Below are 68,618 nucleotides of genomic sequence, written 5' to 3'. Positions count from 1 at the left end.
GAGTAATTATGAAGATGATTCAGATTCAGGAAGTCCTCCACGAAGTATCGTTCCTTGGTAGATATTTATGAATCCTATAATGTTGCATTTCTTACTTGCGAACCACAATATTTTGAGGATGCTGTAAAAGAAGAAGTCTGGAGAAAAGCCATGAATGAAGAAGTAAGGAGCATTGAGAAGAATCATATTTGGCAGCTAATAGACCTTCCAGAAGAAAAAGAAGCAATTGGCTTAAAATGGGTCTATAAGAACAAGTATAATGAAGATGGCAGTGTGCAAAAACATAAGGCAAGGCTAGTGACAAAAGGATATTCTCAACAACCTGGTGTGGATTTCAATGAAACTTTTGCTCCCGTAGTACGAATGGAGATTATTAGAATTTTTCTTGCCTTGGCAGCTCAACTAGAGTTACAAGTATTTCAACTTGATGTTAAATCGACTTTTCTAAATGGAGAGTTAGAAGAAGAGGTTTATGTGAAACAACCTCAAGGATATGAAGTAAAAGGGAAGGAAGAGAAAGTTTATAAGCTACACAAAGCACTTTATGGGCTTAAACAAGCTCCAAGAGCGTGGAATAGTAAAATTGATGCTCATTTCCTACAAATTGGATTTGTGAAAAGTTCATCTGAACCATCGCTTTATGTGAAGAAATATGAGGGTGATTTTTTAATAGTTTGTCTCTACGTGGATGATCTGATTTATGCAAAAACTAATGCTAGAATGGTGCAATCATTCAAAGAGACAATGATGAAAGAATATGAAATGGCAGATCTTGGATTGATGAAGTATTTTCTTGGAATTAAAGTAAAGCAATCAAAAGAAGAGATTTTCATTTCTCAAGCAAAATATGTAGCGGATTTGCTCAAAAGATTTCAAATGCAAAATTGCAAACCAACAACTCCTATGGCCTTCAATGAAAAATTACAGCTGAATGATGGAGCAGAAAGGGGGATCCAAATGTTTATAGATGTCTTATTGGTTCCTTGATTTATTTGGCCAATACAAGACCTGATATTGTATATCCTATTGCCTTAATATCTAGATTTATGAATGCTCCAAGTAAGCTTCATTTTGTAGCAGCAAAGAGGATACTTCATTACCTTCAAGGGACTAAAACATTGGGAATCAAATATTTCAAAGAAAAGGACAGCAAGTTAGTTGGGTTTTGCGATAGTGATTGGGCTGGAAGTCTTGATGATAGAAGAAGCACTTCAGCATATGTGTTTTGTTTGGGATCTAAAATCATTTCATGGAGTTCAAAAAAAACAAAGTTCAGTTGCATTATCATCTGCAGAGGATGAATATATTGTAGCAAATGAAGTTGTACGTGAAGCAGTTTGGTTAAGAAGAATTTTGGTTGATTTACCGCAAAAAGGTATAGATCCTACTCTAATTTACTGTGATAACCAATCTGCAATTTCAATGACAAAAAATCCAGTCTTTCATGGAAGATCAAAACGTATAGAGTTGCGACATAATTACATTCGTGATATGGTTCAAAAGAAGGAAATTCATTTAGATTTTATTAAGACCATAGATAAGCCAGCAGGTGTTCTTATCAAGACAGTATCTATTAAAAAGCTTCAACGGTTCAAGGATATGATGAAGATTACAAATTAAGAGGGGGTGTTAAATAGTGATTTCTAATTGATTAGCATGAAGCATTAATTATGTTTATGTTTCTTAGGAGTCAAGTTGAGCAGGTTGAGTATTAAGTATCTTTATCTTTTCCTAGGTAGTCAAAGTTTATTTCCTAGGCTAATTAAATTTTAGTTGCAGTTTGCATTTTCATGCAATCTATGTAATTCTAAAGCATTTTCTCTATAAATTCATGTACTGCATATCCATGAAGTAATGGGAAAGATCAAAAGTTGTAAGCGGATTTACCTCTTCTCTTAATTTCCTTTCTTTCTTCTTCTGTCTCCAACATATAGAACCATCGCATGGCATCCATATTTTTTAGAACCCATTGTTACTTAATATTGCAAACAAGGTACATTCTTATGACAAGTTGACAGTGCAGTCAGATAATTCTTATCCATCGCATGGCTTATTTTTTTTTCTCTTAATTTCTATATTGTTAGCAGAGTATACAATCTCTCTGTTGCAAATTGACTACAAGTTTTTGAATGATTACCTTTTTTTTTTTTTTTTTTGCCATAAGTAGCTTTTATTTTTTCCATTGGTTAGTAATTTATCTGCTATATAAAGGAATATTCCTTTCTTCTTGCTTATTTACAATGATAATATGCACATGAAAAGATGTCCAACCAGTACAGGCTCCATCAATTAGAGCCTATTACTCAAATATGTTATATGGTCCAACAAGGGAATATTAATGAAAATATAAAAACAATGGCATTAAATGGAGAGGAGCTTTTAGAGGTTTTTCTTATTATGTTGTACCTTTTAAGCTAAAAAAATTTATAAGATTGAGGTACAATGGATACTCGATGCCTCGATGGATAAGAGGTTTGGGCTACTAGAGAGTATCATGTAGACAGTACTAGTGCGGTAGAGATGAAAAAAATGCTATAATGGATGGATGAGATTATTAGATAATATTTTTAAAAAAGATGAACTAATGAAACAAAGATTCAGTAAACTATCCGTTTAAAAATGAACATTTCATTGTTCGTGTTTTTTGTTCGGTACACATGATATTAAGTTGTGATACTCCATCTTTCTTCCAATTGATCGGACTGTGGAATAGAATCATGCATCATGGATTCTTCATCTATACTATAAATGATTTTTACTCTCCTACTATTCTTCTTTTCTATATGAATCTTTGTTGTAACATGCAATTGCCAACACTAATTTGACTGGGTGAATAGGTGATCTAGCCAAAAGATGTGCTAAAGGATGCATTGGAGAATTTGACACAAATGTACCAACATGTTCGCTCCACATTGGGGAAGACAATAGACGATTTTATAAGAGCAAGTGAAGATACGTCGATGGATAAAGGTCGATTGTCAAATGAGACATCGACAAATTCATATACTTGACATGATATGGTCATTGGCCAGGTGTCATATTCGATGCAGATTGTCTCGTTAGGAGAGGTTATGGATTGTAGAGTATGATGACTGTTAGAAATTATCAGAGGTTGAGGTCGAAGAGAACAACTCAACAAGGATATCTCTTCTCAGGGAAGTTCCATTCTACTAGCACTGAATTGAGAATGCTCATCTAAGGCTCGAAGAGACTGTTCCTACCTGCACGGTTCTTCCGGTACATGGAGCCTACAGGAAAAGAAAGCCAACAAAAAAAAATCTATAAAAAGGAAAACTCTAAAATTATTATTTAATAATTTCAACTTACATGGAATATTAATTTTATCGTTTTTATTTCAACTTAAAAAGTGCACCTCTAATCTTTTATCATTATTACCGCACGTATGCTAATATTCATTTTTTACATTTAAAATTTCTATTTCATCCCTATAATTATCTAATTTTTCTATTTTTTTAATGTACTCTCACGGGATACTTCCTTTTTCTTAACTGAAATATTACCTTATTCATACTTTTATAATCTCTCACTTTACCTCACTAATTTTTACGTTACCATAAAATTAACATAAGTTTTTCAAAATTTTATATTTTTTTCCAAAATTTTCAATTAAAATGTTTGTGCTAATAATTTATCTATATTTTCATAATTTCTACTTTTTTTTTACTTCTAAACATTTCCAATTTTTATTTTTTAAATCTATCATTTTAGTACCTTAAATGATAGATTATATTTTACATATTTAAGATTCTCACAAACTTTTAAAACAATAGTTTTTTTAAGCAAATAATTTATTAAACTTTTAAAATTTATCAATTTTCTACATTTATCTATTTAGAAATCACGTATTGCTCAATAAGAAATAATTAATCATGTCAAATAACATTGAATATAGAGTAATCAGTTCGGTCCCATAAAATTTTCCAATAACTAACCGTCAGGGTAAATCGAAAAGCGCTCACGTCGAGCGATCAGTAGAAGCCCAACATCACTTGATTTCGAGTCTCATTTGGAGGAAATTTTTTTATAAATATGTTATAATTAGAAATCAAATTGTGAATACCGAATGACAATTGAATGCACTTCCACTATACCATAGCCCGGGAGCAATCATGCATAAATTTCTACCCACTATGCGTGAAATAGTATTACTTCATTCATTATGTTATCTTAAGACTTTTTTTTTATTTTAGAAAAATTATATACCCACTATTTTATTTAATCTTATTTTGATTGCACATAAATTTATCGACTAAATGTACTTTTAATTTTCTTATAATTCACATTTTTACTCTTGATAAGCTCATTGTAGCTCTTCTATGAACTACAATGTTTGCCTTACCTTAAAACATTTTATAGTTTTCATTTCACCTTAAAACATTCCACTTCACTTTTAAAGTTTTTCAATTGATCTAATTTTTTTTTCCATTGTTTTGCTACATGTTTGCCAATATTCATTATTGCCCTTAAAAATTCCACTGCATCTTATAGCTTACTTTTTTTTTAATTTGATGGCTAAAGTATTACTTTATCCATTATTTTCTAATATCTCATTTTACCTTCTTTCCAATTTTGATTTCACGTAAAAACTTTTAGTTTTCCATTTCCCCCCTAAATGTTTTAATTTTACATTTTGTCATGATAAATTCTCGTTATTAACATAATTTTCTAACTACCTATTTTTTTTATTTGTACATTTTTTGAACTCTAGTTTGCTCATTAATTATTTTTTTTATTTCAATTCCAAATAAAATAGCACGGAAACAAACTCTAAAGAAAATGATCATTTTATGATGAATTTTGTGACAAATTTTAAAAAAATTAACACAAAATTAATTTGCAACGAAAAATTTTTCGTTGCAAATAAGCTGTCACCAAATTCTACGATGAAATAATGTATATTCATCACAAAATTTGGGATGAAATTTTGTTGTCACAAAATTCGTTACAAATTTGCGACGAAAACTAATTTGTTGCAAAATTTCATGATCTCAAATTTGCGATGAAAAGGGATATTCGTCGTAAAATCTGCAACAAATGTTTTTTCATCACAACATTCATTGCAAATTTGCGACGAAAAAAAAATTGTCGTGAAATTTCATGATACGAAATCTGTGACGAAAAGGGTTATTCATTGGAAATATGCAACGAATAAATGTTTGTCGTAAATTTGAAACGAATAAAGATTCGTCGCAAATTTGTAACAATATAGAGTTAGTTGCTATTCGGAAAATATGAAACATATCAATTCTATAATAAAAATATCTTTTCATCGGAAAATTGTAATACACAGTATAAAATTATGGTAACTTTGCAATGAACAATTTCGTCACAAAATGCTATTTTTTTTTGTATAGAACCTATCCATTTGTGCATTTTATTGTGTATACAAATTATATTCAATCATGTTTTTATATAAACACAACAATAAACATTCCAACACATTCTACACAACAATTAAATAATCCAGCACATCTTGTATATACAATTTATTCAAACAAGTCATATTCATATCCAATCCAACACATCCTATATATACAATTCATCAAAACAAGTGATTCATACAAGTCCAAATATCCAAAATGAAATATAAAACAAGCATAGTCATACAAGAGATCCATCAATATATAGATATCATAGTTCAATAAGTTTCATACTAATCGGTATCAAAATGATGAAAAGATGCAAATATAAATCATCCTCTTCTTCTGTCTCGACAAACACTTCCTTCTTCTTCTTCCAATTTTCTTATTTTCTTGCGTTAGAAAATAAATAAATTTAAAATAACATTTATGTTTAACTTATCAATTATGTGTAAATAAACAAAACTTAATTTATCATCATAATATATCACTTATATTTATGTGTTTTGATACATAAATAAGTTAATCTTATGATTTTGATGAGATGTAATCAAGGTTCTGAACTTAGATGCCAAAAGATGTCATTCATCTTTAATTGCATAAAACATATATATAAATGAAACTTGTAACTAAACATAACAACAAAGAAAAAATGTACAAGTCATATAATAAGAAATACATGTATATCCAATGCTCCTTGACATATAATAAAATTATCGAAACACAATGCATGGATTAGTAGTAGGCAAGTCACAAACATACAAATCCTGGCATGCCATGCAAAGTATTAAGGTAAGATCAAAACATAGAAGCAACTGTAAAATGACATGCAAAAAAATCCTAACATAAAACTTAATATATAAAGACTTACTTCCTAGGATATATATTTACAATTGCTATTGTCTTCCTTATCCGTATAAACCCTATTCAAAACAAATTAATAGTACTAATAAAAAAATCTAAAAAAATAAACTCAATCAAATAAAAGTAATTATGAGACAAATAACATTCATACAAAATAAATTTATGAAGAACCATCACTACCACCATCACTATCATCATCGCACAATCTGTTGGTATAGATTGCACTAACGGTTTAACTCATATTTTGATGAATGACAATGGAGTTAAGTTAGGTGCTTTGTGATCTAATTGCTTACCGAGTGTGCAGGAATTGATGAGTCCGAAGGACAGGACAACATGCTGAAATTCAGCTAGGTCCGCAGAACCAGATAGCTAGTGCGAAGTCCAGATAGACTAACGGACCGACCGGATATTTGACAGAAAGTCCGGTTGAGTCCAAGGGACCGGACAAATGGCAAAAGTCCAGTTAGGTCTGTGGACCGGACAACTGACATGAAAACCTGATGGGTCAAGAGGTTAATCAACCAACAACAAATTGGTAAGTTAACGTAAGTCGCTGGAGGAGAGTGACAAAGTGAGGAGCGTCCCGGTTGAAAGACAGTAGGCGTCGGTCCAAATTAGGTCCATTTGGATCCCTAATCTAAGACCTTGACTAGTTTATGGTCCTAAGAGGACATGAGCTAATTACTACTACTTATAGGGCATCGGGCGGAGGAAAACCCAGAGGAGAAAGAGAATCGGCGATAGATCAATACTGGCGACGATAAAGAATCGAAAATCTGATGAAGAGAAAGAAACGACGAACCTCCTTGACGAAATCGACGCTGCTCCGCTCAGATTCGGAAGCAAGAAAGGTTGGTCACCCTAGCCCCTTCGTAGTCAACGTTGTCTAGTTGACGATGGAGAGCCATGATGGATCTAGGGCTCAGGCGACGGTCGGCCAAAGGCGGAAGAGTACATCGCTAGACTCGGTGTCGGTGATGCTAGGCAGAGAAGACGCAGAGAGAGCGAGAGAGAAGAAAGACTCCATACCATGAAAGGAAAAGGGAGGAGGAAGGTTCGGCCGGCGGCCAGCGTTGATGCCCGGCGATCGACGATGAAGCAGGATCGTGAGGGAGAGGAGTCGGGTAAGAGGGAATCGGGGGAAGAGATGCAGAAGAAGACGAAGAAGAAATCGAAACATTATATACCTAGGTTTGATTAAAACCAACTTAGGTTAATCAACCCAATCAACTCCCATATAAATGGTTAATTCAAATAGGCTTTCCATAAGTCCAATTAATTCTTCCTCTTAACCGTATCATACGGACTCCGTTTAAATCCCGAAAAATTTCTAAAAATTTTGAAAAAATCTAATAAGATTTTTTCGTCCAATACCATTTATTATTTAATTTTTGCGATATCTTACAATAAATGGATGCATCATCTAATGTTTGAAGTTGATTCCCAGAGGGAATGTTTCCAAATATGTTGTTATAAGACAAATTCAAATGGCTCAAAGCATTTAGTTGTGATAAAGTTTGAGGAATAACCCTTGATAAATTATTGAAGGACAAATCCAAAGTTTCCAATGAACACATTTTGCCATACTATCTGGTATCTTGCCTTTGAAGTAGTTTCTTTATAAATTTAAAGTGTGGAGTCCAACAAGATATTCTAATTCTTCGGGAATCTCATATGTCAATTCATTATTTGAAAGATCTATACTCTTCACAAGATAAAGAATAGATGAAAACGTAAGTTGGTCTCCTTTTGTGACTAAAGTAATGCTTTCACTTCCGCTATCAATTTGGTTTGCTGCTTGTCTTATAATTGGTACATCAAAGGAAGGAAGTCATTCAACTGATGTTGAAATCATTGTGTTGAAATTTCCAAAGGAATGCGGTATCGACCCTGATAATTTATTATTTGCAAAGTCAATGATTTGCAAATCCCATAAATACCCAAGTTGTGGATCAATTTTGCCATTGAACATATTTGAGGACAAATGAAGAATGCTCAGTCGCCGCCAACTTTGCCCAATCCACAAAGGTATATTTCCAGAGAATTTGTTGTCGCTAAGATCAACAACCAATAGTTGAGCACAATTTTGCAGTGATGATGGAAGATGTTCTTTTAAATTATTATTATTCAAGTGAAGGAACTCAAGATTCGTCAAGTTGCCAAGAGAGCTTGGAATTTCTCCAAAGAACATATTATTTTTCAAATTAATATATTGAAGTAATGAACCCTCCTGCCAACATCGGGGAATTTCTCCAAATATTTGGTTGTTTGATAAGTTGAGTTGTTGAAATGTAAAAAAATTACAAATACTAGATGGTATGCTTCCAGTAATTTGATTGTTTCAGAGAATTAAACATGCTAATTGTGGTGTGAATAATGTTTGTGGCAGTGGCCCTAAAAATGCATTATCAGATAGATCTAGCAACATTAGGTTGGGTGGCAAATGAGGAATTGGACCTTCTAGTAAATTCGAACCAAAATTTAAATAATCTAATCGGGTCAAACTCTCTAGGGATATCGGCAAAGTACCACTAATTTTATTATGGGAGAGATCTAAAAATGAAATGTTGGAAAAAGAGTTCCAAAACCATTTAGGTAAGTTGCCCTCTATACTTGTATTGTACAATTGCATAGTGTCGATAGATTGTTGTGAACGAAGCCAAGTAGAAAATCTAGGACCTAACTTACAGGAACGAAGGCTAATTAACTCTAATTGAAAAGGAGGGGTCCAATTGTGGTCTATTGATATGGTGAGAATGTGGTTATCAGACAAGAGCAAGGTGTATAGTTTGGTCAGGTTGGAAAAATGAAACTCAGTAAAATCACCCTTAAAGGAATTAATAGAGAGGTCAAGATCCTCTAAGTTGACTACTTTCCCAATCTCTGTCGAGAAAACAAATTGGACTATAAATAAGTAAATAAATTACTTGTATTATATTCACACTACAAAGACACTACAATACTTTTGAGGATCACTCACAATTTTAGAGAGGAAAAGAAAAGGAAGATGAAGAACAACTTTCAACTTGAAGACTCTATAATTTTATTTTTCGTTGGATGATAAAACAAGAATGCAGAGGGAGAATTTATAGTACTCACCATACAAGATACATAGTTGATCAGAAAACTAAATTCTATCTACCAAGAAATTCTATCTCTATCCATTGGATGAGAGAAATACTCTCAACCATACATTTTAATTCTTATCAATTAAATTCTATCTATTGAATGAGAGAAATACTCTCAACCACACATTCTAATTTCTATCTGTTAAATCTTATCCATTGAATGAGAAAGAATACTCCCATCTATATTTTTATTTTTATCCGTTAACGAGTTGGTATTGATCTTCAACACTCCCCCTCAATACCAACCCTTTGTACTGTGCTGAGTTGATAACGGAACATCTTAAATTTGTTGGCGTTTAATCCTTTTGTAAGCACGTCTGCAACTTGATTATCTGTACTGATTTGTCTCATCTCAATTTCTCCTTGCAGAACTTTTTCTCTGATAAAATGATAATGAACTTCAACATGCTTAGTTCTTGCATGAAAGATTGGATTTTCTGCCAAACGAATTGCTGATTGATTATCACAATATACTGGAATTGCATAATCTACTGCTTGATGTAGATTATTCATTAGTTGTATTATCCATGTGCTCTCTTGAGCTGCCATTGCTGCTGCTCGATACTCAGCTTCAGTAGTTGACAATGATACAGTTGGTTGTCTCTTGCTGCACCACGAGATTGTTCCAGAACCAAGGTTGAATACATAACCAGTTGTTGATCTTCTTGTGTCACAATCTCCTACATAGTCAGCATCATAGTAGCCAACTAACTTGCAGTCTTCATTTCTTTTGTACAAAAGGTCATAATCAGTTGTGCTCTTTACATATCTTAATATTCGTCGAGCTGCTTCCAAATGAGGCTTCTTTGGATTTTGCATATACCGACTTATCACACTAACTGCATAAGAAATATCAGGTCGAGTTAAGGTTAAGTAGATGAGACTGCCTACCAATTGTTGATACATAGTTGCATCTTCTAAACTTTTCCCTTCATGTGCACATATTCTGATATTTGGCTCCATGGGTGTCGAAATCGGCTTGCATTCGAGCATTCCAAACTTTTTCAACAAGTCTTTGGAATATTTTTGTTGACAAAGAAATATTCCATTTTGTGTGCGATCAATCTCTAAACCAAGAAAGTGCTTAAGTTTCCCAAGTTCCTTCATTTGAAAGTGAACTGATAAATTCTCCTTTGTTTGAAGAATTTCTTTTTTGTCATCGCCTGTTATGACTAGGTCATCCACATATACTAACACGATAGCTAATTTTCCTTTATTTGTTTTAATAAATAAGTTGGAATCTGTAGATGTTACTAAATAATCACTTTGAGTTAGAAATTCAGCAATTTTACCATACCACGCCCTAGGTGCTTGTTTCATTCCGTAGAGTGCTTTCCGTAACTTACACACATATTCAGGATGATGTTGGTTCTGAAAACCTATTGATTGGAACATATAAATTTCCCGATCCAATTCTCCATGAAGAAAAGCATTCTTCACATCCATCTGCCATAGATTCCAGTCTTTGTTGGCTGCAAGTGCAAGAAGGATTCGTACAGTTGTAAGTTTTGCCACTGGACTAAATGTTTCATCATAGTCTAGTCCATACTGTTGAGAGAACCCAAGAGCTACCAATCGTGCCTTGTACCTCTCGATTGACCCATCTGGACGACGCTTTATTTTGAAAATCCACTTGCAAGAAATGGGTTTCACATCTCTTGGTTTTGGTATGAGATCCCAAGTTTGATTTTGCTGCAGTGCATCAATCTTTTCTTTCATAGCTATCACCCACTCAGGACTTTGAGACGCTTCTTCAAATGTCTCAGGCTTTGTTGCTTCTTCAACTATGGCTGCATTAGCATATTTTGGATTTGGCCTTCGTGTTCTGTTTGACCTTCGGAGTTGAGATTGTAGAGTTGATTCTTCCATTTCACTAGGTCTCTCTTCTTCATTTGGTTGTTGATATATGCCGGTTTGCCAAGGACTCTGAGCCACTCCTTGTTCAATATCATTGTCATTTGGATCTCCTGATTCATCTGAACTTGGTTGAAGTTGAACAATATGCTCTCCCATCTTTTGTTGCAATTTATCTTCGAGGTCTTTAGAATCTGACAACACCTCCTTAACGGGATTCCACCAAGAAGATACTTCATCAAACACTACATTTCGTGAAGTGTAACATCTTCCACTTATTGGATCGCAACATTTCCACCCCTTTCTTTGACTATCATATCCCACAAAGATACATCTAATAGCTTTCTTGTCGAACTTGGTTCGTAAGTGATCAGAAACAAATACATAACATACGCAACCAAATACTCGAAGGTAGCTAACTGTAGGTTTTATGTTCCATAATTTCTCAAAAGGTAAAATGAATTCTAACCTTGGTTGAGGAAGTTTGTTAATGACAAAAGCTGCAGTCCTCATTGCTTCAGCCCAAAATCGTCTAGGTACATTCTTGTCGTGCAACATACTCCGACAAACTTCTGCAAGATGTCGGTTCTTTCTTTCTGCTACACCATTCTGCTGTGGTGTGTTGGCACATGTGTACTGATAGTATATTCGACTTTCTCTTAAGTATTGGGAGAACTCTCTTGAGCTATATTCTCTCCCGTTGTCTGTGCGTAGACAACATATCTTTGTTCCCAATTCTCCTTCGACTGACTGCTTGAACACTTTAAACTTGGAAAATGTATTAGATTTTTCTTTCATAAATAAGATCCAGACATACCTTGAGAAGTCATCAATGAATGTCACCATGTACCGCATACCGCCGATTGATGGTTGTTTAACGGGTCCGAATACATCAGAGTGGACTAACTCTAATGGTTCCTTTGCTTTAAACTTTGACTCTTGATATGGTAATTGGTGTGCTTTACCATATTGACATCCCGCACATACCGTGTCTGTTCGTATGTCTAGTTGAGGAAGCCCCTTAAGCATTGACTTCTTCATCATCATGTTTAACTTGGAATAGTTAACATGACCTAATCTCATATGTCATATGTCTGATGTTTCACTTTTCCTTGTCTTGTCAATATATGCAGACTCTGCTGACATCACATAGACCGACTCCAGTCGTTGCCCCTCCATTATCGGTGTTTCTGATATTTTGAGATTTTGATATACCTTTACATCTTCAGGACTAAATAGAACATAGTGACCTGATGATGTTAGTTGAGACACAGATAATAAATTTTTCTTCATTCCTGGGACATGATAGACATCTTGAAGTGACACCTGATTAGAGTTATATCGGGGCGTAATATTGTCTTACCAATGTGAGATATTGGTAACCTTGAGTTGTTGGCTGTCACCACCATACGAGCTCCCTTATAGTCGGACAAGTTTTGTAGCTTTTCTTTATCACTTGTCATGTGATTTGAGCAGCCTGAATCTACGATCCAATCATTTTTGTAGTTAATCTTGTCTGACATTGTTGTAAAAGCTACTTCATTTTCCTCTGCAGCGAACAAGGCTTCAGCATCCCAGTCATCTTCGCTATTCTCCTTAGGATTGGAGGTAGCAGTATTACTCTGAACAAACTTTTTCTTGGCCCAACAATCTTTTGCCATGTGGCCCACCTTCCCACAATTGTAACACTTGCCAATAAACTTTCTATTATTGGCATGATTCTGTGGGGCTCTTCTTGGATGATGACCTTCATTGCCTTGATAATTCTTTACTTTGTCACCATCCTTTTTGGATCCATCACCAGCATGTCGTTTGAAGCTGCCCTTACTTTTATTGGTGTAGAGCGCTTCCTTCTCACCTTTTAGCGAGACTTCTCCCATTTGCTTAGCCATAGCTTCTTGGCCTGCAAGTAAATTTTCAAACTCAAGAAGTGATGGTTGTGTTGGTCATCCTTGTATTGCAGCAACAAATCCTCGATATTCTGGTTTCAAACCATGGATAATTATTCTCTTTATCCTGGTTTCCCCAATAGGAGCTTCTGGATCTAATTCTGAAATTTCGCGACATATCGACTTTACCTTGTGAAAGTATTGGGCAATCGTTTTGTCACGTTGCCCTATTGCTAGTAGCTCATTCTCTAGGAGTTGCAATCTTGCATCATTCTTCTTTGAAAAGAGTGTAGCAAAGGTATCCCATACTTCCTTTGGTGTTTTGGCATCTCGGATGTGCTCCAACATTTCTTCTTCAATTGTGATTTTTAAAGCAAACATTGCTTTACCTGCTTTGATCCTCCATTTTCGTAAGATGTCATTAGCATCTTCTGCTGGTTGCATGACTTCACTACCACCAACAACCTCCCAAAGATCCTGACCTTGTAGGTAGGACTCCATACATGTTGTCCACGTGTTGTAGTTTTTGTTGTTGAGTTTCTTGACTCCACCTACTATTTGAAGGTCGCCCATCGTGTCAGAAAGATTTTGATTATACCAAACAAGTTTGATGAACAACCTTGTACAATATAAACCTCCTCACGATTCAAGATAACTCCACCAAGAACAATCCCTGATCGTTCAGCTCTGATACCAATTGTCGAGAAAACAAATTGCACTATAAACAAGTAAATAAATTACTTGTATTATATTCACACTACAAAGACACTACAACACTTTTGAGGATCACTCACAATTTTAGAGAGGAAAAGAAAAGGAAGATGAAGAACAACTTTCAACTTGAAGACTCTATACTTTTATTTTTCGTTGGATGATAAAACAAGAATGCAGGGGGAGTATTTATAGCACTCACCATACAAGATACATAGTTGATCAGAAAACTAAATTCTATCTCTATCCATTGAGAGAAATACTCTCAACCATACATTTTAATTCTTATCAATTAAATTCTATCTATTGAATGAGAGAAATACTCTCAATCACACATTCTAATTTCTATTTGTTAAATCTTATTATTGAATGAGAAAGAATACTCCCATCTATATTTTTATTTTTATCCGTTAACGAGTTGATATTGATCTTCAACAATCTCATGGGTATTAATCTAGAAAGCAAGTTAGATTCAAGAGATAATTCGTTTAAAGTAGTTAAATTCCCTAATTCACCCAATTAGTGAACAATTAATAAGGTATAATGTTGATAAGCTTGATAGATTCATAATCCCCATTGGTAAAGAATTTCCAAGAAAACTAAAGCTCAGGCCGAGGTATGTTAGATGCTTCAATTTCCATAACGTATCAGGTAGGGGACCAGAGGTGAAATTTGAAGAAAGTTCCAATTGTGTGAGGCTAATTAAGTTGCCAATTTCAGCAGGCAACATTCCTCTAATATTTGAGTAATAAAGTTGAAGAGACGAGAGGCTTGTGAGATTCCACAACCAGTTAGGAAAAGAAGAGTTGAAGTTATTCAGACCAAGATCGAGAGTTGTGAGAGAAGTGAGGTTGAGAGGGAAGCTGAGAGAAAGAGGGATATTACTAATATTACAATCATGTAAATATAATTGTTGTAGGGAAGGTAACATGTTGAGTGATGAAAACCAATTATGGGAGACAGCGCTGAGATCCAAAGCAGACATGTCCAGATAAATCAAAGAAGAAAGGCGGGAGAGCCAGTCTAGGCTGTGGAAATTGTAGCAGAATTAGGATAATGAAACGCATAGAGAACAAGATAACGAAGATTAGTTAAGTTTCCGAGACGAGGGGGAATGGTTCCACTGAAGTTGGAGCCAGAAAGATCAAGATAGCTGAGTGTGTGAAGAGAACCAACGAGAGGTGGAATTTGGGTGCCCCTCGAAGTCATTGCAGCTGAGACCTATGCTATGTTTACTCTAGAGTGTGGATGAGAAAAGAAAAGGAATCAATGATAAAAAGTTATCTTTGGAGGAAGAGAAAAAAAAGGGTGAAGAAATCTTTTCCTTTGCATGCTAATTTACCTTGATAGAGGAAGGTGAATACTTATGACGTAATTTTGTAAATAAAAAAGAGTGCATGCATCATTTTTTTTAGTACATAGTATAATTTTATGAGTTAAAAAAGACTACATGGGTCATTTTTTTTTTATATATAGTGTAATTTTGTGAATACAAAAGGGGTACATGCGTCATTTTTTTCATTCGCCGTTTTCTGTCCAATTTTGAGGTGATCGATTTTGGCTCCAAAATTATCCGCTGATGGATTGTGTTATTTTTCCTTCGAAAAATTTTAATGAAATAAACGACGGAAACTTTTCCACCGTGAAAACTTTTACTTAATTTGACTTTCCATTCTTTCAAGTAAACAAAGCATTAAGTTTCACAAGTGAGTTAAAGACAATAATGAAGGATGCAGCAGCTCACCCCTCAAAGCCGTCTCCCACAAATTATCGTCTTGGTTTGCATTTGGATTTTGAAGGTTGAGCTCCGCCACTCGCACGATGCCCGTTGTGTTGTGACAGACTACGTCAGTCCAAGCGCAGCAGTCCACTTGGGCACGCCATGAAGACAAGCGGCCGGAAGGATCTTCGACGGCAGCTTTGAAAAGCAAGAGAGCATCCCTCTCCCTTTGCAAGCATCCCTTGCTACTCACTCTCGCTTCTACTACTCCAGCTACCTCCATAAGAAAGAAAGCCAGGCTAATGAGCCAGACAAGCTGACGAAGATAGTAGCAGCGGCAGTAGGGGTGGTGCGGTGGCCATGGTTCACGGAAACAGAGTGCGCTTCTTCTCCAGACCGTTGCCATACTCTTTAATTTTATTGGTGGATTCTTATTAATTTTGCTGCAGCCCAAAGGCCATGGCAATGACTATTTATAGCTAGCGAGTGGTCATATCAATAGATCGATTGATCGTTTTCTTGGAGTGTGGAAATTGCGATACCTTTTCCCGCCGCTCATGAAAAAAATGTAGACTTTTGCTCATTATTCATTTATTCATTCATCGACAATTTACTAAATCATGCATCTATAAATCTCAATTGACCAAAAGATATATATTATTTTATTATTTATCAAAATACATATTTTTTTAAGTACACTTCCTTTTTAACCCTTCTCACAAATTTATTTTTTTTAATTTTTTTTCTTTTCTTTCTCTTTTCTTTCCTATCTTCTATCAATGCGGCTTCTTTTATTTTTTTTTATTTTTCTTTTCCTCTCTTTCCTCTTTTTTAGTCCAACGACATAAAAATTTAATTAACTAGTCCAACGACATATAAAATTTAATTAACTTTTTAATAATATTTTAATACATTTAGAGAAGTAAAAAAAATCATGGATAACAATTTGAACTCCTTGTAATATCAGAAATTCATAGAAATTAAAATAAGTACAATCAGAGCTCTCTAAGTCCATCAGTGGGTTTTGACCATTGACTAAAACTCACTGATGGACTTAGAGAGCTCTGATTACACTTATTTCAATTTCCGTGGATTCCTAATATTACAAGGAGTTCAAATTTATTATTCATGATTTTTTTTTACTTCTCTAAATGTAGTAAAATGTTATTAAAAAGTTAATTAAATCATATATGTCGTTGGATTAAAAAAGAGGAAAGAGATGAAAGAAAAAATAAAAAAATAATAAAAAAAGTTGCATGCATAGAAGATAGGAAAGAGAAGAGGAGGAAAATAAAAATGATAAAAAAAAAATTAGATTTGTCAGAAGGGTATAAAAGAAAGTGCACTTGAAAAAGTGTATCTTTTGATAAATAGTAAAGTAATATATTTTGGTCAATTTAAATTTATAGGTGCGTGATTTGATAAATTATCGTTCATTCTTCCATGAGATGCAACATTGACTAGCAAAAAAAAAGTGGACTTTTGCTAATCATTTATTCATACATTCACGACAAAAAGTGATGAGTTCGCATCAGTGTCCCGTCAATCCATATCAATATAAAAAGATAAATCTTGTATAATTATTAATCTTAAATAATTGTATAACATATGGAGAAAAGGATAGACATCTAACTATTAGTTGGAAATAAATCATGTATAATTATTAAACTTGAACAATTGAATAACATGTGAAGAACGATAGACACCCAGCCATTAATTGCGAGACACACAATGATTCTGCATGCAGAGTTCAGTCGATTAACAGAGAGGAGGAGGAGATAACGTTGGACGGTGCAGATGATGACTTTATATATGGACGATCTAATTCTACTCTTTAAGTGCTTAAGTTCCCTGCCAGAGTAGTTCGTTCATGTGACACTTCACAGCATGTGTTTGTTGCCAAAGAAAAAAGTGGACTCCAAATTTGTAGTCCCATTCTCGTATCTTAAGAGTTTCAACAATTTGAAAATTCACTAGGATTACAAAATTCAAAGTGCACTTATTTAAAATCAAAAGTTGTTCTATATATCCTTGCAATTGTAATTTACACCATTACAAATCCAGTGCAGAATCTTGGCATTTGATAACTTTATATTACCATGAAATATAGTTTGTATTTTTGTTGTATTTCAACTTTACTTATTGTCAATACATCTAAATCAAATAGTTAGGATTGTTGATCTTTGACAGTTCAGAGTACATATACAACTTCAACAAGCTGTACATACACAATTTCTACATGCTAAAATGGATGTTGCATATCCTATCTTTATATTAATCATTGAAAAATGATTTAATGCTCCTTCTTTCTCTCTTTTAATTGCTGACCCTCAGATGTATCGAAATATTATTGATGTCCTACAATATGTCACAATTACACAACTTAACATTACTTTCGCAGTTAATCATATCTGCCAATTTATGTATTTTCCCACTAAGTACCATCGAAGGTGTTAAGAGAATTTTTCATTATCTTAAAGACACGATTTTACATGATTTTCTTTTATATCGTCAGTCCTCACTAAAGTTAAATATCTATAGTGATGCAGATTGTGTTGGATCTCTTGAAGACAGACATTTGACTAGTGGATATGCAATATTTTTGGACGAAATCTTATTTCTTGGCTCTCAAAGAAGTAACCTACAGTCTCTCACTCTAACACTGAAGCTGAATATAAAGCTATCGCTAATGCGACTTCCGAAATTATTTGGCTACAATCTCTTCTTTTGGAATTACATTTTTCTCCATCCGCTACACCCAAAATCTGGTGTGATACCATAGGAGCAACTTATCTTGCGGCAAATCTAGTCTTTCATGCTCGTACCAAGCACGTGGAGATTGGTTTTTATTTTGTTCGCGAATGTGTGACGACTCGACAACTTTTAGTTTCTTACGTCACAACAGAAGATCAAATTACTAATAAATTCACCAAACTATTATCTAGACAACATTTTACCAAGTTAGCAATCAAACTCAACGTTCGGATACTCCCGTTTAATTTATCGGGGGTAATGACAACAAAGAAAGCAGTTATGAAAAATAATCTCAAATTGATTTCAATCAATAGAGATCATATTTGACATTGTAATCAAAGATGGATAGCAAAAAATAATATTTCCAAATTTATTATATTCACTACTATGATTATTATAATTGTATGTCATATTTAATATTTCTATTATTAATTAGATAATTTATATAAATAAGTCTTTGACTTCATCAATAAAGTCATCCAAAACTAATTTTTATCAATATTACCATGAAATATAGTCTGTATTTTTGTTGTATTTTAACTTTAATTTACTTATTGTCAATGCATCTAAATCAAATAGTTAGGATTGCTGATCTTTGACTGTTCAGAGTACATATACAACTTCAAACTCTTACATCCTCATTAAATCCTACCTTCAAATGCTCCATCAATGAGAGCTTATCACGCAAATATGTTATATTACCCAACAAGAGTATATTAATATAATGATGATATAAAACAAAGGAATTTATTGGAGAGGAGCCTTTAGAGGTTTGTGATTGTGCGGTACGTTTTAAGCTAAAAAAAAAATTATTTGTCTATACTCTATAGATACTAGCTAGCTATTGGTATCCCACCCCTTCAAGCCACCGACTTATTAGAATCAGGGTTGATGCAGGAGGGATTTTCTTGGATAACTTTGATTGTCTTTAGTAAATTATTCCTTTTTTTATTTTTTATATTTTAGATATTTTTAGTAATTTTTAATTTTTTTCATATTTTAGATTTTGATTCCGTTTAGAATTTATGGGGTTAAGTCTGTTAATTTTTTTCCTTTCTATTAAGATTTTTCTTCATGATATGTCTTAGGATTTTAGCCTATTTAAATAATTATTTGGGAGGGTGTTAGTAAAAAAAAAATTAGTTTCATAATATTTTGTTGTTTATTTTCTTATTTTCTAATTTTTTTCGAATCAATAGATTTTAAAAGATTATTTTTAGAGTTCACAGTTGAACAACAAATTAATACATCCTACAAGATAATCGTTATCTCATCGGACGCCAAGGGTGAATGAGAATATCTATGACAATAAAGAGAGATGACACCGACGATTATAGTTCATTGAGTGGAGATCGACATGCTCCTGGGGCATGAAGCGATGGTAAGAAATAGGAAGGTTCTAAATGAAAGTTTGATTCCCACGCAAGGTACCTCATACGCCTGTATCATTCGTGATGTTGGACTTGATGAATCGTAAAGATGCTAGAGGGGAGGGAGGGTGAATAACGTTCTTCATCTTTTCCAAAAATCACCAGTTAAGATAAACGTAGCGGAAAAGAACAGAGAAGAAAAATGAATACTAACACAGGTGTTTTTACTTGGTTTCGAACTTCAGACGACTCATATTCCAAGGTCTGGATTCACTGAATGCTTTCGTTGGACAATCATTATCATCACGAAGCAAATACAGAACTTAAGTATGATTGTAGGAATTAAATTATACCGACAATACAACTTTGAAAACTTGAGCGTAGGTTGTCAATACAACTTTTAGGTATCCTGGAGACCTTTTCAGAGCAATGCTCGAGTGTGAAAGTTGTATCCTGGAGACCTTTTCAAAGCAATTTTATTTTATTTTAATAATACGCTATAACTGAATCTCAAATTATAGATTCCTGATCTATCACTGAAGAATCTAACCATGATAGCCTACACCCAGGGGCAAATTACGCATTGCACAATATCTTATACTAAATTGCATGCAATACAATTAGTATTAGTTCATTCATTATACCATCTTAAGACTTTTTTATTTTTAAAAAAATTATATTCCCATTATTTTATTTAATCTTATTTTGATTGCCAAAAAAATTTATTATAAAATGCATTGACTAAATGTACCTTTAATTTTCTTATAATTCACATTTTTACTGTTGGTACGCTTAGTTCTTCTATGAAAGCACATGGTACATGATTATTTTTAATTGTGAAATATTAAAAACTACTTTTTAAAAATCTGACGTTATATAAAATTAATTGAGATAACATTATAATTTGCAACTCAAGATTTTATAATTGTAATTTATGTTGGATCGAGAAGCGCAAGAGAGGAGGTGAATAGCGCTCGTGGCTTTCACTCGGTTCGGAATCGTAAATCGTTCGATTAAACACTTGAGTAATGCAGCAGAATAAAAGAGAAAAAACAACACAAACACAAGGGTATTTACTTCGTTCGGAGCCGAGCTCGACTCCTACTCGAAGGTCCGCGATCCTTGATCGCTTACTGTGGGCAACAACTAATAGCTCGAATAGAATTACAAGTGAAGTACAATAATCAATAAGAAATGATTAAATTATACTGACGACAATATGAATAACTGAAGATTCGGAGCTCCGGGTCATCGAGGGGTCGTCGCAACACTTCGGGATCATGTCGTTAGTAGCTAATCGCAGAAGGATTGCTTGGAATGAGTTGATTGAAGGTGCTGCTCGAAACCCCCTTTTAAACAGTGCTCAATGCGCCCTAAAGCCCATCCAAGGCGCCTTGAACGAGCTGAGTCAGCCGCATGGATTTCATCGAGCTAGGTCGCACTTATCTGCTTCAAGGCGCCTTATGCCTCATTCAAGGTGCCTTAAGCAACTGGTTCAAGGCGCCTTATGACTCCTTCAAGGCGCCTCCAGAGTGCTTCGCAGGCAACTCCAGCTTTGCACCCGAGGCGCCTCCAAGCTCCATGGAGGCGCCTCGGACACTGTTCATCCGATGTGTACTTTGTGTTTTTGGTACCTGCACACATGTTAGTCCCAAAATACCTACAACACAAAGTTAGTACACAATAATAGTATGAATATGAAAGTTTGACAGTCTCCGGACTGTCCGAGTCTGACTTCGGATTTCCAACTGGAAACCCTAGGTCGACCCGACGCCTATTGTTCCCTCTGCGGGAAACGCGTCCTCACCTACTCTACTCAGGAGATTTTACCTGATACCAGTCCGGTCCTCTAGATCGACTGGACTTTCCGTTTAGGATTACCGCCCCCTAGGGTTTTTCTCCACCTAAGGTTACCACCCCCTAAGACCTAAGGTTGCCGCCCCTTAGGGTTTTCCGCCACCTAGGACATAAGGTTGCCGCCCCTTAGGGTTACCACCCCCTTGGACCTAAGGTTCCCCCCCCCCCCCCCCCTTAGGGTTTTCCGCCACCTAGGGTTACCACCCCCTAGACCTATGGTTACCCCCCCTTAGGATTTTTCCTTCACCTAGGGTTACCCCCCCCTAGGACCTAAAGTTACACCCCCTCCCTCCCCCTTTAGGATTTTCACATTGCCTAACCGCAGTTATGACTTTTACCTAAGCATCACTTAGGACTTTCCTGTAAGTTCCATGAACCTTGTTAGATAACATCACAACTTAACTTTGAGCCCTTTGCCATAATCAAAACTCAGGTTCAATCATCTGGTGTTCACTGTACCAACAATTTATGCTCTTAATTGGGATTAGTTGTGGCGGCTATATTTATATTTTACCGTTTGCATTTTAGATAACTTTTGTTACATTCTTATCTTTAACAAAAAGGCAAATTACCTTAAACACTTTTTAGTTTTCATTTCACCTTAAAACATTCCACTTCACTTTTGAAGTTTTTCAATAGATCTAATATTTTTTTTATTGTTATGCTACATGATTGCTAATATTCATTATTGCCCTAAAAATTGTACTTCATCTTATAGCTTATTTTAATATTTTTATTTTGAATTCGATGGCTAAAGTATTACTTTAGCCATTATTTTCTAATCTCCCCTTTCTATTTTTTTAATTTTAAAATTTTCCATAATAATTTTTCTTTATTTTCATAATTTTCTAACCACATATTTTTTCCTTTCTACAATTTCAAACTCAACTTTCCTCATTATTATTTTTTTTATTTCAATTTCAAATATAATAGCGTGGAAACAATTTTATAGGTCTCTCGGAATAGTCTAGTGATTAGTGTATATAGTGTTATCAACTTAAGTTCTGAGATTCGACCTCAACTTAAGTTCTGAGGTTCGACCTCTTTTTTCTCAATACAGTGAGTTTACTAGGAAGAAAGTTTTATTTTACCCTTATAGTTTTTAAGTTGATCATTTCAACTTCTAAAATTTGGTAAATTATATTTTACAACTATTTTTTTATAAAATTATTATTATTTACTAGCTCTATTAATTTAGTCACTTTAATTTCCTTTTAAAATTCTCATAAGTTTCTAAAATTTTAAAATATCCATAAAAGTTCTTTTAGTTGTAATTATCAGTGAAAAATTTTATCTTAATTTTAAAATTTATCAATTTAAAGTTTGTTAAGTTGAAATACTAATCAATAAATCTATCAACAACTCTAAAAGATTGACACAATGTGCACGTAAATCATCATTATCTTAACCACACCTACTACAAATGATTCAACACTTGCATGAGTAATTTTCATTCTCATTTTCATCTACTATTAGGAATTCAACATTATCATATTGCACATGGAATTATCATAATTTTCATAAAATAAAATAAGTGCATTCTTTGTGTCATAGATTACACTAAAAGCACAATCACAGCATTGTTTCGTTGCAAAATATCACAAGAATATGGTTCTTGAAAGTTCCATGCTTACAATGAAAGCTCACAATTCTAATATGAAAACTAATTATTGTTACATTCATCACAAACTTTATTTTAAAAAAACTAACAGTTCACTATTCTACTCAATCTTATCTTGATTGTCACATGAACTATATCATAAATTTCATCGGCTTTCTTAAAACAAGAGTACCTCCATTTTTTCTTAAATAGTAAAAGAATAAACACACTCCATAATCCAACAAAATATCCAAGTGTGCTACTGAAATAGATTGATAACACTAACGATAACATTGCATGCTCCTCGCTTGTCACATTGGTGTTGTTTCCATGAAAGCAACTCTTGTTTACTAAGTCTCCACAAAGATAAGGATTACCAATATAAATGGATACATCATCCAATGTTTGAAGTTGATTCCCAGAAGGAATGTTTCCAGATAGGTTGTTATAAGACAAATTCAAATGACTCAAAGCATTTAGTTGTGATAAGCCTTGAGGAATAACCCCTGATAAATTATTGAAGGACAGATCCAAAGTTTCCAATGAACTCATTTTGCTGATGCTATCTGGTATCTTGCCTTTGAAGTAGTTTCTTGATAAATTCAAAGTGTGGAGTCCAACAAGATATCCTAATTCTTCGGGAATCTCGTATGTCAATTCATTGTTTGAAAGATCTATACTCTTCACAAGGTAAAGAATAGATGAAAATGTAAGTTGGTCTCCTTTTGTGACTAAAGTAATGCTTTCACTTCCGCTACAAGTTTCGACTGCTTCTAGTATTTCCATTGGTACATCAAAGGAAGGAAGTAGTTCAACTGATGACGAAATCATTGTGCTGAAATTTCCAAAAGAATGTGGTATTGTCCCTGATAACTTGTTATTTGCAAAGTCGATGATTTGAAGATCCGTCAAATACACAAGTTGTGAATCAATATTGCCATTGAACATATTTGAGGACAATCGGAGAATACGCAACCGCTGCCAACTTTGCCCAATCCACGAAGGTATATTTCCAGAGAATTTGTTGTCACCGAAATCAACAATCAATAACCGACTACAATTTTGTAGTGATGATGGAAGATGCCCTTTTAAATTGTTGTTATTCAAGTGCAGGAACTCAAGCTTCATCAAGTTGCCAAGAGAACTTGGAATTTCTCCAAAGACCATATTGTTTCCCAAATTAATATATCGAATAAATGAGCCCTTCTGCCAACACCGGGGAATTTCTCCAAATATTTGGTTGTTTGATAAGTTGAGGTGTCGAAATGTATGAAAATTACAAATATTAGAAGGTATGCTTCCATTAATATGATTATGTGAGAGTATCAAATGTTGTAATTTAGGTGTGAATAACGTTGGTGGTAACGACCCTGAAAATGCATTATCAGATAGATCTAGCAACATTATGTTGGGTGGCAAATGAGGAATTGGGCCTTCTAGTAAATTCGAACCAAAATTTAAATAATATAATTCAGTCAAGCTTGCTAGGGATATTGGCAATGTTCCGCTAATTTTATTATGAGAGAGATCTAAAAATTTAATGATGGAAAAAGAGTTCCAAAACCATTCAGGTAAGTTGCCCTCGATACTTGTATTGTACAAGTGAATAGCGCTGATAGAGTGTTGTGAACGAAGCCATGTAGGAAATCTGGGACCTAACTTACAGGGACCGAGGCTAATTAACTCTAATTGAAAGAGAGGGGTCCAATCGTGGTCTATTGCTATGGTAAGGAAGGGGTTTTCAGACAAGAGCAAAGCCTTTAGTTTGGTTAGGTTGGAAAGGTGAAACTCAGTAATATCACCCTCAAAGGAATTAATAGAGAGGTCAAGGTACTCTAAGTCGACTAGTTTCCCAATATCATGCGGTATTAATCCAGAAAGTAAATTAGATTCAAGAGATAATCTATTTAAAGTAGTTAAATTCCCTAATTCACTGGGTATTGGACCACTTAGTGAACAGTTATTAAGGTGCAGTGTTGATAAGCTTGATAGATTCATAATCCCCATTGGTAAAGAATTTCCAAGTAAATTATGGTTCAGGTCGAGGAATTTTAGATGCTTCAATTTCCATAACGTATCAGGTAGGGGACCAGAGAGCAAATTCAGAGAAAGATTAAAATGTGTGAGGCTAATTAAGTTGCCAATTTCAATAGGCAACATTCCTCGAATTTCACACTCCGAAAGTTGAAGAGACGAGAGGCTCGTGAGATTCCAGAACCAGTTAGGAAAAGAAGAGTTGAAGTTGTTGAAACCAAGATTAAGATCCACAAGAGAAGTACTGAGGTTGAGATGGAAACTAAGAGAAAGAGGGATATTATTAATTTTACAATCAAATAAATATAAATGTTGTAGGGAAGGTAGCATGTTGACTGCTGATATCCAATTATGGGAGGCAGCGCTGAGATCCAAATAGGACATGTCCAGATAAATCAAAGAAGAAAGGCCGGAGAGCCAGTCTAGGCTCTGGCTAACTATAGGAAAATAATATGACTTGAGATCGAGATAACGAAGATCAGTTAAATTTCCGAGATGAAGGGGAATGTTTCCACTGAAGTTGGACTCAGAAAGATCAAGATACCTGAGTTTGTGAAGAGAACCAACGAGAGGTGGAATTTGGGTGGCCTCAAAGTCATTGAAACTGAGATTTAAGCTTTGCAAATGAGTCAAAGACAATAATGAAGGATGCAGCAGCTCACCCCTCAAACTGTACTCCCACCAATTGAGTTGGCCACCAATCGGATTTTGAAGGTTGAGCTCGGCCACTCGTACGCTGCCCGTTCTGTTGTAGCAGACTACGCCAGTCCATGCGCAGCAGTCGTCTCCTTGGACCTCCTGCCACGAAGACAAGCGGTCGGAAGGATCTTCGATGGCGGCTTTGTAAAGCAAGAGAGCATCCCTCTCCCTCGGCAAGCATCCCTCGCTGCTCACTCTCCCTTCTACTCCAGCTACCTCCACAAGAAAGAAGGCCATCATGATGAGCCAACAAAGCATGACAAGATCAGCTGGAAGCTGATCGTAGCAGCGGTAGTACTGGGGATGGTGCAGTGGCCATCGCTCACGGAAACAGAGTGTGCTTCTTCTCCAGGCCGTTGCCATACTCTTAAATTTAATTGGTGGATTCTTATTAATTTTGCAGGAGACCAATGGCCATGGCAATGGCTATTTATCTTGAAGAATGAAGAGTAGTCCATTTCCCTCCGCCATTATTGCAACAGTCACTTGTGGTGCTCTCTTTGGTGGTCTATTTATCGATCGATCGTTTTCATGTGTGAAAATTGCAGGCTTTTTCCCGCCGACACTAACACGTGGCGTGTAGGGTGATGTTGGAAAGAGTGACAAATTAAATTAAATATACAACAATCGAATTTCCTACTATTCTATTTTTTAGATGACAAGTAGAATAAAATAGTTTTCTCTTCTATAAAGACGAAAAAAAATAATTGTCTGCTGTATCAAGTTTAAATAAATTTACAACTGATAAAATAAATTAATTAGTTAGAGAAATAACTGATGTACTGATCATTTTATACTGTGAAGTATGAATATAGTTATGCTATTTTGATTTCATACAATTGTTGAATTACGAGAATGAGATTAAAGATGACTTGTGTGGGAGTTGAATTTCTTGTATAGACGTGTAGAAATGTAAATGAGTCAAGTTGAACTAAGATGAACTTAACTATATTAAACTTATTTATTTATTTATCTAGTCGCTTGTTCAGTTTGTTTACTAAAAATACTTATCAAGCTCAAGCTTTTTTTAAAGCTCAAGCTTTTTGTAAAGCTAAAGAAGGATAAGCTTTTTGTAAAGCAGCTAAAGAAGCTCAAGCTTTTTGTAAAGCTCAACTAACCACGTTGTCCTCATAAATTAGATTACCTATTTATCTGATATATGAAATTTATATTATTTGTAATTTATTATGAATAATTTTAAATCATAAAATTTATAAACAATATATTTTAGTTATATTAAAAAATATATAATTAAATTTTATTAGACTGGTAGACTAACTAAGCCGAGTTAAGTTTTATATTGTTCAAACTTATTTAATAAGATATTCGTGCTAAGTTAACTCAAACTTAAAATGAATTAAGTTATTGAAAGAATTGTTCAAGTTTGACTTTTTTTTTTTTTTTTTACTTCAGCTTGGTAAAGCTCAAGTTTAATTTGAGATTGATTTATTTAAATATTATCAATAGCTCTCAATTTAAGTTCATGTGATTACTTTAAACTCAATTTAAGTTCATGTGATTACTTTAAACTTTTACATTTATAAATTTATTTAGTTAGTTAATGATTATGTCTGAAAGCAATGGAGATGACGCGCTAGGTAGATAGTGGCGTTGTGGACGAGAGTAGACTTTGAATTGGAGAAAAAGGGGTCCCTTCTTCCTCCTGCACACACTCAAGAGAACAGACAAAACGTTAGCGGTAACCTTTGGATTTTGAAGGTTGAGCTCGACCACTCGTACTCTGCCTGTTCTATTGTGGCAGACCACGCCAGTCCAAGTGCAGCAATCTACTTGGGCATGCCAAGAAGACAAGCGGGCAGAAGGATCTTGGATAGCGGCTTTGTAATGCAAGAGGGCATCTTTCTCCCTTGGCAAGCATCCCTCGCGACCATCACGCGCACTCCGCCGAGCAGGAGTTGCACGACAGAGGAGAAGGAAGGAAAATGGAGAGCCTTTACTTTGCTTATTGTATGTGCCCTCTGCCTATGATCGGATCCTCTGCCTATGCTTGCACCGTGTTGACATAGCGGGCTGGGCGAGCGGGCAGACAGACCGAGCGGCAGACAGGCTGGTCGAAGCAGATAGGTCGGGTTGTCAGAGAGGTTGACCTGGTCGAGTAGACAGGCCGAGCGAAGTCGGGCTGTCAGAGAGACTGGCCGACCGGACGAGTTGACAGGCCGGGCGAAGATCCCGAGTAGGCAGAGAAGTCTGTCAGTCGAACAAAGAGACCGACCGGGCGAGCTAACCGAGGCCTGCGAGTCGCAGTTTCCTTGAAACAGAATCGCCCACCTCCGGCTGTGCTTCGAGGCTTACAAGGGTCGTCTATTTCCCAGGATACAACGACCGACCGTGAATCCGACCAAGCACTGGTGGTCACGGCGAGCTGAGTGGTACCCGAATGCTACCACGGGCACTCCGCCGAGTAGGAGCTGCACGACAGAGGAGGAGGAAGAAAAATGGAGAGCCTTTGCTTTGCTTGTTGTGTGTGTCCTCTGCTTATGATCGGAGCCTCCTTATATAGGAGCTCGAATCAATGGTCAGAGTTAATGATCTTAATGGTCTTTATTAGCCGAGCAGTGAAACGGCTACTCGGCCGGTTTAATTCTGCATTAATCTCGAATTTAATACATCAGTTTCACAGCAACAAAAGATCTACGTGGCAAAATGTTAGTTGTTCCACTTGGGCAAATTTTGCCCCGACCGATCCGACATTCGTGTGCGCAAGTCGTGCTCGTATACGACTCAACTTGGTTCAGTGCAATCGGGCCCTGGATTTGCACCCCCCCTGCGCACCCACACGTGAGAGAGAGAGCCTCTCCCCATGCATTTGTTCACATCCTCAATGTATGTAAATCAATATAAACCAACAAAAATGCCTTGAAACTTCCAATGTGGGACTAAAGTCTCATTCACAATGGAGCCTCTTTCCTCTTCCATTTCTTCTCATTCACTTATATTTAACAATCCCCCACATGAATGGAGATAGGATAAGTGATAGCATTCAGCAGTTGAGTCAAGTATAGGATAGGTAGGTTTTACCCTTTGAACCTTCCCTTGTGAAGATTTAGTTGCTTACTGGCTGATAGTAGACATGATGCCCTTGAACTATACTGCTGTCTGTGTAAGCAGTGACAAATCACACCCAAGACTCTTCCTGATACAACTCAGTTCTCATGAATGTGTTCGTTCTTGTCCATGAACACGCTTGGTTTTGTGAGAAGCTCTAAAAATTGTGTCTCCAATTCTTTTCAAAGCGGTCTCACTTCTTTCTCACATAGGTGATCCCTCAAGAGTTATCATCTACTCTTTTTTTATCATTAAAAGCCCATCGGCTTACCCTGGTCTAGTCATTGTTCCATTGGGCTATCCCTCACAATGTGTCTAGTCAGTATAGATTAGTTTTCCCTTTTGAACCTAGTTCTTAGGATCTCTTGTCAGCATAGGTTGGGTGTCCTCTGCACTGATCGCTGACAACGACATTAAATCCATTCCTCATGATGAGCTTACAACTAACTCTCGATTTAACCTTTTAGTTACTAGATCCGCTAGGTTATCTTTTGACTTCACATAGTCAATAGTGATAACTCCAGTTGAGAGTAGTTGTCTAATGGTATTATGTCTACGACGTATATGTCTAGACTTACCATTATAAAGATGGCTCTGTGCCCGACTGATTACTGATTGACTATTACAATGTATGCAAATCGCCCACACATGTTTCAGTCATCGTGGAATATCTTCTAAGAATTGTCGTAGTCATTCAGCTTCTTCACCACATTTGTCAAGAGCTATAAACTCATATTCCATCGTGGATCTGGTTATTATGGTTTGCTTAGAAGATTTCCAAAAAATCGCTGCACCTGCTAGAGTGAAGACATATCCACTTGTAGACTTAGAGTCTTTTATATCAAATATCCAACTTGCATCGTTGTATCTTTTGATCACAGCAGGATATCTCGTATAGTGCAGTCCGTACATCAGACTTCCAATCACTCGAGAGTACTCTATCTGCGAGATACTTTCACCTTGATTTTTCGATAGATATTGACTCGTATCTATCGGCGTTTGTGCCAATGCAGTATCACCCTTGGTGAATTTCTCAAGAATCTTGTCCGCGTAATGAGACTAACTAAGAGCAAGTCCTTCTGTCATTCTAATAATTTTGATTCCTATAATCACATCAGCTAGGTTCATGTCTTTCATGACAAATCTTGAGTTCAACATATTTTTAGTGGATTTGATTATATTATTATTACTCCCAATGATAAGTATGTCATCTATATATAGGCACAAGATGACATAGTCATTCTCTGTGACTTTTATGTAGACATATTTATCACATTTATTAATCTTGAATCCATATTCCTTCATGGCATTGTCAAATTTTTTATGACACTACTTTGGTGTTTGTTTCAAGTCATATAATGATTTCACCAATCTACAGACCTTGTTTTTCTGTCCTGGCATAGAAAACCTCTCAAGTTGGTCCATGTAGATTTCCTCTTCTAAATCCTCATTTAGAAATGCTATCTTTCCATCCATTTGATGTATTTCGAGATTCCATAGAACGACAATAGTCAAGAATACTCTAATAGAAGTTATTCTCGACACCGGAGAGTATGTATCGAAGTAATCAAGACATTCTCATTGTCGGTATCCTTTAATTACCAATCTGGCCTTGTATTTATCGATGGTGCCATCTGATTTCATTTTCTTCTTGAACATCCACTTGCAACCTAGTGGTCTACTTCACGGAGGAAGATCCACGAGTTCCCAAGTGTGATTTTGCATGATAGATTCTATCTCAGATGCAATTTCCTCTCTCCAGTGAGGTCCATCAGATGAGCTTACTGCTTCTGAGTAACTCTGGGGCTCACTTTTCAGCATGAAAATGATAACATCCGATCCGTAGGATTTTTCTTCCCGAGCTCTTGTACTCCGTCTAAGCTCAACCTCAACTGGTTCATTATCATCTTCTTCGCCTTGTATTTCATATGCCCATTTTGAGGAGCTAGCATCCTCTCGGGTCTTATACGGAAACACATGCTCGAAGAACGAGGCATTTCTCGATTCAATGATCGAGTTCTTGTGTATCTCCAGTATGTGTGACTCATACACACAAAATCGATAAGTACTGTTGTTATGTGCATATCCAATAAATATGCAATCAACAGTCTTTGGTCCAATCTTAATCCTTTTCGGATCAGGCACCAACACTTTGGCAAGACACCCCCACATTCGTAAATATTTGTAGGAGGGTTGTCTTCCATTCCACAACTCATAAGGGCTCTTATCTATTTTCTTCCGGGACACTTTATTTAAAAGGTAATTAGCTGTTAACACAGTTTCCCCTCACATGGACTATGGCAATCCAGAGCTCAATAGAAGAGCATTCATCATCTCCTTTAGAGTTCGATTCTTTCGCTCAGCAACTCCATTTTACTGAGGAGTATAAGGAGTTGTTGTTTCGTGTCTGATCCCATGTTCAGCACATAACTCAGCGAACGGTGACACATATTCACCGCCTCAGTCACATCGAACCACCTTAATCTTTCTATTAAGCTGGTTTTCAATCTCATTTTTATAGAGAGCAAATTTTTCTATAGCTTCATCCTTACTTTTGAGAAGATACACATAACAATATTTTGTTTTATCATCTACAAAAGTGATGAAGTATTTATTCCCATCACGTGTTGGTGTACCTTTAAGGTCGCACATGTCGATGTGGATTAGGTCAAGTGGTTCGTTACTTCTTTCAATATGTTGAAAGGATGACCTTGTCATTTTTGCTTCAACACAAATCTCACACTTGTGTTTTGGGTCAAGGTGGAATGTAGGTATGATTTGCATGTTTATTAATCTACGCAACACATCATAATTAACATGTCCTAGTCTACCATGCCACAAACACGAAGACTCAAGCATATAAATGGAAGAGTTTTCATTTTTATTTATCATGGGCCTAAAGGTCATTACATTGAGCTTGAATAGCCCATCAGATACATAGCATCTTCCTACAAACATTTCATTCTTGGACAATACAACTCTGTCCGACTCAAAAACAATGCGAAAGTCATGCTTGCTCAAAAGTGATCTGGACACTAAATTCTTTTGAATCTCTGGAACATACAACACATTGTTCAGAGTGAGGTCCTTGCCCGAGGTCATCTTCAGCACCACCTTTCCTTGGCATATAATGTTCGAGGTTGCTGAGTTCCCCAAGAACAGTTTGTCTCCAGCGACTTCTTCAAAATTGTGGAGCAGCTCGTTGTTGCAGCACACATGTCTAGTGGCTCCAGTATCGATCCACCATTACTACCGGTTTGAACCGATCAGGTTCAACTCAGAGACCACAGCGCAGAGGTCCTCCATTTCTGGTCTCTCGTTCAGGTTGGCCTTTTGCTTCTTCTTCGGCTTTCTGCACTCCGAAGATTTGTGACCCACTTTGTCACAGTTGAAGCACTTCCCAAAGAACTTCTTCTTGCTGATGCCTCCTCTAGGTCCCATCTTGGAAGATTTAGGGTTCTTTCATTTCGATCTTTGACCGTGCTTGACCACGTTGGCTTTCACAGTACCCTGAGAGAATAGTTTTTTCTCTGAGTTCTTGTTGTCTTCTTCGATGCAAAGTTGAACAATGAGTTCTTCCACATTTATCTCCTTCCACTCTTGCTTCAGGTAGTTCTTGAAGGCCTTCCGGCTGGGAGGCAACTTCTCAATGATAGCTTCCACCTGGAAGGTTTCAAATAGAATCATCCCTTCCGAGTGGATCTCGTGCAAGATCACCTGAAGCTCCTGGACTTGACTGATCACCATCTTGGAGTCAACCATCTTGTAGTCCAGAAATTGACCCACAATGAACTTCTTTGCCCCTGCATCCTCCGTCTTGTATTTCTTGTCCAGGGACTTCCATAGCTCCTTAGTCATTCTCTTCATGCTATACACAATGTACAGCGAGTCGGCAAGGCAATTGAGGATCTAATTTCGGCAAAGGAACTCAAAATGAGTCCATGCCTCCACTGTACTAATGGTCTGCGCATCAACATCCTTAGCACGCTTGGGAGGGTCCTCGGACAAGAGCCGAGCCAGATTGAGCGTGGTTAGGTAGAAGAGCATCTTTTGCTGCCACCTCTTGAAGTTCAGTCCACTGAACTTCTCTGGCTTTTCCTCGTGTTTGATTGACATAGTTCCAATCAGGGCGAAGGGGCCTGCACGTGTTGAGTCTGTTGCACCTCAACATTTCGTTCTGTGGACATCTCAACAGAAGTGAATCTGTTTCAAGATTGTTGGAGTACAATATGTTGCCGGAGATTTTTGGGGACTTAGCTGAATTTAAAATTTCACAGAATTTAAATTTAACTTATAATAGAGATGACCTAAGCGGATAATCTCAGGCTGTCAGCAGAGACTGGTTTCTGTCAAGTGATGAAGGCAGACTGCACCGTGTTGACAGAGCGGGCTGGCAAGGCGGGCAGATAGACCGGGCGACAGACAGGCCGGTCGAAGCAAACAGGTCGGGTTGTCAGAGAGATCGGCTGGGTCGAGCAGATAGGCCGAGTGAAGTAGACAGGTCCGGATGTCAGAGAGATTGGCTGACCGGGCGAGCTAACAGGCCAAGCGAAGATCCCGAGCGGACAGAGAAGTCTGTCGGTCGGACAAAGAGACCGACCGGGCGAGCTGACTAATGGATGTGAGTCGTAGTTTCCTTGAAACAGATTCGCCCACCTCCGGCTGTGCTTCGAGGCTTACAAGGGCCGTCTGTTTCCCAGGAAACAACAGCCGACCGTGAATCCGACCAAGCACTGGTGGTCATGGCGAGCTGAGTGGTACTCGAATGCTACCACGGGCACTCCGCCGAGCAAGAGCTGGATGACAGAGGAGGAGGAAGAAAAATGGAGAGCCTTTGCTTTGCTTGCTGTGTGTGTCCTCTGCCTATGATCGGAGCCTCCTTATATAGAAGCTCGGATCAATGCCCAGAGTTAATGATCTTAAGGATCATTATTAGCCAAGCAGTGAAACGACTACTCGGCCGGTTTAATTCTGTATTAATATCGAATTTGATGCATCCATTTCACAGCAGCAAAAGATCTACGTGGTAAAATGTTGGTTGTTCCACTTAGGCAAATTTTGCCCCGATCGGCCGGGGATTCATGTGCGCAGGTCGCGCTCGCACACGAGTCAACTTGGTTCAGTGCAATCCGGGCTCGGGATTTGCCGCCCCCTGCATACCCACGCGTGACGCGTGAGAGAGAGCCTCTCCCCATGCATTTGTTCACATCCTCAATATATGTGAATCAATATAAACCAACAAAAATACCTTGAAACTTTCAATGTAGGACTAAAGTCTCATTCACAATGGAGCCTCTTTCTTCTCCATTCACTTATATTTAACAGGTGTCGGCCGAGCAAAGAGGCCGAGCAGGCAAGCGGATAGGTTGATCGAGCGGGAGAAGAGGTCGACCAGGCAGACGAGGAGACAGACCGGGCAAGCAGACTTAGAGGACGAGCAAGCTGACTAAGCATCCGAGCAAGTGACCGGCCGAGCTCTGACGCTGAGCTGGACCAGCAGTACTAGAGCGAGCAGCGAACCAAAGTCTGCGATTTATGCAGTTTCCTTGAAACAGATTCGCTCCACCTCCGACAGTGCTTGGAGGTTTACACAAGTCATCTATTTCTCAGGATACAACGGTCAATCATGATTCTACCAAGCACTAGTAGTCCCGATGAACTGAGTGGTACCTGAACTATCACGGGCACTCCGAAGGAGGTAGCTAAAATAACATTAATCAAAATGTCTTTTATGTCAACTTAAATAATTATTTGTATAAATTTTAGACTTTAAGTCTAAAAAAATGAAAGAAATCCTAATATATTGATCACAATTTTTATCTTATAAAGAAGGAGAAGAAAGTCTTTATAAAAAAAGAAATAAAAAAAAACACTTACATAGATAAGATCTAATCCCCCACCCCACATACACACACATACTTTTATGTCTGCATCAATTAGCAAGGAGTATAACATAAACATATATGACCCATTTGTTTTTATAAGAAATTAAACAAACATGTTCAGTACGTAGAAACATAGAAATTACATTTGTGTTTCTGATAAGCATTTAAACTAGCTTATTTATGGTACAAACATGCGTTTTTTTAATAAACAATTTTCGTTATTTATTTATAAATAAGGAATTGTATATGTAAGGAGAAATTAAGGCACTGGAGGACGCATATTAAGTTTAAAGGTCGTGCTTAAAACATTTTAACATTTATTGATGTCTAGTTCGGCTTTACCACTTTTTAAGAGTACAAAGATAAGAAACAATCTTATCTTGACTTAATAATAGATAGAGATTGTGGTTAAAATAAGAAAGTGTATTTTTAGGGAAACTTATAGAGAACTTATGCTGTGGGGAAAAAAAAAAAGCAAAAGAAGAAGGAAGGGGAAGAGATAAGAGAAAAAGAAAAAGGTGGAAAAAGAAGGGATTGAAAATGAAAAAAAAATAATAGAATAAGTTAACCTTTTAAAAGATTTTCGCAAACTTTTTAAATTATTAAAATATCCTAAAGCTTTATTTACCTATCATTACTTTTAGGGTTTACCATTATGTTTTTTATTTTTTCAAAAAGTCTTGTTTTACCTTTAAAATTTTTCCACAACACATGCATCTATAACCATATCTACATTACTTATACTAAACTAGTTATCGCACACTCACATTATATTATATATATAATATAATATATAAATACACATAAATTAAAACTATAGGCCCATAAATTGGACTTATTAAGGGTGAGTCGGACGTATGTAGTAGTACAATTTAAGAGTAACACTTGAGAACCCTAATAGTAAACTACTGTAACAAATTTTTCCTCATAAAAAATTACTGTAATATCATACTTGATCTTAGCTAAAAAGTTAAGAAAGACATGTGTTTTAACGTCGTCTACTCAAAGTATTTATAGAAGCTTCTCCGCATGCGGTGTTGACAGTCCTAAGATGTGAGACTAAAGAGAACCATAACAATGTATATTTTTCATATAAAACAACTAGAGAAAATTACTAATAAGTCTTAAAATTATTTTCAATGTAAAATAAAAAAAAAAAGATATTAATATAATTTAATTTTGATCTTCACCACAAATTAATTGTTAAAGTGTCTAGATTTTTAATAAAGCAGTAAAATGATATAAAATGAAAATAGCATAAGTGCATTCTCTATATCATAATTTACATTGACACCGCAACTATCATTCGTAAAATATTGCAACTATATGCTTACAATGAAATTGTAAGGTCACACTTCTAACATGAAAAATTACCAGCTATTACAAAATTGATCATTGACTTTTTCATAAAAACCTAATCATCCACTATATTATTCATTCCTTTCTTAATTGCCATATTATCTTAAAGTAAGAATACCTTCATGCTTTTTCTTGAATATAGTAGAAATACAAACACACTCTACAAACCACTAAAAAAAACTAGAATTAACGATTAAATTAGTGATGACATTTAATTATCGTCGCTAATAAGAGATGGAAACATATAATCCATCTCTAATTAGCGATGACAATTTATTTTCATAGCTAATTTGCGATGATTATTAAGTTACATCTCTAATTAGAGATGAATATTAAATTCTATCTCTCATTAGAGATGGAAATATATATTTTCTGTCTCTAATTAGAAATGGTTTATATATTCCCTCACTAAATTGGAGACGAAAATGATATACATAGGGAAAAAATTTCAGGAAAATGTTCAGGGATAGACATATAAATTTATGACCTGCCATTTTTACTTGTTGTGAGCTCATCATTTTATGTGTCTAAGCATTTTCTAAGATTTTTTTCCTGTGCATATCATTAATATATCATACCATCGTTTATTTGTAATTGGGGATATATTTCCGCTGCTTAGATATAGTGATGGAATATTAATTACATTTGTAAGTAGCGACGGAATGTTATTTCCGTCGCTAATTAAAGACAGAATATTAAATTCCATCGCTAAATCTAAAATCAAATTAGGGTTCCCAAAAATAGACATTTCTCCTTCGGCCATCTCCTCTTCGTTCTCCAGCATTCTCTAGTGATCTTCTCTTCGGCATGCACGGTTCTCCCCTCCGACAGCTAGGTAATGCTCTCTCCTCTCCGGCTACCTCTTCCATCCCATCTCCGACTACTCACTCCCCCTTGGCCATGATCTTGGTCGGACATGGACAAGCTGGTCGTGGTCCCTTGGTCATGAGCTTAATTGGTAGGCCGCAACCAAGCTGCTAGCGGCCCCTTGACTGCGAGCTTGGTTGGTCGTGACCAAGTTGCCCGCGGTCCCCAGGCCATGAGCTTGGCCAACTGTGGTCATGCTGGCCATAGTCCCTTGGTCGTGAGCTTCGCCAATCGCATCTAAGCTACCCACGACCCCCGGGCCGTAAGCTTGGCTAGTCGCAGCCAAGTTTCCTGCGACCCCTTGGCCGCAAGCTTGGCCGGTAGCGGCCATGCTCCCCCCAACCCCTTACAATTGGTCGTAAGCTTAGCTGGCCGTGGACAAGTTGCCCGTTGCCCCTTGGTCAGTGAGTGATCCTTCCTGTTGGAACAATCTAGGTGTCATATGTTTTGATGTTTGGACAAAAGTTTAAGTTAGATTTATTGTTGTATTTGATATGCACTGTGAGTTTACAGGATACAGGTACAACAATTAAAATCCATGTGTGATCTTGGCAAAGGAGAAAAGTCCAAGAATGAGTCTTAACAGTGTAAGTCCAATTATGTAGTTTTGACAATGTAAGTCCAAGTGTGACTTGGCAATGGAAAAAATCTCAGAGATGAGGAGCCTCTTGGCAAAGGAAGACTCCACAACAAGGATAAAGCTGAAGGAAGCTCCAGAAGGCAACACATGAAGGATAGGGAGACATCCAAGGGATGCGAGGTTGATGGAGGAGGCTAGAAGGCTAAGTCTAGGTTGGTCGAGCGAGGACGAGTGCTGAGTGATTGTACTCAAGGCAAAATCTTATGTTTAGGATTTACTGTAGCAGTACTGCAGCGAAACTGTTGCAGTGCTGTAGCAGTCGGCTGATTACTGTAGCAGTCAACTGGTACACTATAACTGTCGACTGGTACACTGTAGCAATCGATTGATAGCCGACCGTTGGATAACGGTCGACTTCACTTAAATGACCAGTCGATTAGTGCATACACCAGTCGACTGGTGCAGAAAAACAGCTTAGTGTTTTCCTCTCGAGCTCTATTTAATAAAGCTCGGGGTGCTTGGGCATGGTTGACGAAATGAAGGTGGTTAACCCCTATTAGTAGTCTTCTAAAGCCTCCAAGTTCTTCTTGTGATCTAAGAGTGTTTGATCAAGGTTGTGGTGAAGTTTCTCCATCGAGAAGGAGGTTTAAGCTAGCCGGAGATTTCTTGGGAGTCATCCATCGACGGATCGGGATTGTCCACCTTACGGATAGCCGTGGAGTAGGAGCTTTATCTCCGAATCATGTAAATCAACGTGTTAGAGGTTTGGTTATCTTGTTTATTGCCTTTAGGTTTTAGCTTTCATACTTGTTAGTTTTATTTGTATTTCCGCTGTACACCAACAAGCGTAGGAAGCGACGTTGGGTGAGCCGCTATGCCCCCCCCCTAGCGGTGTTAAGGTCCCAACAATTGGCCCTAGCGGCCCCTTACAATTGCCCGCAAGCTTAGCTGGCTGCGGACAAGCTGCCCATTGCCGCTTGGTCAATGAGTGATCCTTCCTTTTCGTCGATCTACTCATGTAGTGATTGTTTGCTTTATTAATTTTGCTTAAGGCTGCTTATTATGCTTGTGTTTTCAGCTTTGGATTTTCTTTCGAAGTGTGAAGTAGTCAATTTTTGTATAGTTACGATTGAATTCAACTTAGTACTTCTTGTTAAAGAAAAAATTGAAGAATAATAATTATTAAGTTATTAGTACTTTTTGTTAAAAAAAATGAAAAGAAAAACACACACTACAAAAGAAACCCTGTATTACCGATGGTTTCCATCGCTATTCCGTCACTATATTGGTTTAGAGATGAAATTGCGATAGAAATACCATAGTCAAGATATATTGCGTCGGAGACAATTTTACCGACGGAATTTATATTCCGTTGCTAGCTACTAATGGAATTTACAACTCTGTCGGTAAATTTAGCTACAGAATTAATGTTTCCGTCGGTACATTTGGCCACAGAATTAGTATTCCATCGGTAATTACCAATAGAAGTTATAATTCTGTCGGTAAGTAATGAATGAAATCCTCTACTGTAGAATCGGAAAGACGCTAGAGGGAGGGGGTGAATAGCGTTTATCGAAAATTTGATTTTAAAAATAGAGACGCAGTGAAAAAATAAAGAGCAATGCTAACATAACCAAGTTTTTACTTGGTTCGGAGCCTTCGGCGACTCCTACTCCAAGTTCTGTACTCGTCAAGTGCTTTCGTTGGGTAATCCACTAATAGTTCGAAATTAGTTACAAGTTGCAAGTACAAGAACTATATAAAAGAATTACCGATAATAAAAAACTAATTAATAAAGCTAAAGTTTGGTTGTTGGTGGAGTTTAGCAGTGTTGCGGGAGCCTTTTCGGAGCACCGAGCAACAGAGAAGATCGTCGCAGTTGTTGTTTTTTTAAGCTCCGGGTCGAAGGCCTTTATATAGGTCGATTCCGGGCGCCTGGAACCCCTCCGGCCGCCTAGACCATGTGGATCAGCCAACTGATGCTCTCCACGTCAACTTGTGGATGAAGTTTCGGGTCCGAGCGCCTAGGCGCTCGCGACCCCACCTTGGGTAACCTGCTCCGGGCTGTCGGACCAGATCCGGGCGCCCCGACCCCTTTTCTTCAACATCCTTCTCCCTGCAAGAAAATATTAGTCTAGGCAATAAAAATTATATGTACCCTGCAAAATAGAGTTAACACAATATAGAAGATAGGATAGTAATTAGATCCTGTCTTCTCGAGACCAGAATCTAGCGAAGATCTCAACTTAGATTTTCCAAATAGATGTAAGTTGAATCGACGCCTACAGTTCCCTCAACGGAGAATGCGTCCTCACCGAGTCACTCTCCTTTAGTGACTTACTTTTACTTATCTGCCAAACATATGGTCCTTTAGACTTGTTTGGACTTTCTCTGACCTTGCTTAGTATTTGACCAAGCTGATCTATTAAGACTTGTCTGCAACACTGAGTTAGCACAATATATATAAAAATGATAAGGAAAAACAGTGTTAGTATTATTAATAATTCGTTGGTTCGGTCGATCACATATTACCTAGGGTTACCTCCCCTTAGAGATGTCCAGCTTCACTCACCAGGACTTCCACCACCTAGATTTACTCACTAGAACCCGACTTCACTTACCAGGACTTCCACCACCTAGATTTACTTACTAGAGCCCGACTTCACACACCAGGACTTCCACCACCTAGCTTCACTCACTAGGGTCCGACTTCACTCACCAGGACTTACTTAGCTTCACTCACTAGGGTCCTGTTTCATTCACCAGGACATCCCCTTGCCTAATCTCCAGTTAGGACTAGTCACTTAGTAGACTTCCCCTTGCCTATCCTTTGATTAGGACTTAACCTTGCTAGTCAATTTTCTCTTCCAAATATAAACTCTTGGTCAAACTAACCAGACTAAAGTACATTGTCAAACATCGAAACTCTATAGGTTGATTTCACTAACACCCGAAGGCGTGGGGCCGACTATGAGGCCAGCGATCGCAAGAGGCAGTCCGGATATGAGAGGGACAGAGAGGAGACAACGCTTGAAGCAAGGGAGGTGGCGCACGTGAGGTCCCTGCGGCGGCGACATCGCCTTACGAGAGAGCAAAACCGAGAGAGAGAAGAGGAGGGGGCAGAGGTGGAATCGAATTGTGGGTTGTGGGAGGAAGGCAGCACTGAAGGCAACACGGTCGGCGACGACCGTGCTGTGTGCATGCGGTGTGGGCAGTCCGATGAGCGGGGGAGGCGGTGTTCCTTGTGGTGGTGGACCGAAAAATTCTCCCCCTGTGTGAGGCGGCGGAGAAGACACGAAGGAGGCCCCTCGTGAGAGAAAGGGGAAGGAGGGTCCAACGGCGGCTCGGTGAGCGACAGAGGCATCGAAGGTGGTATCCTCGTGTGTTTTCCCGTGGCAGCGGAATCCCCCCAGGCCGAAAACGCGCTCCACTCCGATGGCTAGGGCTCCGAGGAGCGAGGGAGGTGGTCGGCGTCGGAGGTGGCCGGCATCGCAGAGAAGGTCCTCGCGTGTTCGTGGTGGCGGTCGACCAAAAAAACGAAGCCCCCTCGATGAACAGTGCCACTTATAAGCCCTAAATAGTCTAATGACTAAACTGCCCTCCTCTTTCTTTCTAATTCCTCCTTAGGTCCATGTAAGTTATATCCATATCATCAAAAATTAGGTTAAATATTTACTTGATGTATGAACCTTATATTATTTTTAACATATTATGAATGATTTAATATTATATAAAATATAAATTATTATATTTTTATGTAGTTAAATTTAAAAATAAAATAAAATAAATTTATAATTAAATTTTATTAGCCATGAGTAAGTTTTATATTGTTCAAACTTAAGATAATCAAGTTAAATTAAATTAAGCTTAAAATTAATTAAGTAGTTGAAACGTTGGTTTTTTTTAAGCTTGAATTTGATTAAACTTAAATATTATAAAATTCTCAATTTGAACTCATTTATTTATTTTTAACTTTTGCCATTGTAAATTTATTTAGTTGGTTAATAAACTTAATATTATATTTTTATTTGTTTGTTTTGTGAAGTTGTTTATCTATTTATAAGTTTCATAAAAGATTTATTAATAAATATGATTCATACTTTATTTATAAATATTATTCAAGAAAATTCATATTCTTTATTTATGAATATTATGTATTTAAATTTATTTATTTAATTTAATAAATTATTCAAATTTATTGATTTAATTAATCTTCTCTATATTGAATGACTTACTAAATTTAACAGCAAACTTACAATTTAATTCATTTATCATCTTAAATTTTACCCAAACTAATTAGTTGATTGATGAATTGGCTGATGGACGTTTGAAAATAAAATTTACTGGTATTCAATTTATTCAATTTATTTTTTTATTATTGAATGAACATAAATAATTTTATTAAATTGAATATCAAATTTATTCATGGACCGAGTAAGATCACTAATGGTCTACTTGCATAGTCAAATCTCTTACAGTAGATGACAATTTTTTGATGATTGTCTCATAAAAAATTAAAGGTAAAATGAAATTTCCTATTAAAACCATGGCTTAAAATATTAAAAAGATATCATTATTATTATTTTTTTAATCTAATATGTCGTCATGCCAATAATTAACTGCTAAAACTATATATATACAGAAATGATATGTTGTGGACAAAGCCGTGCGAACCGCTGCGGACTTACCTTCTTGATCGGTCACCAGTCCGATCAGGGAACCTCCTGATCGATCTGTAGACCGATCAGAAAATGATCGATTCCCTGATCGGTCCCTGATCGGTCTCTGGACCGATCAGGAAGGCATGTCCGCAGCATATCATTTCTGTATATATATATATATATATATATATATAAAATAAAAAAATGTGAAATATAATTTATCAAATTGGGAGAAGCTGAATTCAGAATAATAAAGGCAAAATATAACTTTCTATCTAACAAACTCACAGTCACTGTATTAACAAAAATTAAAAATAAAATAAGAAAATGAATTTGTAGATAATTTTAATAAGCTACATTTATATTTCTTTCGCGCCAATAAATTCGGGCTTAAATTTTTTTTTAAAAAAAACTTGATCAACAAATTAGCTAATAAAATATAAATTTGTAAATACTTAGAATCAAAATTTGTAGTTAGAAAATTATTGTGATAAAGTGAAATTATTATGACAAATTTTAAAATTTACAAACTTGAAACGTTGCATAAATACAAAGCTATTGGTTTGATCGGGTTAGAGCAATGAGAATATTACCGAAGTAATTATAAAAACTATTTATTATATATTAAAAATGGAAAAAAAATATTTGATTATATATAAAAATAAAAAAGACATAAAATTATGTAAATTATAAGGGTATTAAGCTAATGAGTCATACCATAAAATTTTAGAAAAAAATAATATATATAAAAGGCATTAAAGAAGAAGATATTGTGATTGAAAATTAATTTAAGTTCATGCTTGGAAGGTCAACAATCAAAGTTACACATCTTAGATAACTAATTGAAAAATATGGGAAATAAAAACAAGATTTACACATAATATTTATGGACTTAGAAAAAGCTTATGATATAGTTCTAAGAGAAATTATATGAAGAATTTTAAAAAAGAGAGATGTTAGTATAATATATATTGAACTAATTAAAGATATGTACAAGGATATACTGATCAGAATAAATACTTCAAGCGGAGTAACTGAAAAATTTCCAATAAGTATAGAATTACATCAATGATCTGTTCTAATTCCTTATCTTTTTATACTAATTATGAACGAACTCACTATACACATTACAGACAAAATACCGTGGTACATGTTATTTGCAGATGATAATGTTTTAGTAGATGAAACAAGTGAAGAACTAAATGCTAAACTAGAATTTTGGCGAGAAACACTAGAAAGGAAATGTTTTAACGTAGTAGAATAAAAATAGAATATATGAAATTTAAGTTTAGTAATATTAGATGTAATGAGACAATTGTCAAGATAGGAGATGACGAGTTATCCTGAACTGAGAGCTTTAAATATTTAGGATCATTTTTGTAAAACGATGGAGGAATTGAGAGAGATGTCTTACATAGAAAACAAGCAGGATCGAATGGAGGAGAGCGTCGAGTATTTTATCTGACCACATAGAAAACAAGCAGGATAGAATGGAGGAGAGCGTCGGATATTTTATCTGACCGTAAAATACCTCTAAAACTTAAAAAAAAAATCTACAAAATTATAGTTAAACGTGCAATGTTATATGAAACTGAATGTTAGGCTATCACTCGAACACATGAACAGAAGATGAGAGTTATAGAGATGAGAATGTTAAGGTGAATGTGTGAACATATGAGGACATACAGAATAAGAAATAAGAACATTAGAAAAAAAACTCGGAGTTACATCTATTGAGGAAAAACTTTGATAGACAAGTTTAAGATGGTACGAGTATATACTTAAACAACCAATAAATGCTCCAGTTAGATGATATAAAATTATTACAAATACACATATAAAATAAGTAGAGAAAATAAATAAAACTTAATTAGTAATAATTAAATAAGATAAAATATTAATGTCAATGGGATAAAATTTAATTGTTATTATTGATGACATATTTCAAAATTGACTAAGACCAAAGCATGACTAATAGATTAAGTCACGTGGTAATAATTGATTCATTTATTTTAATGCGCCTGTTAATCGGTCTCTAGATTAATATGAAAGAGACAGCGGACCAACTCATGTAATATGGAAATTGCGATGCTTTATGCTCATAAGACGCCAACAACGTTGACAAGCAGACCGTGTGTAGGTCACGGCCATGACAATGCAATGCTCCATAATTTTTGAAGACTGTGGTCGGTCATTATTAAATGTAAGAATTCAATCGTCAGCTTAGAAATTACTATCAATCAATCAATCAGTCAGTCAGTGCTTAAAGTGATCAATAGTCTTGTCCTGTAGTAATAAGAGACGTCCGTGATCTTATTCTTTTATGATTTTTTTTTTTTATAATTTATAGATTACTATCGAAATTCAGTTAAAATTGATTATGAATTTTTTTTTATCTTCACATTCTCGATTATAATTTTAGATTAGTCAAATGGCCGGACGTTACTGGTAGTAGACGGGCAACTTCTGCTTATCTGACTCTATCTAAAATTATAATATAGATAAAAAGATAAACATTGGGAAGATCACAATTATAAATTAATTTCTAATCGATCTTAAAATTAACTATGACAGAAGGAGTTTTGTTTTTTCAAAAATATATTCATTAACAATTAATTTGTTATTTTATTATAATAAATCTATCGACTAATTAATTATGCAGCTCGTGAGACACGCCAATCACGAATAATAGGAGCTAGCTGAGGCGTGTAGGTTTCGGCAATGACAATGCAATGCACCATGCACACTGTTTTTGTAGACGGTACGTGGTCGGCCATTAATAATGCAAGATTTTAATTGTCGAGCTGGATGCCTGGATCCTTATCGTTCATTGGTCAATGATCTTATCATATGGAAATTGGGTGATGATGAAAATGGTAGTTCTCCGTCCTATCGCTCACGAGAATTTTCACGTCGCTAAGTTATTAAAATATTAAGGCATCACTAATAGTTAAATTTTTTCATAATATTTTTTACAATTTTCAATATGTCAAAAAAAAACTTTTATACAACGTTTTTATAAGTCCTACATTATAAATTACATATCTTTATTTATTATTTTTTCATTTAATTTCTCTATATAATTTTTATTTAATATTTAAATTAATTCTCATCTTTAATTTAATTTATTTTAATTTTTAATTAATAAATTAATGAACGTATGATTGTTAATTTAATTTAATTTAATTTATAATTTTTATTTAATATTTAATTAACTTATGAATTTTAATTTAATTATAGTCATTTGTATTTTTTTTTAATTTATCAAATATATTTATTTTCAAAAGAAAGGTGAATAATTTAACTATTATATAAAATATTTAATGATTTTAAAAGGTCAAACATATAATATTATTTTTTCAATGATTAATAGCTTCATCTTCAAGGGAAAAAAACAGGTTTAAAAAATCAAACCTGCTTTTGAACTAAAAACCTAAAAGCTTATCTCCATACTCATTAGAGCTTTTTTGTTGAGCTTTTTTAACTTTACAAACCTTTTAAAAAGCTTGCATGGGAGATGCTCTTATAACTCATGTACAGATGTTAAAATCAATGTGACCTAGTGTTAATGTCAACGTGGCTTTAAACACGTTCATGTAATTAAACCAGTAAATCTTGTTGACCAGAACCTGACGAGTTAGAAATCTCTATCTTCCAATTATAATGCATGCATGTACATGCATGTAATTAATATATACATATGATATTACTAAAATGCCCATGTATATGCATGCATGTATGTATTCTGGCTGGCCAAATTCAGGCCATTTAGCACTATCCTAGTTAAACACATTCAAAGTATTTGTTTATATAAAAAAAATAAAAGCTATCGACAACTCCTCGGCTACTTCCATTTCGCTGCCTCCACCGCCATCGACAACTCCTCCTCCTCTACCACCATCGACAACTCCTCCAGCAAGTGGACCCGAGCGCAGCCTCATATTTTCACTTTTCTTCGCTTCTATCTGGCTTTGTTATTTTTTTTTGGCTACGTGGTGGATTAGATATATTGACAATAATGGAAATAATCTCTAATTGATTTCAATCAATTGAGATTTATTATATTTGACACACAATCAAAATCAACATGAATCAAATAGGTAAAATAATATGTTTAAGTCTATTATATTACTATGTTTATAATTATTATAATTGTATGCCTTATTTAATCTGTCGATTATTGTTTTGGACAATTTGTATAAAGAAGTCTATTGACTTTAGTAATAAGATGATCAAAAAACTTTATGTTATTTCTTTTCTCTATCTATTGTTTTTCAACATTGTATCATAGCCATGATCCTTCATATTTTTTTCTCATTATACTGTCTGTCGTCTTTTCTCTCTATGTTCTTTACTACTGATTTTGGCGCCGACATTCTTTGCTACCGATTTCAGCGCTGACGTCCTTTACAGCCGATTTTGGCACCAACAACCCGGGGGTTCCATCATCGCTATTTTTCATCCTTTTCGATGTCAAATACACAACGACATCAAGGTGGCCAAAAGTAAAGTTTAGACCCATGTCAAATTTGTCACATCGTTCGTCATACTAGTATTCATTGCTCTAGAAGATTTGATTGGTCTTATAGTCGGAGAAGATGTCAAATTTGTCTCAGAGTTGGACATATTGATATTCAATGTCCTAAAAGATTTGACTCAAATTTTGCTGGTGGCCCTACAACATTGGGGCAACCAATTATATCACAAGGAGAGCATGCATCTTCAAATTGACCTCCACCTTCTTGGCATTCTACAGCTCGGTCATCTCATTCATCGACTCTTGAGAACCTAGGATGATATCTGGATTCTGGAGCAACTCATCATGTTACACCGGAATATAATATTCTCACAGAAACTTTGCCTTATGATGGACCCGACATGGTACAAATAGGTAATGGCTCAGGTTTGCAAATTACTCATATTGGAAACACATCTTTTCACTCATGCGGTCGTACTTTTCGCATGCGCAACACTCTTCATGTTCCTCATATTACTAACAATTTACTTTCCGTCTGTCAGTTTGCTCTTGATAATAATGTGTTCTTTGAATTTCATTCTCATCATTGTCTTGTGAAAGATCCCACAACAGGAAATATTCTACTTCGAGAAAATATTAAAGACAGTCTTTATTATCTTCAGCCCATCTATACTAATGCGTTTATTGGAGAACACACTGATAAATTCTCTTGGCATGCACATCTTGGTCATCCGTCTCTATGTGTTGTTCAGAATATCATTAACTAGTATGGTTTATCAATTTCGTTAGCCTCCTCTTTGTTAGAGTATATACTAAAAGTCTAGCTTTTATACAAACATTTATTTAAAAATAAGAATCACATTGGTCAAGTATCTATATTTATATATACCGAGTGTAGTCGTTCAATTAATTTATATTGTAGATAACATGATGTGTGGTGTCACACAAGGAGATCGTGTTATCGGTTCTTTATAAATTATAAACAGTAGCTCACGACTAAGATGAAAAGGAACAAACCATTGGAATAGTCGTAGTGTAATTAGGTATTAGTTTATCTTGACTAATAAATTATACTATTACACTCTAAGTGTATTGAGCTGGACCATTTAAGGAAAGTTCTTTTTATACTGACTTAATAAAAAACAAGTCCTTAGTTATTATGGAAGTGTGTGCTCTTAATCCTAATATAATAGCAAGCACATATATTTAGTATTCATTTCTTTAACTTATCAAAGGATGAGATTTAGCTCAATAAATCAAAATGCCCGATAAGTTGGGAGATGATATTACTTATAGTGTGTGTTGTTGATTATAGAAGGAAACTGTGTCCTAGTAATCTAGGTTGATAATGCCCCCAAGAGGAGCTCATAAGGATTGTCATGTTAAACCCTGCAGGTGGACTTAGTCCGACATGACGATAAGGTTGAGTGGTACTATTCTTGGACTAAGATATTAATTAAAGAGAGTTGTCGGTAACTCATTTAATTAGTGGGCATTCAACATCTTAAACACAGGGAGATTAACACACTCATAATAAGAAGGAGCCCAAAATGTAATTTGGGATTGGTGCGGTAGTTCAATAATAATTCTTTAGTGGTATAAATTATTATTGATGAAATTAAGTTAGGTGTTCGGGGCGAACACGGGAAGCTTAATTTCATTGGGAGACCAAAACCAATTCCTCCTCTCGGTCCCTATCTTAGCCTCTTGTATATAGAGAATTATACCCACCTTCTTACCCACTCTTTGGTGGCCGACCAAGCTAGCTTGGAGCCCAAGCTAGGGCCGGCCAAAACCCAAAGATTGAGCCAAGATTAGTGGCCGGCCCTAGCTTGGAGTCCAAGCTAGGTGTGGCCGGCCACATATAAAATAAAAGGGATTTTATTTAAAATTTTTCTTATGTGGATTCCATGGTTTTAAAAGAGAGTTTAAAATTAAATCTTTCCTTTTATAGCTTTCTACAAAAGATTAAGAAAAGACTTAAAATCTTTCCTTATTTGTAGATTGAAAGGTAGATTTTAATTTTGAGAAAACTTTCCTTTTTTGTAATCATGTTCATGATTTAAAAGAGAGTTTAAAAATTAAATATTCCCTTTTATAAGTTTCTATAAAAGATTAAGAAAAATTTTGATATCTTTCCTTATTTGTAATTGAAAGAAGATTTTAATTTTAGAGATAACTTTTCTTTTTGGAAATCATCCACATGTTTTAAAAGAGAGATTTTAATTTAAAGAAATTTCCTTTTATAACCAACCATGAAGGGATAAATTATTAGAGAAATTTTATTTTTAAAATTTCCAGAAACAAATAAGGGAGTTTTAATTTTGTTTAAAACTTACCTAGTTTTGGAAGCTCTTAAGGTGGCCGACCATATGGTTTTAAGAAAAGGAATTTGATTTTAGTTAATTAAATTTTCCTTTTCATGGCAAAGTAATAAGGAAGTTTTTATTTAAATTTTCCTTATTTGTCAAGACCAAGGATTATAAAAGAGGGGGTAGGGGTGCCTTCATGGCTAACAACTCTATTCTATTTCTCCTCCCTCTCTTCCTTGGTGGTGGCTGGCCCTAGAGTTTCTTCCTCTCCTCTTCTCTTCTTCCTTTGTGGCCGGTTTTCATCTCTCTTGGAGCACTTGTTGGTGGCCGGTTCTAGCTAGGAGAATAAGGAGAGAAAGGAGGCTTTGTTTCTTGCATCCCTTGGAGCTTGGTGGTGGTGGCCGAACCTCTACATCTCTTGGAGACTTGGTGGTGGCCGAAACTTGCTTGGAGAAGAAGGGCTTGGGTGGTTCTCATCTCGGTAGATCGTTGCCCACACAACGTCCGAGATAAGAAGAGGAATACGGTAGAAGATCAAGAGGTCGTTGTTTACAAAGAAAGGTATAATTAGTAATTATTTTCCGCATCATACTAGTTTCTTGTCTTTGTATGAATTCCAAACACAAGAGGCTAGAGATTCTAGATTTTCGGATTAGATATTCGAAGTTGTGTTTCTTTTATTTTTTTTTTTCAAATTTGTGATTCGATTGTTCCTTTTGGTTAAACTAGAGTTATATAAGGAAATTAAATATTAGCTTTCCTTAAAAGGCTTTGTCTAGGAAGTGGTGGTTGCTCCCATATCCAAGAAGGCCTAGTGCCTCGCCATGTTTAACCTGGAAGCTAATTATGTAAATTAATATTTAATTGAATTTATAACATAGGTGGATTTGGATCAATAGTGTTAAGTTTCGCTTGCGATCCAAGTCTAAACCATTAAGAACAGATAAGTTAAATTTGGAATCAATAATGTTAAGTTCTGTTTGCGATTTCTAATTTAATTTCTAAAGAACACAATAGGTTGTTTAGGAAAAGGTTCGACACTTGTACAAAATTTTGTACAGTGGAACCGGTATGATCTTCCTAGGACCAACCAACACTCTTATCATTTATATGAAGTTTGCATGAAAGCAAAATCTCATAAATTGCCTTTTGTGTCTTCTTCTCGCACTTCTAGTTTTCCTTTAGAAATTATTCACTCTGATGTGTGGGGTCCTGCTCCTATTCTATCTAATTAAGGTTTTCTTTATTATGTTATTTTTATTGACAATTTCAGCAAGTTTACTTGGATTTTTCCTATGAAAAGAAAGTATGATCTTTTTGATATTTTTTGTTGCTTTCAAAAATAAGTTGAGCGTTATTTTGATCGTAAAATTCTCTCTCTTCATTCTGATTAGGGTGGAGAATATCAAGCGCTTCATCGTCATCTTATTTCCTTTGGCATCATCCACCGAGTCTCTTGTCCCCACACTCCTGAACAAAATGGATCCGCCAAGAGAAAACATCATGTGGTTGAAACTGCCTTAGCTCTTCTTAATTATGCCTCAGTTCCACCTAAATTTTGGGATGATGCCGTCCAAACCGCAGTCTACCTTATCAATCGTTTACCCACTCCACTATTTCAAAATAAGTGTCCCTTGGAAAGACTTTACAATTGTCTTCCAGATTACTCCTTCTTTCGTATGTTTAGTTGCGCATGTTATCCTTGACTACGACCTTACTCTAAGCACAAGTTAAACCCTCTCTCTTTACAATGTGTTTTCCTTGGTTATAGTAATTTGCATCATGGGTACCGTTGCCTCCATATTTCGACCAGTCGGATATATATTTCTGGATATGTTATTTTTGATGAATCTTTATTTTCGTTTGTAGTTGCTATCTCAGATCCTCCTTCAGATAATCAAGGCAACTATCTAATATCACCAAGCAATATACTAGAAGCCCCACATATTGATTCATCATGACATATTGAAAGTACAAGGGGGGATGGTATTTTGGGTCCTGCTCCATCTCCACAAGTTCCTGTAGACTCGGCGGCTAGTGGTGATCCACTCTCTAGTTCTGATTCTCATCCATCTGTCCGCTCATCTCCGAGTAGCTCTGATGATGATATTCCTCGGCAGATGCTTCCTCTAAGCAATATTTATGCACGATGTCAACCAGTTTCCACTTGTTATCCTCTTCCACGTGCTCTTATTGTTTCTTCAAATTTTGTTGAACCTTCTAGTTTTACACAGACAGTCAAAGATCCAAATTGGCGTGTTGCGATGGTTACAAAATTTGATGCTCTTCTTCGTAATGCAACCTGGAACTTAGTCCCTCGTAATCCATCTGTGAATATTGTAGGCTCTAAATGGATTTATCGAATTAAATATTGTGCAGATGGTTCTATTGAACGTTACAAAGCTCGTCTTGTTGCTAACGGTTTTAATCAACAGCTAGGTATTGACTTCAATGATACTTTTAGTCTAGTTGTCAAAATTACAACTGTCAAATTTCTACTATCTATAGCTGTAAGCTCCAATTGGCCAATACGCCAATTAAATATTTTCAATGTTTTCCTTCATGGACACCTTGAAGAAACTATTTATATGGAGCAACCTCCTGGAGTCATTCACCCGCAACTTTCAACACATGTGTGTCAACTTCAGAAGTCTATATATGGTCTTCGACAATCACCTTGTGCATGGTTTCATTGTCTATCTATTTGGCTTCATACTCAGAGATTTTCTGGCTCAAAAACAGACGCTTCCTTATTCTACAAATGTAATAAGGAATTTTCAATATTTGTTCTAATTTATGTGGATGATATATTAATAACTGGCAGTGATCAAAATGACATTACTACTTTACTACATCTTCTCCATCAAGAGTTTCCTATACGGGATCTTGGCAATGCTCGTTTTTCTCTTGGCATAGAGTTTCTCTCACATTCTGAAAATTGTTTTCTCTCTCAAAGCAAATACATTACTGAGCTCCTATAACGAGCTAAAACGGATGGTGCACGTCCTATCTTCACACCACTCATTGAGGGTGGTTTCACTACACCTTCATCCTCCTCTTCAATGTCTGATCCCCAGATCTACTATAGTATTATTGGTGTCCTACAATATGTCACAATTACACGACCCGATATTGCTTTTCGCTATGAATCGTGCTTGTCAATTTATGCATGCTCCTACTGAACATCATTGGGAAGGTGTTAAGAGAATTATTCGATATCTCAAAGGCACTATTCTACATGGTCTTCTTTTATATAGTCAGTCTTCACGAGAGTTGATTGCCTATAGTGATGTAGATTGGGCTGGATCTCCCGAAGATAGACGTTCTACTAGTGGATATACTATATTTTTTGGGGGAAATCTTATTTCCTGACTTTCAAAGAAGCAACCTACAGTCTCTCGCTCAAGTACTGAAGCTAAATATAAAGCTATTGCTAACGCAACGTCAGAAATTATTTAGCTACAATCTCTTTTTTTCAGAATTACACTTTTTCCCAACTGCTACGCCTAAAATATGGTGTGATAATATTGGAGTAACTTATTTTGTGGCAAATCCTATTTTTTATGCTCGTACCAAGCATGTAGAGATTGATTTTCATTTTGTTTGCGAGCATATGGCGACTCGACAACTTTCGATTTCTTATATCTCTATGGAAGATCAAATTGTTGATATATTTACTAAGTCATTATCTAGACAACGTTTCACCAAAGTTAGCACTCACACTTAACGTTCTGGCCCTCCCATTGAGTTTGTCGAGGGGTATTGACAATAATGGAAATAATCTCTAATTGATTTCAATCAATTGAGATTTATTATATTTAAAACACAATCAAGATCAAGATGAATCAAATAGACAAAATAATATTTCCAAGTTTATTATATTACTATGTTTATAATTATTATGATTGTATGCCTTATTTAATCTTTCCATTATTATTTTGGACAATTTGTATAAATAAGACTATTGGCTTTAATAATAAGATGATCAAAAAGCTTTATGTTATTTCTTTCCTCTATCTATTATTTTTCAACAAGATAGTGGCGATGGGGTTCTTCAGTACGGTGTTTGGTTTCTTTAGATTTGGATGGGGGATCACCCTCATCTTAGTCATAGGTAGTACCTGTGAATCGTCTCCTAGTCCGCCGACGTCAAAGTGGGATGATTTTGGTTCCTCTCTGGATGGTTTCTTTCGCTTCTTCCATATCCTGGTATATACTCTGGCCCTAAACATCAGGTACCATATTTTCTTTGATTTACAGTTTTAAAGTTAGCATTTGCATCAATAAATATAGTAGAGAAGTGATTATTATATGAGATTCAACTGAGTCAATTTTATAATCTCATATTGATACTGGTAAAGTGCCACAAAAGGTAATTTCTATTAAAAATTTTATTATCTGAAGGATATGAGTAACTGTATTGGCTTTTACTTCTGTAATCTTTAGATTGATGATGTACTAGAAGGCATTGAAACATTCAGGAGTAACTTATTCTATTGGTGTTGAACAAGAAGGATTTAATCAAGCCAGGGGAAATTGCAAAGAGTCTTGAGGTTGCACTTCTACAAGCATTGCTAGCTAGTATCCTTCAAATCTTAATTGAATAGCGAGGTTACTATGGTTTGTTTCAGTTAGTTGAAGTGTTGCTTCATTTTTCATTGTTCAGTGATATAAAAGTTTCTTATGCAAAAAATTTCTCAGGCAATTTTTTTAGCATGCAAGATATAGCAAGCGAATATCCAGAGATATTCTTTGCTGCAGAAATTGTTAGAGAGGAAATATTCATGTAATATAGAAATGAAGTTCCATATGTATGCCAGATCTGTTTCCAAGGTTCTGAGATCATAGACAAACTAGTTCTTTTGTCTTGACAATAATAAATGAATCGTTTCACTTGGTGAAGACCAATGTTCTGAACTACATTAGTAGATCTACATCTAAAGACTTCATTTAAGTTGAAAATGTTGTTGAGAAGGATTCACAAAAGATATTACTCATTGGCAAGTGCTTTTAGTGTGTTTGGTGCACTCATGATTTTATAGAATACTACTTATTCGTTAATTGGTTTGATAAATTGAAAGGATAGAACTGGATTGAATATTTGATGGAATATATTTCAGTCTCATGATGAGTAGTTTTTTCAGGACCATGATGCTGAGCTATGTTCCATCTACTTCGACCGAGATTGCAACATGGAGTTCCAGGACTGCAAGCATCAGATGTGTGCCCATTGCATACTTGCCTTATGCTGTCATGGCAAGCACTACCCAACAACCTTGTGTTTGCCATCAGCTGTTTGTCCGTTTTGCCGTAGCAACATTTCAAAGCTGGTGAAGACCATGACAACACCTCAAAGACCTCAAATTATGCCAAAGAAGTAGACCCAAAAATACAAAAAATTTAAAAAATTTGTAACGGCTAGTTAACGGCTAGTTCGAAATCTCTATAAATATCCATCAATATGTACACATATTTTTATTCCAACTCACTACACTCTCCAATTCTATCTCTAACATTTTCTCCATCTTTTTTTTTAAGTTCCTATAATCTTATTTTTTATCCGAAATAGATTAAAATAATAGGATATTTTCTACAAATTTTTTGAATTCTACAAACAATCCACAAGAATATTCATTTTCCCAAAATCCACAAATTACACTGAATTATCAATATCCACATCCATTTCCAAATATGTCGTTTCCTCCACAAAATCTTTAAAAATTCAAAGGTTTTAGAAATTCTATAAAACATCCGAATTATGCCCCTCGAAGTCCATATCAACCGCCTCTAGCCGAATATTAGCAAAGCATGAACTATCCATATTTCATGCTGTCGGTTGTTCATGGATATGATACCACGTACACAACTGGTATGCCTTTCATATCTCCGATGTCAAATGAACCTGCAACTCTGACTTTTGTCTCAGAGACTTAACTTTCCGACTATTAATCCCCAATTGAGGTCGTCAATTTAGAAAAAGCAGTTACAAATGCTGAGGGTACAAGAAAGCATTCAAGTTGGACAAAGGTTGAAGACAAGGTCTTAGCAAGAAATTTTGTCACTATCAACGATGATCCAATAATCAGAAATGATCAAAAGGCGGATACTTTTTGGGGGCGTGTTGCAAGCTACTACAATGAGAATCATCCCCTAGGTTCAAACACCAGAAGTGCAACTGTTATACGACCACATTGGCACAATACTATCTAAAAGAAGATATATTGATTCAACGCAAATTACAATAGTGTTTACAGTTCATATCGAAGTGGTCACAGTGACAAAGATATATTGAGGTTTGCGTATGAAAAATATCGATCCAAAAATAATGGCGTTGCATTAAATCTCGAGCATGTGTGGAGAATTATCAAAGACTGTCCAATGTTTACTCCACAGTCCGCTTATCGCTTTGTGGCCACAAAGAAGATGAGGACCTCAAAGTCGGGAGCAAGCAACACCTCCTTCAACCAAGATGTGAGTATAGACTTGGATGATGAAGATACTCGTCCAATGGGACAGAAGATAGCAAAAAGAAAGGGAAAAGACAAAGTAAAATCAACCATGGAGGATCTGGTAGTAAACTACAACAATATTTCAGCAAAGTTCACTGAGTACACAACCATGAAGAAGTCCAAAGTTGATTTGAAACAAAAACAACTCGAAGTAAAGGAGATTAAGGCAAAAGCTGCCTTATCCAAATCTGAAGCTAAGAATTATCACTTGAAGTTGAAAGAGTATGAAATATTGAACAAAGACACCTCACAGATGACAAAGGAGCAGCTTATCATACATGAATGTCTATGCCAGGATATTAGGTCGAGATGGAATATCTAAATTATTTACTCAACGTTCATTTTTAGTATTATTGTATTTTTGAGTGATTATAATTTTTAATTATTATATTTCTCATTTTGATTAATGTGATTTTCAATTATTATAATTTTACAAAATAGTTGGAAACTAGCTGTTGCAACTAGACATTGGAAACTAGCCGTTGTAAACTAACCATTGTAAATTAGGCAGTGCAACTAGCTGTCACAAACTAGCCATTGCATGAGAAAAATAATATATATAGACACATTGTGCTACGAGATTTTCATTCGACTACCATACCATTTCTCAAACCACTACAACAAAAATGTTAAAAGACAACACCCCTACGACAACGGTTTTAAGAGAAAGCGTTGCATATTTGCTCAAAGACAACGATTTTTGCCAAAACCGTTGTCTTTGAACACCCCATTAAATATAAAAGACAACGGTTTTGTGAAAACTGTTGTCATTGAGTGACTTCTTTTTAAAACGACAACACTTTTTATAATGGTTTTATAAGTCGTTGTCTTTACCCGCGTTTTTAGGGGTTACAACAATAGTTTTGATAAAACCGCTGTATTTGACTTTGGTATTTTTTTCCCCTCGCGCGCAGTTTTTGCTTTCCCTCTCTCTGAATATCTTTTCGGCGTCGTGTCTTCCCCTTCACGTTCAACCCTAGCCATTTTTCTTTCCCTCTCCTCATACAATCTCTTCACGTCGTCCTATCGACCGACCGTCCGCCTCTGCTGGATCTTCCTCCACGACGATGCCCTCTTTTTTTTCCCCTCATTCTGCTATTTTGTTAGACTTGATTTGTTTCTGTTGTGTTTGAACTTCTGTTCCTAAATTTTTTCTGATCCAATTCAGAGGCTTGAAGAATTCGAGCGCTAGCAAAAGATCTCCACTACTAGGGATGAGTGGAAATCTTGACCAGCTTGATGGTGTTAATCCGGCAGTCATCGAGAGCTTTCCTAGCCACCACATCCACAGCATGTCGGTTGGCCACCAGGTTCATCCTCCGGCAGTCATCGAGAGCTTTCCTAGCCACCACATCCGCAGCATGTCGGTCGGCCACCAGGTTCATCCTGGTGTGTACACAACGAAAAGACTTCCAAGGAATCAGTTAATCAACAAAGCATCCCGGTGTGGCTTATAATACAAGACACATCTCGGAGAGAAATGTGGCGATCGTACTTTTTGTTGGTTGGTTCCGCTCAACGCTCCACTCTCTCACAATTCCCAGCAGTGTGCAGTCGTCTTGTTAGGGTTTTCTGCTTCTGGATCTGGTGCCCACACTCCTCTCGTACTCCCGATTACGCTGTGCTTCGCCCATTATTAGGTGAAGCTTCCGTCTTTGGACAATGTGTTGCAGAGCTTGGGTTTTGTGTTTTTTTTTATTTTTATTTGGGGCGTGGAACAAGGATTTGGCCTGAGTTAGATGCATTGTGCATTTTCGCTCTGGATGCTATAGCTTGAGATGTCTGTTTAAGCGTTTGGAGTTTGATTTGTTTTGCCGTGAGAGAAATATTAGACTGTGTTATCACTGGATTTGAGAATTCCTGCCACTGAATCTCGTTTCTCGGTGTACATCTTTCATGCTTGGCCTTGAATTTTTTGTGCTTTAGATCGTTGATTTTGATCTGGGAAGTTTAGTGGATCTGGTTGGAAGATTGACATTTGTTATTTGTTTCATGAACTATATTGTTTTTGCAACTCTAGGACGATGACTTAGTCAATTTGGGTACAATTTCGATTTTGTGTTTCCTTCTTTTGTATTTTAACCCTGCAATTGCTGCTATGTATTTTCCTGCAAGATTTTCATGTAAGAAGTGAATTAATTTTCAAATGTTTTAGCTGTCATTTTTCAACTTCTTTTGTAGTTTGTTAAGAATGAAGATGCGGAAGTACTGTGAAAAATCTTCATTTGCAGATTTATTGCCTGATAGTGTTTAGCCTTAGTTTCTTATACATTATAGAAATCTTAACAAGTTTATTGTTTCTCGGAATTAGTTTTTGTTATATCAAGTTGAATAAAAGGAATGAACTACAACACTATATAAGTCTTTCCGTTGTGAACTTCAACTGATTCCTTGGAAGTCTTATGAACTGAGATGTTGTTTCAATATTATAGTGAATGCTTTGTATACACTATTATTTCAATATTAATTTTGGCATGCTTGTAGTTACCTGGTTATTTCAAAAAGATTAGGAAGGGAACACAGATAAAAATGCCTAATTACATTCCTATTTATGATTTTATTATCCATTTCTACAAGCTGCAAAGCCTGATATAGCGCTTTGATTTGGGTATGGAGATCAGTTAATCAGATTTGTTCTAATAAGTGTTTTTTTTTTGATATTTTAGGTTACTGGAGAGAAAAGTGGAGAATTTACTGCTCGGCTTATGGAATTCATCATGTCTACAGTGTCAAAGTTAATAAGCTAATAGTCACTCTTGATTTATAGTTTGGGGGACGATAAGAAATGAGACTTTGCTGTGTAATTTACTACTTTTTGCTATAGCAGAATTCGGAGTTCTTGTAATCACGTGATTAGACAAACGTAAGTGATGATATAACTTTACTCCAAATGGATAGGATTCCTAAGTTCAAGATGCTATCCACTCAAAGTTCTTCTCTTCATAAGGTTTCAAGTGTGCACGCAAGTAGCTCAAGGAATGAACAATGTGCGGATGTTGTTTGGGGATCTCAAAATGCTGATGCACTTGTATAAAGGAATCTGAAATACAAGGCACATTGGTTGATCAAAATGAATCAACCCCTGAGGTTGATAGCTTCAGGAGTGTTGACTCCTTTGAAGGAGGAAGAAGTTCTTTCAATGGAGCAAGTCATCCCCTAGAGCCAATGGATACTGATATGGTGAAATCAGTCTATGTGGCAATTGACCAAGAGAAATCTGATGCAGGATGTTTAATGAAAGGAATCTCTACAAAAGGTCTATTTATAATAGCCATTTTCGGTTATATTTTTGTTTATGATTTTTCTTCTTGTCTCTTCATGAAGGTCCGAAGTTCTCACTGTGCTTATACTACTAATATTGCACTGAAAGTGATACATGGTATAGAAAGATGGTAAGTGCTAATTTGCTAGTTGTCATCAATTTGCTCAAGACATAGCAATGCAGGAATGACTGCCTCCCCACTCACTATAGAAGTAAGCTATAAGGCATTTTTTAGTGCTGGGAGTGGGAGGTGAGCCAACATTAGTTTTATTAGTCAATATGCAACAAGATAGAAGGACTTATCAGCTTCTTAATCATGGAAGCTATTTGGTATACTTAAACTTAGAGCTAGTCTGGTGTGCAGTTTGGTTAACCTTTGGCTAGGAGTTGGAATATTCTAGAGTTAACAAAAAGTGTACAAGCCAATTTCCAGTATTTTGTTGGCAAAAGTTTCTAGGAATTGATATGTTCCATTCCTTTAGTTGTATCACCTAGAAGAATCATCAAGGCAGGAGTAGGTAGAAAGTTAATTTAGATACTAACATCACTATGCAAGTTATCGGGACTGCAACAAATGGTGAATGCCTCTTCTTACTGCACACAATGCATTAGTAGCTGATTTTGTTTACATGCTTTGCAGTACCATTCGTGCTCTATTAGGCATGAAGATCTACATATTTTGTTGCTTGAAATAGCGGGTGAGCATCAATAACTCAGATTGCATATTGAAATAGCGGGTGAGCATCTACGCAGTCTGTTGCTTGAACGTATACCCTCATCGGCTGTTTCGTAAAGGATATCCATCGGTATATATATATTTAATTGTGGATACTTAATATTATTACCTCTCTTTGTTATCATCTTTTGCTTTGATATATCAATACCTAATATACATCCATGTGTTATCTTGCTGATTGAACATTTTGTGAATTAGTTATAGGTATTGTCATGGTGTCCTTATAATTTTGTTTTTGTTTTGTCTATTAAACTTTGCCTCCGGGAAATAAGCTCGTCGTTTAGTGATTAAATTCGGCTGAGTTAGTAGATGGAGTTTATAGCATTTTGACTGGAATTATAAGCATGTTTTGAATATAAAGACATTTTTCCAAGAACAAAGCATATATCAAATTCTTTGTCTGTTTTCAACATTTGTCTAGACAAGTTCTTGTCATTTTGTCAATCCTGCCTATAACTCAATAAGTCCGCATCCTAAATCAATGTTTAGATGCATTTTCCGAAGGTTTAGTTAATTTCTTATTGCCACGAGTATCTTTTAAGAATATTTTTGACTGATTATTTAGAAACTCAATGGCAAGGTCAATCACATTCATTGATCTAATAGACAGGCATAGGCAGAGTAAACTTATTCTGTGAATTTAAATCTATGTGCATAAGTTTTCCAATGGAAGTTACCAAGACAACTCTAAGTTGGTTAAATTGCTTGTATTGTATTAGTTTGTATTGCATTAGTTTGTATTGCATAAGTTACATTCTAAGACTATAAGTTGGTTACATTGCTTGTATTTTATGTAGATTTATATGAATAAATCTAATTCTAGAATTCTGGAAATGAGTGTTGTCCTGGAATTGCTTTATATTAGACCTATGCGAAATCATGGAATTGCTTGTATTGCATAAGTTTGTATTTCATAAGTTAAATTCTGAGACTATAAGTTGGTTATATTGCTTGTATTTTATGTGGATTTATATGAATAAATCTAAATCAAAATTCTGGAATTCTAGTATTGACCGTTGTCATTGAATTGCTTTATATTAGAGCTATGTGAAATCCTGGAATTACTTGTATTGCATAAGTTTGTATTGCATAAGTTAAATTCTGAGACTATAAGTTGGTTATATTGCTTGTATTTTATGTAGATTTATATGAATAAATCTAAATCAGAATTCTAGAATTCTGGTATTGCCCGTTGTCATGGAATTGTTTTATATTAGAGCTATGCGAAATCCTGGAATTGCTTGTATTGCATAAGTTTGTATTGCATAAGTTTTATTTCTTAGACCATAAGTTGGTTATATTGCTTGTTTTTTATGTAGATTTATATGAATAAATCTAAATCTGGAATTGATAAGTTTTGTTTAATTTTTCTGTTGCAGGTACGTAACTCAGTCAATTGGTGTAGCTTGAGACTTTTGATACAAGGAGTGAGCTTTGTTAGGTTGTAAATTGCCTTGCTATTGTGTAAAAGTTATATGGAGAGCAGTACTGGAAAACATGTGATTTATGCATGGTTTGATACTACTCATCTTGTATATGTGTGGCTACAAGATGAATTATATATGAATGTTTATTTTGGATTTAATGTAGTAAATATTTAGTTTTGTATTGGTGGTTTGCTTATATAAAAATAAGATTGGTTGTTTGATATTAATGAACATTAAAGACAACAATTAAAAATGTTGTAAAAACTATGTAAACCACAACGGAATTTTTTTATAAAAAGTGATAAAAGACAACGGTTTTATCTGTTGTAAAATATATTAAAATTATATACCACAATAGTTTATAACTGTTGTAAAAAAAGCAAAACGAGTAAATATTATCTACGACAACAGTTTATTTCTGTTGTTGAAATTATCTACTACAACGGTTTTAAAATTGTCGTATCCTTCGTAAACAAATTTTGAGCATATAAACAACAACGGATAAAAACCGTTGTCAAATGTCTACAAAGACAACGGATTCAAAACCGTTGTCGTAGGGAAATACATTCTACAACGCCTTCAGTTACAACGGTTTTTTAACCCTACGACAACGGATAATATCCGTTGTCGTTTGCAGTTTTTGTTGTAGTGAACACATATACTAAACGTGTTTCCTCCAAAAATGTCTCATTCTACATGCAACTCTAGCTCAAGTTCCAGCTTGACAAGCGAAGATGAAGTCCATGTTGAAATCAATGAGCAAGATTATGATCAGGATGAAGAACTAATGTTATTGGTTCTTCAACAACACTAACAACTTATGGAAGCATATCAGAGGAGAGACACATGCAGAAGAAGAAGGTTCATCCAAAGAAATCGTGAAGTCGGGCATGAGAGGTTCGTTAATAATTATTTCTCTATAAACCTAGTGTATCACGATGAAATATTTCGAAGATGATTTCGAATACGAAGAGAGTTATTCCTCCGCATAGTGAATGCATTAGCGAATCATTCAGCGTTTTTTCAACATATAGACGATGTTGTGCAAAGAAAAGGGTTGTCACTACTACAAAAATACACCGCTGCGATTTGTCAACTAGCTCACGGAGTCCCCACCGATCAGCTTGACGAGTACCTACATGTGGGTGAATCAATTGCCATCAAGTGTCTTTTCAAGTTCTCTGAATATGTAGTTGAAATATTTGGTGATAGTTACTTGAGAAGGTCAAATGCTGATGATGTTCAACGTCTTCTTCAAATTCATGATGAGAGACACGGAAATGGAAATGTTGGATAACCTTGATTATATGCATTGGAAAAGGAAAAATTGTCTAGTTGCTTGGAAAGGTCAATTTACAAGGGGACATGGGTCACCAACAATCGTACTTGAAATGGTTGTGTCTCATGACTTGTGGATATGACATGCATTCTTTGGGATTGCCTGTTCATATAGCTATATTAACATGTATATGAATCTCCCATATTCAACAACATCTTGCAAAGAAATATGCTGGAGATTAATTTCACAGTGAATGATACTACATATACGAAGGGTTATTATCTAACAGATGGAATATATCCCGAGTGGACTACTTTCATTAAGGATTTTCCTTGCCCAAAGGATCCCAAGAGGAAGTTGTTTAAGGAAAGACAGGAGTCTGCAAGAAAAGATGTCGAATGGGTATTTGAGATGCTCCAATCTCAATCGGTGATTGTCAGAGGTCCAGCTCGTTATTGGTATAGGAAAAAGTTAAAAACAAATCATGTTAGCATTCATTATATTGCATAACATGATTGTTGAGGATGAGGGAGGTCATGTGACAAATTGGTACAACGATGAAGGTGGTGAACCCGCACAACCTATCCATGACTCAAACTAAGGATTTCATGATTATCTTCGGACAAATTCTGAGCTATGTGACACTCAAGTTCATCACCAACTTCGCGCCGACTCAGTTAAGCATATATGGGGGCAATACAACAACAATCCGTGAATTAGTATTTCATAAACTATTTTTAATTTCATGATAGTGTGGTTTATTCTAAGTTATTGTTGCATTTTAATTTCATAATTACATGGTAATTTTAAATAAATTTTGTTTTTCCAATTTTATAATTTTAGCCACTCAGTTGTAATTTCATTTTCCCAACTTTGTAATTTCATTTTCTCACAAACATCGATTTTATTTAATAAATATATATAAAAAATTAATATTATTTTTGAAAAAATAGTAAAATTATTTTTTAAAAGAAAGATTATTATTAAAAATAGTAATAATAATTTAAATATTTTAAAACATATTTAAAATATATTTATTTAATATGATATAATTTTAAGATAATTGAGTGAACTGTGAGACCCATAAATAATGATTGTTAATGTTAAAAGGAATGTGAGTGGAAGAGATATGTTGTTATAACGGTGATGTGGCAGTGGACCCCATGCTTTTTGATGAGATGGTGGGTGTTATAACGATGATGCATTATGGACGCTCTGACACGCCAATAACATGGAATGACATGTAGCTAGCTGAGGTCTGTAGGCAATGACAACACGGGAATGGGCACCATAATTACTGGTGGATTATTTTTACGACAATTTACCAAAAGGTGTACGCAGAAAATGAAAATTATCAAAAGATGTATCGTAGTTGTGTATTTACCAAAGGATACAGTAAAGTGATGTGGAATTCTCATATTAACTCTACAGACAACCTCCTCTCCTAAGTCATCATTTTCTAGGCACCCGAACCACAATTTGAATCTTTTTGATTTAAAAAAAAAATAGTGATGGTGATGGAGCCATCATTTTTCTCCCTCCCTCTCTCAGCTCGTACATGCCTTGCTGCATTTCATATCTTTCCGATTGCAGCATTATTTTAGTAGAGAAATCGTCCCCCCACTCAAACCTGACCTAAGTGTCTTCGTGTGTCCCTCAGGTGGCATCAAGCATTTCCACTTATAAATCCACACTGATCGCGACTCTGCAATGAAGGGTTTTAGGGTTTCCGACAATAATCTCCTTTCATAATGGTGCAAAGAAGTGGATTGGGTGTATCATCCTTTGCACTTAAATTATCTGCAAAGGTATCACCTTAGAAACTCTTTGATTTTGATAAGCTTAAAGAGTTTGATTAAACATTTTTAAAAATTTTGAATTGTAGGGTTCAGTTGATGTTGGGCAGAAACTGTATTGGAACAATGTCTTATGTCACTTTAAAAAACTTTTTTTTCAAGCATCCACAAAGAATGGAACGCATCATGGAGATGTTATTTTACATAATCGACACATAGCGATGATTAAACAGTCACCCTTTAGTATTTTCTTAGACATACAAGAAATGTAGCATATCCGTGGTTTATTGGCCAATATATTTCAAAATTAGGATTCAACTTCTCAAACCTTTAGATTCTTAGGTATAACTTTTAATTGTCAATTTCAATCACGAAGTAGTTGTATAGTAAAGTAAAATAATTTGAAAAGGTTAATATTTTGGACAGCTAATGGACATGAGAGGCTACGATAGGGACCGAGAGGAGGAATTGATTTTGGTCTCCCGATGAAATTAAGCTTCCCATGTTCACCCCGAACACACAACTTAATTTCATCAATAATAATTCATTCCACTAAAGAACTATTATTGAACTACCGCACCAATCCCAAATTACATTTTGGGCTCCTTCTTATTATGAGTGTATTAGTCTCCCCGTGTTTAAGATAATGAATGTCCACTAATTAAATGAGTTACTGACAACTCACTTAATTAATATCTTAGTCCAAGAGTAGTACCACTCAACCTTATCATCATGTCGGACTAAGTCCACCTGCAGGGTTTAACATGACAATCCTTATGAGCTCCTCTTGGGGTCATTCTCAACCTAGATTACTAGGACACAATTTCCTTCTATAATCAACAACACACACTATAAGTAATAGCATTTCCCAACTTATCGGGTTTATTGATTTATCGAGCTAAATCTCACCCATTGATAAGTCAAAGAAATAAATACTAAATATATGTGTTTGTTATTACATTAGGATTAAGAGCACACACTTCCATAATAACTAAGGTCTAGTTTTTTTATAAAGTCAGTACAAAAAGAACTTACCTAAAATGGTCCTACTCAATACACTTGGAGTGTATCAGTGTAATTTATTAGTTAAGATAAACTAATACTTAATTACACTACGACTACTTCAACGGTTTGTTCCTTTCCATTTTAGTCGCGAGCAACTGTTTATAATTTATAAAGAACCAACAACATGATCTTCTGTGTGTGACACCACACACCATGTTGTCTACTATATAAATTAATTGAACAAATTACATTTAACAAATAAATGTAGATATTTGACCATTGTGATTCTTTATTTCTAAATAAATGTTTATACAAAAGCTAGGCTTTTAGTATACACTCTAACACCTTCGTCATGCCCCAAAGCTCTCCTTAAATAAGAGGTGAGAGTTGATCACTAATCAACTCAAACCCTGACACTAGTCGATTGGTCCATGCACCAGTCGACTGATGTAGCCGTTAGACACAACCAACGGCTCTCTGTAGAGCCCATTTTCTGCCAACGGCTATATACCAGTCAACTAGTCCTATGACCAGTCGACTGGTCCTCGTAGTCGACAAGCACAGAATCATTCTGTGAATTCTATGAAATAGGATCAGTCGACTGGTCCAATGACCAGTACATTCTCACACACTCATCCTCGGAGTCGCCTTTGAAGTCCTCTTCCTCGGCCTTCGTCCCTCAGATGTACCCGAGCCCGCAGCTCCTCTTCATGCCATCCTTCACACTGCCTTGAAGTCCACTTCCCTCGGCTCTACTCCACCGCTCCTCGTTTGGCAGTCCCTCGGATACCTTCCACACCATCCTTCACCGACTCAAGGATCTGAGCCCTTGGATGAGTTTTCCACACTTGGCCGCACCAAGTTCTCATGTGTTTCACCAAGTCCTGTAAGACTCAAACACATATCAAATATATATGAAAGCCTAACTTAAACTCTTTGACACACACATCAAAACCTAGGTCGATTGCACCAACAATCTCCCCCTTTTTGATGTGTGGCAATATGTTTAAGTTAGGCACAAATAACAACTTTGAAAAATTAGAAGCAATATGTAAACATGAAGCATAAAACCCAAGCTCCCCCATAACATATGCTCTCAACCTTAATTTTCAAAGTTTTGCACACAATTAGGTTTCTAACTTAAACCTTCTCATTTCCCCCCCTTTGACACCATCAAAAGGTAGTACCAAACACGTACACATACTATGGTATCAAATCTAACCAGATTTTGGACCAAAGTGTTGGATCGAGAAGCGCTAGAGGGGGGGGTGAATAGCGCTCGTGGCTATCTTGTTCGATTATCGGAATCGTAAGAATTATCGGAGTAATTAAGCAGCGGAATAAAACAAAGTAAGCACACAGAGACAGGAGGATTTTTACTTCGTTCGGAGCCTTGATCGACTCCTACTCGAAGGCCCGCGATCCTTGATCGCTTCCGGTGGGCAACAACTATAAGCTCGTTAAAAGATTACAATTATGAGTACAAATAAAAGCTATAAATATTATACCGACAACAAGAAATACTAATTCTGAAGCTTCGGGTCGTCGGGCAATTGTAGCAGCACTTCGGAGCGTCTTTTGGAGCAGCACGTTGATGAAAGATCACTTGGAATTCGTTTATTTGAAGTGCTGGTCGAAACCCCCTTATAAAGGGTGTTCAAGGCGCCTTGAAGGCTGTTCAAGGCGTCTCCATGCTGCCTGGTCTTCCGTGTGGATCAAAACTGACCTGGTCGAATTTCATCCATTCAAGGCGCCTTATATCCCTCTCAAGGCGCCTTCCAAGGCGCCTTCTGCCTTCTCCAAGGCGCCTCCAATGGTGCTTCGCAGCCAGCTCAGCCTTTGCACCCGAGGCGCCTCCAAGCTCCATGGAGGCACCTCGGACACTGTTCATCCGAGGCTTTAGGTTGCTCCTTTGCACCTGCAAGATACGTTAGTCCCAAACAATATCCTGCAACACAAAGTTAGCACAATAAACATGATAAATGAAGTATAGACAGTCTCCGGACTGTCCGAGTCTGACTTTGGGTTTCCGACCGGAAACCCTAGGTCGACCCGACGCCTACTGTTCCCTCTACGGGGAACGCGTCCTCACCTACTCCACTCAGGAGATTTACCTATTGCCAGTCGATCTTCCAGATCGACTGGACTTTCTGCTGGACATCCGCTTCCCCGGCTAGTCCAGTCTTTCACCTGGTTCACGACACCAGGACTTTTCACCTAGGGTTACCACCCCCTAGGACTTTTGCCTGAAGCCATCGACCTGCCAAGACTTTCCGCATAGGGTTACCACCCCCTATGACCTAGGGTTACCACCCCCTAGGGTTTTCCCTTTGCCTAACCGCAGCTAGGACTTTTCTCCACCTAGGGTTACCACCCCCTAGGACCTAGGGTTACCATCCCCTAGGGTTTTCACCTGCCTAACCGCAGTTAGGACTTTCCTGAAACACTCATTCAACATATTAGACAACAGAGAATCTTAACTTTGAATCCCTTTGCCATTATCAAAACTTAGGTTCGATCGTCGGATGCTTCCTGCACCAACAATACCCCCCTTTTTGATTATGGCAACAAAAATTCAAAGTTAAGAAAATAATGCCATTAAAAGATAAGCATGAAAATACAAGCATAATGATAGTTAAGTGCAGAGCTAAATTAAGTGCAGAGCTCCCCCTTAATATAAAGACCCCCCCTTAATAAAAGCTCACTTTTTAAAATTTGAATTTCTTCCAATTTTCTTTAATTCTTTGAATTTTCTTCTACTCTCCCCCTTTGCCATATATCAAAAATCAGTTGAAAGCAAGTTTTAAGATTTTAAGAAAACAATCTTTTTGAGAGAAGGAAGAAGAAGGCTTGTGAAACTTAGTTAAACGGAATATTTTTCACCTAAGTTTAAAAGGCTAATATATGGATGATTTGGAATGATGCCTTTAGCCACTTTTGAGACTTAGTTGTATTTAGAAAGACATACCTAACTAAAGTTAGAAAAACTTAGCTAGATTTTTTTTAAAAAAATTTTGGAGCCAAATTGTTTGTAAAGAAATTTGAAGTCTCAATTTACTTAGCAAAAGTCTTTTGAAAGCCATGAGTTAAATTTTGCAAGTAAATGCAAGTAAAGAAATATGCTTTTTAATACTTTTAACTTAGAAAAGTATTTTAGCATTTAAGGTGGCTAAGTTTGAGACAGTTTGAAGGTTGCGATATGAGTCACTTTAGCTAAGCCTTTTGCAAACAATGAACTTTGAGAATGTAGGTTCAGTTTAAAAGGTACTTAACGTTAAAACTTAATTTTGAAAAGATAGGAGTAAGAATTTGTTATTTTTTCTTTTTTTTTTTTTTTGGACAAAGTGGGAGTGACAAAATGTTTAATTTAAGTTATTTATTTTAGTTGGTCTTTAAGTCCAAGCATGAGGTTAAATAGATTTTAAGTTATCCAGATTGTTTTGTTCAGGTATCAGAGCCCTAAAGTATGAGCATGCTCAAACTTCAAATCTCCATTTCCTTCAGGGCTAATTCCATATTCTTGTAAGTCTAGT

General features: G+C 35.9%; 1 protein-coding gene, 1 long non-coding RNA gene and 1 pseudogene across 2 annotated transcripts; 1 reads left to right on the top strand and 2 right to left on the bottom strand.

Annotated features, from left to right (window-relative positions):
* Positions 1–15,530: 15,530 nt before the first annotated feature.
* On the bottom strand, positions 15,531–24,298 carry LOC121999778 (receptor-like protein EIX2). Its single transcript, XM_042554416.1, has 2 exons — positions 23,509–24,298; positions 15,531–15,823 (listed from the first exon to the last, which is right to left on the bottom strand). The coding sequence occupies exons 1-2, from the start codon at positions 24,296–24,298 to the stop codon at positions 15,531–15,533; spliced, it is 1,083 nt and encodes a 360-aa protein (XP_042410350.1).
* Positions 24,299–35,654: 11,356 nt separating this feature from the next.
* Positions 35,655–35,798, bottom strand: LOC122003351 (annotated as a pseudogene).
* Positions 35,799–53,099: 17,301 nt separating this feature from the next.
* On the top strand, positions 53,100–54,563 carry LOC122000566. Its single transcript, XR_006117175.1, has 3 exons — positions 53,100–53,306; positions 53,518–53,624; positions 54,216–54,563. It is a non-coding gene; the product is annotated as an uncharacterized LOC122000566 (long non-coding RNA).
* Positions 54,564–68,618: the final 14,055 nt, after the last annotated feature.

Source organism: Zingiber officinale, chromosome 7A, assembly GCF_018446385.1.
Source record: "Zingiber officinale cultivar Zhangliang chromosome 7A, Zo_v1.1, whole genome shotgun sequence".
Lineage (NCBI taxonomy): Eukaryota > Viridiplantae > Streptophyta > Magnoliopsida > Zingiberales > Zingiberaceae > Zingiber > Zingiber officinale.
This window is presented reverse-complemented; position numbering and strand designations above follow the sequence as displayed.

What these genes read in the sequence shown, in the direction of transcription:
- LOC121999778 (XM_042554416.1), bottom strand. Translation starts at nt 24,298, where the DNA reads ATGGTCTTTGGAGAAATTCCAAGTTCTCTTGGCAACTTGATGAAGCTT. An exon ending in TGATGTATCCATTTATATTG is followed by an intron (nt 15,824 to 23,508) that starts GTAATCCTTATC and finishes TTATGGAGGTAG; the next exon opens with CTGGAGTAGTAGAAGCGAGA.